This window comes from Sorghum bicolor, chromosome 4 (genome assembly GCF_000003195.3).
Source record: "Sorghum bicolor cultivar BTx623 chromosome 4, Sorghum_bicolor_NCBIv3, whole genome shotgun sequence".
NCBI lineage: Eukaryota > Viridiplantae > Streptophyta > Magnoliopsida > Poales > Poaceae > Sorghum > Sorghum bicolor.
Window position 1 is genome coordinate 62,095,045 of NC_012873.2, and position 60,948 is coordinate 62,155,992.

A 60,948-nucleotide genomic window follows, 5' to 3' on the forward strand; every position below is an offset into this window, starting at 1 on the left:
CTGCCTCTGTTAATTATGAGAAAGTTCGAGGCCCCTTCTGAAAAGTGCCTGTCCTTATCTGAATTTTGGATGCAGCAATGACAGGCGGGTCTCATTTGTCATCCTCTATTTTTACCAAGTGAGAATAGCAACCTGTTGGAGAGATGTCTTTTTTTACTTGCCAAATAAAATAGCAATTTGTTAAAACTCAAGACTTATAGCAAGTGATTTTTACCAAGTTGTTAGAGATGCTCTACAAAACTCTGGCAAAAGTCCCTAATTATTAGTAGATCCATTTTGTTATGACACATGACATGTGGAACTTATACGTACTCGTCCATCAAAGTTTTTTTTTTTTGACTAAGGCTTTGTTTAGATCTAAAAAGTTTTTGGATTTTGACACCGTAACATTTTCATTTTTATTTAACAAACATTGTTCAATTATGGAGTAACTAGACTTAAAAGATTCGCCTCACGATTTAGAGGCAAACTGTGCGATTAGTTTTTGTTTTCATCTATATTTAATGCTCCATGCATGTGCTACAAGATTCGATGTGATAGAAAATCTGGAAAATTTTTTAGTTTTTGGGGTGAACTAAACAAGGCCTAAGTAATGAATACCGACCGTTCCTAAATATAAGAGCAGAGCCATGTAGGCCTCCAAACACCATATGACAACAAGTAGGGCATGCTGATTTAGGGTGTGTTTAGATCCAAAATCTTTTTAGATTTTGATACCGTAGTATTTTTGTTTATATTTGGCACACAGTGTGCAATCATGGACTACCTAGGCTCAAAAGATTCATCTCGTGATTTTACAAACAAATTGTGCAAATAGTTATTCTTTTTATCTATATTTAATGTTTCATGTATGTGCCACAAGATTCGATGTGATAGGAAATCTTTTTAGAATTTTAAAGGAATCTAAACATGCCCTTAGGGTTGGTTTGGTAGGTTTCCAGCTCTGAAAACATAGTTTTAGAGTAGGTGCTCCACCATGGAGCAGCTCTACGATAGAGCCGAGCTCTCACTAAATCATTTGGTGGAGCTCCAACTCTTAGATGGACTCGCATGCAATTACTAAACACATGAATCGAGGACTGAAATGAGAAAACACATCTTCTTGCTCCAGCCCCAAGAACACCAATGGGAGATACCATGACCGCTGCTGGCAAGCAAAGTGGCGAAGGTAAGGTTTTTGCAAGAGGATTGGAAGAGGAAGGGGGTAGAGGAGGTGGAGGAGGGCCGGATCTTCTCATCCCAGCGGCTCGCTACCCACTAGCATGATGAATGAGGAGTGGTGTCATGGTGTGTGAGACGGCGACTACACTCGACGCGGAGAAGAGGGGTTACGGGGAATAGAGGTGGTGCAACCTTTTGCGTTGGGTGAAAGGAAAAAGAAAGTGGATTAATACACATGGATATATAATCGGTGGCGTTGGTGGATAATTTCCAACAGCTCCACGAAGAGTTCTAAAAACTAGTGTTTTTTAGACCATCCCTTGAGGTGCTCCACGGATTTAGTGGATCTAGGAGCTAGATCCAAGTTTTTGGCGGTTCTTGTGTTCATAGAGCTAGGGCATTTGACTAGAAAGGTTAGGATCAAAGATCACACTTTTTTAGGATTTGAAACTGCATGGAGCTTTGCCAAACACCCCTTTAACGCTGGTATATAGATCTGACATGTTGAGTTCAATAACTAAACTTGTACCATCACTGTCTCATACTTTTCAGCCCATCGTACGTTATTTGAGTATGCACGCCAAACACAGAAATCAGCCCCGTAGTTAGTTCCTAGACGATAGGTGGACGGATCAAACAGAATGTTTCACACCAGAAATAAACTCAACCACAAGCGAGCGAACTGAATCGACGAAGACGCCATGCATGACATGCTGACAGCAACGACCACTAGCACCAGTCCACCACGGCGCGAACAAGGGGAAGAATCGGTAAGAATCGCAGGCGATTACGTTACGTCCAACAACGCAAGGGCGATCGATCGGGACTCGAGAGGGCGCGCGGGACCCAAGCGGTTTGAAAAGGGAGGAGAGGATGATCACATGCCACGCCCATCATCCACTGGGAAAATATACTGTGTTGTGATGCCACCAAGGGACCGGGCCGGGAGAAGAGCGCAGCGCGGGCACGCACGGCACGGCATGGCATCGGCATCGGCATCCGCCTCCCATCCGCCACTAGAGTTCTCGATCCGATTCATTCCTCCCGGCAGACCGGGCGGGCCGCGGCATCACGCACCACCACCTCCGATCCGATCCCCCCCCCCCCCCCCCCCCCCATTTCCTCCTCCACTCCACCTCGCTCTCGCGCCTTTCCTTCGCCCGCACTTAATGTGTGCTGGGGTTGGAGACGGACGCACGAAGCTGCCGTGCCTTGCATCATGCATGCGATCGAATTGCGAACGAACCTGTCCCTCATCTCCCTCTCAGTTATCACCACCCACCCCCACCCCCCGCGCCGGGCCGTCCGTCCGTCACCGCCGACGCGAAACTGCCCGCCTGCCTCCGGCGTGTGTCGTCGCGCGTTTTAACCAACCAACCGTGCGTGCGTGCCGGATTTGACCGGCCGTTCACGAGTGGAGCCGGCCTGTGGCCTAATACTAAATAGTCGTCAACAAAACTCAGGAATGAATTGATGAACGAAGAAACATGCACATGCCTGCCTGCTTCGTCGTCGTCGTCTCCGCATGCATGTGTGTACGCAACGGCTAACTGGCTACCAGCTAGCTGAGAGAAATACTACGCGCATCGCAACGCTGCAGCCCTTTGTCCTATCTGGATACATAGTGCGTTGCTGTTTGGTGTGATTGACAATCCAAACACACATTGGATTTGACCAGCTGGGCGGACAGCATGCGTTTAATTTCCGGTCGATCGAGAGTACTCTACCTGACAGCTCGCGTGGCCACGGCCGGATGCACGCATACATACGTGTTATTAGGTCACGGATTAGCTAGCATCGTCACAAGGAGGGACGGACTATTTTTAGTCTAGATGGTCTACTCTCTAATTTGCCAAACGGTCGCAGTCTCCACCACTCTCCAGCAAAGAGATGGTAAATAAAGCAGCTGCAAGCTAGTAGAGGCTAACCCAATGCCAGCACCCAACAAAGATACAGTATTTGCCTTTTTGTCACCACTGATCGATGGTGATTACTTTACATTCCCACCTCACCTCCAGATGGCTGTAATAGAAGTAAAACCTAGAATCAATCACGATCACGTGGAAATGCATCGTCGAGGAGACGAGACGGAAAGATGCATGAAACAAAAGCATGCCAAATAAATGAGCGAGAAAGGGCAAAATAATTGACATGGCCGGATCGGAGGTTGTTTGCAAGGAAGGTAGATGCAGCGCTGCATCAGCTGACAGCCACCTTGGGAACAAAGATGGCCAGCATTTGATTCTTTCTAGCTAGCCACCCGGCTCTCTTTTGCATCTTCGATCTCAAGAAATATTCTGGGCCGGGGCGCAAGGATTGATATAGATATTTCATTCTCTTTTTTTTTCTGCCTACTAGCTTTATATATATCCCCACACTTCTTGCTTCAATCGCCATGCTCCTAGTAGCTAGCTAAAAGGGGGGAGAGAGGGAGAGGCTTGTTCTAGTTGTCCTAATGATGTTTACCAAATCCCAATCAACTCACAACTAGAACGTACTGGTCAATAAACTCTGCCTGCATCTAGCTTTGGGTCCTACGCACGCCGATGCTTGCTAGTACTTGGCAGTTAAGCTATATATGCATGTAGTATGTGCTGTTGCGTTGCTGCAGGCTAGGAACAACCAACTGGAAAGCAACAATAATTTTCTATCAAATATAGTAGTAGTGTGTAAGCATGTACGCATCCTTGTTTGTTGCATTGTTACTTCCAATTCCCAATTCAAACACGACGTGCTACTGACAACTCTCTCTCCCCCCAATTCATCATTTTGAACCAAAAAAATCATCATTTTTCATTCAAGGGGTTCCAAAAACCCAAACCAAAGAATTTTGGCAACCACTCGGTAGTAGGAGTAGGTCGGATGCCTTAATCTCCTTCGGATTCCTCAGCGGCTCAGCCTTCAAAAAAACAACATTGTATTTTTTCCACAAGACAATGAAAGTGTTGAAAACGAAAGGGTGTTCAAACAAGTGCTTGCAATAAAAACCAAACACAGCTCTAGAACAAGACACCGCTTTTAATTTATTTCTTCTTTTTTCACAAGGAAAACAAATCTCTTCGTCTTATCAACAACATGCGCATGAAAATGAAGCAAGACTTAAAAATTGTCACTCCACGTTTACACACGTAGCTTATTTGCCAAAGAGAAGCAACGACGCGACATGTTGCTTGGTTCGCTTACCACCACCATTTGATTGAAACACTTGATAGCTCGATCGTGGGAAGGCGCCAGAGAAAATTAAGTGATTGGAAAATTCTAGCATAGAGTGCGAGTTTGAATTTGTCACTTGACTTTGATGTTTCTTTGATCAATGTCAAAGGGATAAATGTGCAATCCCCTTTTGCATTTTTGCACATCATTGCGTATATAACCTTTAAGATATGCATGGTATGAGATTTAGTGGCGAAGTTAGAGCAATTTAGAGGGTGGTACATTTTTCTTGTAGATGTAAAAATATAAGCAACGACCATGATGGAAATTTGATTTTAGTAATGATTCACAGGCTATAACGTAGCTTCGCCACTGATGAGATGCCAATGTCACGTACTCCCTCAGTATATTGATAGTGTTCGGTATAAGGAATGATTTCTAGTCATTCCATTTTTTTCATCAACTCATTCCCTACAAACTAATTATTAGTATTAGTAATTGGAATGGAGTTATTTAGTCAAATTTGAGATGTGGACTCATGATACACCATGTCATTTAGGATGGAGCGATTCCTCACATGTAGTACCAAACACCCTATAATAGATAAAGATAATTATCATTTTTGTATTAAATAAGTTCGGTTGACTACTATTTTTATTAGAAGTCATTTTTCTTAAGTATTGAAGGTTTGAAAATAATACATGTGGATTTATATACAAAAGGTTTTCTCGTGTATATATTAGCATAATAACTTTTGCTCCGTAAAGTTAGTAATCAAAATAATATTTTAGAGATACGTCGTCGATCTCCTTTATTTGCGACTGGGACTGAGTAACTGTACTTATTTTAGTCGATGACGCAAATACATACTACTCCTACATGATATTCCAATATAAACCTTTGCCGCTAAGGCGTTGTCGTATAGGCAGTGATCTGACCAAATCAGCCATTTCTTTCAGATTTGATTCACCTAAAATGATCGCCCCAAATTGTAACCCCCAACCCCCACCCCACTGCAAACAACACACTACAAGCCCCAAATAAGATGGCACTAAATGGCAATGGCTTAAATTAGATGACGCAAACATTTATGGCCGATATCTTTAGCTGGCCACAACAAATACGTACGGTACGTTTGCTTGACAGGGGGCGTTCTACCGCCCTCCTTTATTCCGGCAGCCCAGCTAATTTTTGAAAGGTTAACGGCTAAGCTAGTAGCACTAGTAGCTGTGTCAAGGAAGGCTCTTCTCCTCTCCTTGCGTTCCTCCAACGCCCCCCCTGACTTTTCCAAACGCCTCCGCCATCATTATTGCGTAGCGAAACCCGGCCAATCGATGGAGCCAAAGCGAGCGCGATCGCGAGGACGAGGAGCCCCAAAAACCGAAACCACCCCACCTCACCCCGTGTTGATCTCCCCGCATTTACGCTACCACGAAATCGCGCTGTAAATCCCCACCCTCCGCGATCCATCCGTCGCCTAATTTTAACCATCCGTCCGTGTCTCCGTCGCCACGAGCAATTTTAGGCGGCCAGCCCCCTTCTTCCCCGTTCAGTTTCTCCTTCGGACGCGCGCGCGAGCGCGATCCATCATCACCGTCCCGTGCCCGTGCCCGTGCCGTCGTCCTCGTCCCACTCCACGCGAGCGAGCGAGGGAGCGGAGGTTTTTAAAAGCGAGCGTGCGGAGTGGGTGCGCGACTGCGGGGAATTGGACTCGGCTATTAAAACCACGAGTGGAAGTTTTCTTCTCCGTGACCTCCCGCCCGCTGCCTGCGCCAACCCACCACCCATCCGTTTCTCGTTCTCCTGCCCCTGCCCCTGCCTCCCCTCCCCTCCTTAACAATGGCAGTACAGGCGCAGTACCCGTCCAATCTCCTCTTCCACGACAGGTGCGCCTCCTCCTACTCCGCCACCACACGGCGCGTCCTCCTCCTCCCGCTCCTCTTGAGACGAGGTCTTTGATTGCCGGGGAGTAGTGGTCTCACGGCTTCCTGCTGTTTGTCGCAGAGGTGAGCCGGACAGGAAGGGGATGGACATGCCCAGGCCGCCGCAGCTCGCCGGAGTCTCGCCGGCGGCAGTCTACTTCTCCAGCGCTGGAGGTGTGTGTGCCGCCCGCCCCGCCCGCCGTGCCTGATGCTATGTTCTTAAATAGGAGGACGTACGTCGTTGCTCGCCGTGCCGCGGCCACCCTACGGTTCTTGGATTGTGACGGTTTCGGTTCCATTTCTTGCAGCGACTGGGAACAATCGGAGGAAGCGACCCAGGGAGGCCATGGCCATGGCGCCGCCGCCGGCGGCGGCGGCGGCTAAGGAGGAGTACGTCAATCTGTTCACACTCCAGCCGCAGCAGTCGACGTCGTCGTTCGCCAACGTGGCGCTCTTCCACAACCAGAGCAGGGTCTCGTCGCCGGCCGCGACGACGGCGCTCGTGTCCACCGGCCTCCGCCTGGCATTCGACGAGCAGCAGCAGCTACAACAGCAGGAGAGCAAGCAGATGAATGCGTTGCGCTACTCGTCGTCGTCGCCCTCGCTGTTCGGCTCTGTCTCCGACGAGCTCGCCGCGCAGGTGAAGCAGCACGACGAGGAGATCGACCGGTTCGTCCGCGAGCAGGTATCTACCTTCGCACCCCTCACGCAATCCGCCTGTTCTCATCGTCAAGTTCGTTTCTTGGTCCCAATCCTGACGTCCCAATCCGTTGTTGGCCAGGGCGAGCAGCTCCGGCGGGCGATGGCCGATCGGCTGCGGCGCCACAACCAGGCGATTCTGGTGAAGGCGGACCAGTCCGCGGCGCGCAGGCTGCGCGAGAAGGCGGCGGAAGCGGAGCGCGAGGCGCGGCGCGGCGCCGAGCTGGAGGAGCGGCTCGCGCGCCTCCGCGGCGAGGCGGCGGCGTGGCAGGCCAAGGCGCTGTCGGAGCAGGCCGCCGCGGTGACCCTGCACGCGCAGCTCCAGCACGCCGCGGCCGCGGCGCGGGCGTCGGTGGAGGAGCTCGCCGCCGCCGGCGACGCCGGCCCGGCGGAGTCCTCGTCGTCAGCGTACGTGGACCCTTGCCGGCGCACCACGGGTCCAGGGACGTCGTCGGACCGCGCGTGCCTCGGCTGCCGCCTCAGGCCGGCCTCCGTCGTGCTCCTCCCCTGCAGGCACCTCTCCCTCTGCGGCGAGTGCTTCGCCGCGGGCGACGCGGACGACGCCGCCATGGCGTGCCCCGTGTGCCTGTGCGTGCGGACGGGCAGCGTCGAGGCCATCCTCTGCTGAGCCGAGCTTTCCCCGCTTCATCATCCGGGTCCGGTCGTCCGCCCTCGTGGCCGGTGAGTGCGTGCATGATGACATGATGTGCAGGAATCCATCCATCAATGCCTTCCCAGAAAATGAGAAGGAAGAAAAAAAAAACCGTAGGAAAGCTAGAATTTTTTCCTTTTTCTTCTTTTTCCCAAGTTTTTGTTCATATTATTATTTTCCAGCTCCTTTACCTTGGAGGAGTATCCCTTCCTCAATCTCCTTTTATTATACTACTAGGGGTTTTAGGAGAAATTCAATTGATAAGTTCATTGTTAATAGTAAGCATCAGCAACTTTGCAGCAGATGATGAAGATGAACGGGGTGTGCACGGCACACCTTGATTTCTTTCTTGCTTTCGTTCTCTCAATCTGTCGCTTTCGTGTTTCTTCCTGGGCACACACTAATCAGAGAGCAGGTTTACCATGACGTGATAGCGCCTAATTTGCTAGCCGTGATTTGTATTGGCGTCCGCCCTCGCAACCGGATATGGCGATGATGGCAGCTTGGCAGGCGAGCGGTGCCAGGATTAACAAGCGATCGCAACCGCCGTGCCACTCGTGATGTCGCCCGTTCGATGCGACGCGAGGCCTGCACCTGCAGCGGCCATTTTGCTCATCAATAATGCCGCGCGAGACGCCGAGATTTCTGTAGCGCAGCGCAGGCAGGACGGAGGTTGGTGGTGCGCGGGAGCGCTCCCGGCGTGGGAGGACGAGGAACCGACGAACGGAAGCGCGCGCTCTCGCGGCGCGCGCGATGCGGGGCAGTTAATTGCGGGGCGCACGGTGGAGCCCCGGGAGACGAGATGCGTGCCCCCCTGCCCCACCCGTCGGTGGCAGCGGCAGCGGCAGCGGCAGACTTTTCATGTTGGGAAGCGGATCTGAGGTGGCACGGAGGAGCGGATGCGTGATCTGCCTGTCAGTCAGGCTGCCACGAGGAAGAGGAACGGCCGCGGGGGGGGGTGGGTGGAGGGCTGTCAGACTGTCACTGTGGCGGGAGGCGGCAGCGGGAGCGGCGCCGGCGCCTCTTCCCGTGGCCTGGCTACGATGGCAACTCGCGTCGGCGTCGGCACCGCCACAGCCGCCGCACCAACACATGCCGCCCTCGCCCTCTCCTTTTCTACGCCACTCCGTATAAACCGTAGCATGGTCCGTACTCCAGCTTGCCGTCCGTCTTGACGCGCGCGGCGCATCTTCAACTCTAACGTCTGTACTGGCACAAAACTTTATCAGCAATTGAAAGGAGGCGACGCCGGGCAGCCACTGTACAGGCCGTGGAGAGAGCGCATGAATTGGAGCGTCAGTTTCTAATGAATAAATTAGCCCGTCCAAAGCGTACTGATTCCCCCCGTCAGTACGCCTCATAAAGGCTGTACTACACGCATTAACCAGTAGTATTACACATCATGCAATGCAGTGGCACGAACCCGTCGAGCGCACTGATGTTTGCCGGCCGGGACGGGAGATGCGAGCGAGGATTCAGACGGAGCACGTACGTACGTACGCAGTGGTGGTACCTGCAGAGCAGCAGTACCATGGACGACGACCAACACGGCTTGCTTGTGTTGTGAGTTGTGCAATGGCGCCGTGTGACCCAACTGTTGTCCTCAGTATATACGTAATCGATCAGCTCATGCAAACCTGTCTCGTCGTTGTCGATCTCGCGCTTTACACGTCCCGATGTGCCTTCTCCCTACATTATGAGTATGATAGCACGAGGGGGCAGCGTTTTCGTCACAGGAATAAGATGGGCTTTGGCTGGGGGAATCTGTCATGTGGTTTGTCATGCTGCCCCCATGTAAAGTCTTGCCCCAATTCACGGCCTCACGGGGTTACGTGGAAGGAATCAGTCGCTGTTACGGCGAACCAACGATCTCATCTGCTGCTGGCTTCACGGGATTACTGCGATCGATCGAATCAAATCGTGGTCGCTGCATATCTGATCCTGCTGGGATCGCATGGGTTTGATGCGTCGAACCAATTCCATGCCGCCGGCGTGGCCTACCGGCTGAATTTCGATCGGGAGAAGGAACGAGGAAAGGAACGCTTCCACAGAAAGGTTGTGTGGTCCTTGTGGGTGGATACGCGAATGGAGTGGAAATCCGTCCAAAAAAAAGCAGCTTACGCCTGACGGACTCCCCGATAATAATGTTTAGAATCACATGCGTTTGTCAACCCGGCCCGTTGCGCGTACGGCCAGCCATGGTTGCAGAAATATATATAGGCTTACCTAGCTCGTTGACCGTGGAGATATGTACTGGTACATGATCATCAATATATAAATGTTCAACTTTGTTTGCCTTTTCCCCTTAGATCAGCAAAATAAGAGTAGTTCATTCGATCTGGACCCTTACGGTTTTACTAATGCTCAAACTCGTAATAAGCAGGATGACCCAGGGGTTGCTTCAAGTCTGTGGGCTAACAATTAGCTCTAAAATTTTAATGTCAAATATAAGGGCTAATTATAGGCTAACAATTAGCCTTTGATTTTAAATAAATATGAGGACTAAACATGTGCTAATTAGGGTAGGAACTAATGAATTACCTCTTATTAGCCTGACAATTATCATAAGTGTGACATAGTAGTTCATTTTTTTTTGTGTCAAAGCTCATCAAAAGTGTGACGGATGATTTGTTCACCACACTTGAAGCATAACGTCTGGCGGCAGCATCGATACAATCACATACTTCCTTTTTCAAGTTGGATAGCCAATTCATTTTCACCTAAGAAGATTTGAGTTGTTTTCCTAAAAAAAACTCTTGCAATGGTACGATGCAATTCCTGCAACTTTTTTTTTTGAGACTCTGCAATTCCTGCAACATGTGAGGGTCTCCAAAAGTATAAAAAAAATAGAATATTTTTTAGACTCGTAAAAAATAGAGAGTGGAAAAGGCAAGGTTAAAGAGTACGGAATTTGAAATGGCCGGACTATGGGCTGTTGCCTGCTGCATCGCCATATGCTTCCATGCTTAATGGGCCTGATATGTCATTTTGGGCTCCGTTAACGGTGACTTTCGCTTGTATTGGGCGAGTTACGTGTCGGGCCTATCATACAAACTTTTTTTTTTTGACAATGTCCTATCATACAAACTTTGCTAGCCTGGCCTAGCACCAGAGGAAGCCCCAACTGAAATCTTTTATACCGTCATCATTCTCCAAATGAAAAATGCTTTGCCACCGCCCGTGTGTCACGCAGAAATGTAGTCTAACTTTTTTTTTCAAAAAAAAAAAGAAGAAATCTTCTCTAACATCGTCCGTCCGTCACGCAGAAATTCAGGTCCAGCTCGGTCGCCACGGGGTCAAAGCTCTCGCAACAACAAGGACGGAAGACTTCGTTCCAAGTCGGTCAACCCATCACCCAATCACACGGCGGGACGACCTTGTCCGTTACGTTGCCTTGTTGTGAGTAAAAGCCAAACGACGTGACGACAAGAGACACGGCGAGGCGCGTGGAAAAGGCGAGGCGATCGATCGAGCACACCGGAGCAATGCCAATGCGGCAGCAGTAGCCGCGTCGTGCGCCGGGCGCGCGTCGCCGATGCGATTCGACGTCGCACTCGCACGACGGCAGCCCACCGTCGTCCCCGTCCGTCCGTCGTCCAGCACACGGCTTCCTGCTAACTTCCTCGCCCTTTCGCCCATTTTTTTCCATGCACCGCGGACTCCTCGGTCGGACTGCCTCAAAGTGCTCGACGAAACCAAAACAACGGCCTACGTCCGCCAACATCCCAACTAGACTCCTTGTCCCGGTGTTCCCAATGGCCCGATGATCCTTGGGCCAACAACGCCCAACAACCATGTGCATGGCTTAAGCTTGTACTACTAGAAACTTTAGCAGTGTCTAGCTGGTGAATTAATAATCTTCTACCATCGCTGAATTGCACTTGAACTACAGTAGTAGTACACACTAAAATCTAATCGTCCATTGGAGTGATCGCAGTAGCAGTACAGAGACTACACTACTACCACCAAGCTGTAATCAAAGCTGTCCCGATCTGGCCAATACAACACGTGGCGACACCGGCGCACTAAACAACCAGCCAGCAGCGCGGGCTGGACTCCCCCACGGCCCCACAGAATCGAGCGCGACCAATAAACAAATTGGGTCGCCGTTGTTGTTACTGCAGATCTTCCGGTGGATTCTCAATTCTGCCTGCTGCGGCATCGCAGTTAACAACGCCGGCGCCACCAAGGCGAGCAAAAACGGCCAGGGGGCCTGGCACCGTAAGCCAGCAAACAAAAACCGGTACTGCAGCTTTCTTGTTGCCCTGCCCCTAGCGCTGCTCGTACGGCCAAATTGCGCTGGCCGGTGCCGGTTGCGATGCAGTACAAGGAAGGGAACAAGGGACTGAAGGGAGCAACGAGAAGAGGTTCCTGGAAATCTAGCCGTGGTTTCTCGCGCATCCACACCTAATTAACTCCTCGACAGCCACCTTTGCCTGTATTCTCCCGTCGCCTGCCTGCCCCTTTATAAGAGGAACAAAGACGACCTCCTCTGGTCGTCGTTGGCAGCAGCAAAGCTTCAAGGCTTGTTCAGTTCAGTGCTTCAGTAAGTGCAGTAGTCTAGTGGGTACCCTAAGGCTCAGCTCCTCCAACACTGAGAAATGATGGCTTCTTCTTCCTCCTCTTCCTTCTTTGGCATCGAGCCACTCGACGGCGGCGGCGAGAGCGAGACCTGCCGCCACGCCATGGACGCCTGCTCCCTCTGCGGGAAGCACCTCGCCGGGGACTGCGACATCTTCATGTACAGGTTCGTGTTCGTGCCGCCCGGCCGCGGGCCTGATTGCTTTGTCCATTCCTCCAGCTTTACCGATGCATGCAATGCGGAGCGGTGTTCTGATACGATCGTCCCCGTTGCGTGCGAACAACAGAGGGGACACGCCGTTCTGTAGCGAGGAGTGCAGGTACCACCAGATGGTCAGGGACGATTTCAAGACGGAGCGGCGTCCGGCGAGGAAAGAGGAGCAACGCCAACGCCGCAGGCACCAGGCTCCTGCCGCCGCCGAGCCGCCGGCCCATGTCCCACTCGCGGCGGCAAACGTGCCCGTTGCCATCTAACGATGATCGGTTGGCAGTGGCACAGAGCGGCATCCGATCGGCTTCTCTGAAGGAGACAACGAACAGTCCGATCGAGATAAGTATGTAGCGGCAGAGCAACCACGCCCTCGATAGTATCTTTGTGTTCTTTTCTGTGTTCGTTGATGCTGGCCACTTTTTTTCTTCACGTGCTGAGCAATGGTGCGAGAGAAATGGATGTACATAACGGCATTTTCATGCAAGTCTATGCATTTTTGCTGTTGTCCCTTTGCTATTTGCAATCAGAACTTTAGCCAGCGTTATCCGCCTATCAAACACGGGAACATATCTGGTGGAAACACATGCCCTTGGTGCTTGTTCTCTCAATCCCCTCTTAAGAGATTGAAGGGGATTAGGAGGATTTTGATTTGTCTGTTTTTAATTACTTTCAATCTCCTTTAATTGTCATTGATTTTCACTTAACCAAACAAGGCCTTAGCTGCCCTTGCGAGTAAAAGAGCAATTGCAAGAGTCGTTTGTATCCTTCCATATTAATACAAATAGAATTTTTGATTTTTTTTTTAAAATACTCTTCAATTAAATCTCCAAACATTACATTCTCTATCCATAGTTTCTTGCAAGCTAAAAATAGCGAGTATGGCTCGATAAACATTGTGACTTGAATCTTGCTACCCGTATCTTTTATGGTAGCCATGATTTGTTTAAGGTTCAATGTGACAAACTACGATACTAATTGAACAAACCTAATAATTCTTTTTTATTATTAAAATAGTTCTGGGACATTTAGACAATCTTGGGAAGCAGGGGCGAAGATAGATAGTAATTAGGGGGTGTAAATGAACTTCTAAATTGTTTGAAAATAGTAATTTTCTCTAAATTTTCACCATATATGCACCTCAAGTTTATGCACTCATGATCTAAATACACTCCCTTTAATTTCCTTCGTTCGCCACTGCCGCGAATAATGTAGTACAAGGCCCACCGACCCGGTAAAATTACTGGACGTCAGCCCGTGGGCCCTGGACCTGTCGATTTACAGGTGAGTCGCACTTCACGACGTGGACGGACAGACAAATCTCTACGAGAACCAGTACTAAAACGGCCAATCCCACTGCTCCACTAGGCCTATACGCATTCGTCGGGCGGCGCATGTTTCTTCCCTGCCAAGTGCCAAAGCATCGACCGAATCACATGCCCAAACTTGTGACGCTCCAATCAGTCCCAAAAGGCCCTCGTAAATGGCGGAGACATACAAAATTAAGGCTCTCGGTACACAGTACGCGGAACTGCGACCGACCGTTCACCTTTCGTGTAAGTGCGTGGCCGGTGCAATTTCTCCATCGACCCAACGTACAACGGCCACCTCGTGACCAGATTCTACTACATACCGACTTGCCGAGATGCGATCGAGGGATACACTCAGGTAGGTATGCTTTTTTTGTTGATTCCTTTTGCTCCTCTCTGGAGCTTGTAACTCCTTTTGTAATTAAACTTGTTTCTTTCTAATAAATTTCAGTAGGGGATCAAACCTCTCCTATTTCCTCAAAAAAAGAAGGCATGTGGGCGGAGGTAATTCTCAGACGTTTCTAAGCGAACGCATACCCTATATTAGCATACTGCTTAGCTAAATGGATTGGGTTCATTATGATAAACCACCCTGTCCAGCCAAGTAGATTAGGTTCAAGACTTGAGAGTTGAGACCGATACTCACATTTATTTCTACATTTATTCTCAGAAAAAAATAACATGTTGTGGAGTATCTTGCTTGCTGTGGCTAGAGTTTCAGAAAGAACCATGTTGAGATTTGCAATTGTTAAATGCTTGATGATGACTAATTGACAGAAGTACTGAATTGGTTTAATAACTTTTGAGATCATATATGAACACCTCTGGGTTGTGAGGTTGACGCTATGTTGGAGAAGAGAAGAAAACATATTCGTGTGTCTCATTTGTGGTTAATGGTCTCAACATAGAGGAGAATTAAGGCACAAAGTAAAGATGGCAACGGGCAGAAAATATCCGTGTATCCGCGAGCTCCTGATCCGGCGGGCAAGGATATGGGCGTGAACCTGTGTCAGCGGGCATGGGCGCGGGTAGGAAGCTGCGCCCAACGGGCATAGCTTCACGGGTAAAAAAAGTCATGCCCGCACCCGCAAACCCACCCAAACCTGCACTGACATGTGGGGCCACCATAGAGAAGATATATAAACTCAGAGTCTAGGGTTTTCCTCATCCAAATTCCCAATCCCCTCACCAGCCGCCGCACTTCCTCCTCCGGTCTCTCCTAGTCTCCTCACCCCACGACTCCACGATGCCCGAGGACGCGAGCCCACGAGCCGCGACCACGCCTCCCCCCCTTCGTGACTTCGAGGACGCGACGCTCCTCACTCGCAGGCCTCTGTTCAGGTGTCCGGCCCTTCGACATCCCCACTCGCAGGCCGCGGCGACCGCGCGAGCGTGGCTGGCTAGCCGCTCCGCTCTCGGCGCACAGCTCCCATTCCCCGACTGGCCAGCTCCTCAGGCGCCACCGCGCGCTTGCTTGCCCGGTGCCCACTCCAAGACGCCATCCCCGCTCTAGACCACGTAGTCCGCTGTCTTCGACCTAGTAGGCTAGGATACCGTCTCCACGATGCAGACCGCTGTCGTCTTCTCCGTTGTGCGATTTCATAGGCAAGTTCACTTGTTCTTGTTGCCTCCTAGTTGATCTGTTGTTATGTAGTGGGTTTCTTATGCCTCCTAGCAAATCTTGTGATTTTTAGTGGTTGTGTCCATATTCCAGCTCTTGTGCTTTTGTGTTCTGTAGCTACAATGGTGACCCCTGGTAGCTCCCAAGTGCAAAGCTCCCATGCAACTGCCGTAGTTGGTACTGCGGAGGACAAAGCCATGGATGTTGTGCACGTTTCAGAGGGGGGCTCAGATAATGGTGAGCGACTATGTATGTGAATTGGGATCGGTGGTGAACTAAGAGTGCTATGTATGTGAGTACTGTGTGATCTATTACTTATGTCATTTTGTTTATATATTTGACATGTATGTATGTGTTTGTTGTTACACTTTTTCTGCTAAATGTGATTTATTTATATATCTAGCGGGTCTGCAGGCATGCCCGCGGGTGAGCCTTGCCCGCAGATAGCGGGCACGGGTTACTGCCTGTGACGGGTGACGGACACGGCACAGGCATAAAATTTTGCTCGCGGGCATGGGCGTGATAGGGCATTATTATCCACGTGGATTTTACCCGTTGTCATTTTTAGCCAAGAGGGATGCTTGGGGCGAGGCAATCGGCACGTCATATGCAATAGTAGGTGATCCCACACTTTTACATGGATACCATACTCCGTATAGACCAATGCACTCTCCCATCATCAGCCCATGAGCCATGCCACGACCAGTCATGCAATCTCCTGCAACAAAAGTTTGACATCATAGTGTGCAAAAACATTAGAGTGACATCGCATTCCCAACAATAGCTATCATGGTGCCATTGTTTGATCCTAGATGAACTTTTTATATCTTTTCTAATTGTTAGGAATGCAGATTTTGGTAAAAAAATATCCTTTATCCAAATATAGTAATTTTTTTATTCTGGATTTCTCTATAGTAAAAGATACAAACGAAAATGACTCCCTAAAGTAAAAACAAGATATAGAAAACTATCACAGAGCGAAAAGATATAGAAAACGTTTTTTATGAGAGTGAGACTTAAAAAGACTCTTAAACATGCTCTAATATCGTACAATTGCAAAGGAAGAGCAATAATCAATACTCAGTAGTGTGTGGCATGAATAGTGGATTCTTACCTCATGCTCTCCTTATAAGCATTTTAATTTCTAGAGAGAGAGAGAGTCATTATTGTTTTTTTTCTGAAGGAAAATATATAAGGAAAGCATGCACCCCGTCCCCGTGTATTGAGGGTTGTCATGAAAGTGACAGTTGACAAAGACATGCAAGTGCCGTGTATTTTATATTTTAGGTGTGTTTGGTATGCATCTAGATTTTCTGTATAATTATTTTAGATTCGGATTCTCACTGTAAACGCCATCTTTCACGAGAAAACAAAATCCAGCTGTTGAAACTGCTGGCTAGCCTTTTTTTTTTGAAAGCTTTGGTTAGCCAACTGAAATTCAATTTTGTTTGTATCAATAATTTTTTTAATTAAATTATGCACAAATCTTTTGCATATTCGAAACAAAAAATCCTAAAAGTATAAGTAGCGAAGAAATGTGAGAGGAGAATAGGTGTAAAATCACGACTGGGGCGATTCCACGGTCCAGATCAAAATAATGTATTGACTCTCCACGAAATGTTTGCATGCCTTTGCAAAAAAAAAAGAGTGACTTGGCTGTTTGGCACCGGTACTACGGATCATAGAAAAAAATGTCCGCTATTTTTGCCGCTATAGCTCGAAATAGCTTAAAAAAGTGCCGCTATTTGCGTTCATGTACAATTTTGCCGCTATTTTACCGCGAAAGTACACTAATTACAGTTTATAAAACGCTAAATACTATGACCTTAGCTCGCTATTTAAAACATGGCTACAGATACATCAGAGGGGACGGATCAGTTCCATGCCATCAACCAGCCCCGTCGCAAAAAAAAAGGAAGACTAGTTTTGAAATTTCTCATATCTGGTGACAAATTTCATTTGTCCAAAACAAATTCAAAAGGGCAGTCTATACTTTACTCAGTTCTCATACCCTCATTTTAAAAGTTATTACAAATACCACTTATTTTGGACCCGAAATCCATCATAACAATGTTGACCCTATCATATATTTTTTTGACCCTATCACTTTTTTTTCCGACTGGTTGACCTTATCCTTGTGATTAAACCGCACCTTACAATACTTGAACCCTAAGTTCAACTAGCAAATTGCGCACAAATTCAAAACAGGCATTGGTGTCAGACCAAGCAAAGCATGACTTGCTTATAGTACCCTTATTTGCGACTTGTTTAGGGCCAGGCCACCCCAGAACCAGGATCCAGGAACCAACTAACTCTAGAAGCCAACTTTTAATATAGGCTCCATGTACTTGAAATATTTAAAATACCCATGGAAAACGCATAGAATACCTGGATTTGGCGTCCAACGAGCCCACGAGGTGCTGCTGGCCGTTAAAATATCAGGTGGGCACCATTACCAACCTGCACGACTCCTCCTCAGCTCCCTGGTTTTCCTCGGCCGCCGGATTCGCCACACAGCACTCAAAGGAGCCAGGTTTAGATTTTGTTGCAACTTGGCCAGTTGCCTAACCACCTTCTTCTTTTGATTCTCTTTGGAGGATCCACCTCTCATTGGAGGATGTTTGCATTGTTATTAGATATATTGTGGCTAGCTGTGATTGTAATATATGATAAGGAACCGTAGTGAGTGTGCAGCTCCACTCATCCAGCTTTATTAGCTAGTTGCTCAATTTAAAGACTGGCAGGTTGTTATTAGCATCTTACAAAAACGTATATGAATGTTAAAGAGATATTGTGGCCTCACACTTTTTGCAAGCCCACTTTAGTTTGTGTACAAATCATTATGTGGCGATGCGGCGTATCGTATCATATACTGTATACATGTTCTCTTTAAGCCATAATATTAGATCAGTCACTGAGCCTGGCTTAACGTGTCTGAATTTTATTTCATATTCCGTTAAACACAAATGTAAGTGTAACTTTGAATATTTGATATGTCATCACTTAGACCAGAAGCGTATCCTTGGCCACACACATGTTTGTTGTTATGCTTCCATAAAGTCACTAATTATTTTCTTAGAACCGATCTTTTCTCATATAGTCTAATTACATACTTTGTATGTTCAAAATTATAGTTCTTGTAATACATGTCATGAGCATCCTCACTGAAGCCAAAAATGACACTAGACGGGAGTAATAACTCATCTACTTACATTTGTGTATCCACTAATACACATGAAAACAAACTCCATCTGTCATGGAGACTTAGGACAAAACTATATGGTGGTGATGTTATGATCGGAGAAGAGGTGGTGTATGTTGCAGTTCTGTTGGGCTTGTCAGATACACGGTTGTTGGCTGCTATTGCTCGGCGTGCTGGTTAGTGCAGAAAAGCAAAGAGAACCTGAAAACGCCAACACAACGCAAACCAAACATCCATAGCTAAGCACAGACAAAAACCACCTCAAGCAGACTGCAAACCGCGTAGGAGCACCGTGGAAGCGCAAAGGAAACAGAGGGACCAAAACGGAAACCGTTGAAGCGCCTCCGCGGCCTCCTCCGCCCTTTATAAACTGCGCCAATCTAGGCCACGCAAACTCCAGCACCACCTTCTTCCTCCTCCCCTCCCATCCCAGCAAGTGAAAAGTGAATGGAGGACTACTACTACTTACCCAACTCATGGGGGACAGCAGGCGGCTACGTCGAGCCGGCGGGCTTCCCAGGCCACCACACGGTGCCTCGCAACCCAAGCTCGCCGCCGCCGCAGAGGACACGCCGTGCGTCCCGCGGCAACGCTGACGCCGCCGGAGAGCTCCACCACCACTACCTCGACGCCTGCTTCCGGTGCGGGCGGCATCTTGGCGGGAACAAGGACATCTTCATGTACAGGTAAACAACGTGATACGCCAATTAACACGCTGGCTCATGTGCAAATAAATTCGCAAGAAGCCGGCAGCCGCCGTTCTGGGTTGGTTGTGATCTGAGATCGATGCATGCGTGGCCGTTCGTGGATGTGCAGGGGCGACACCCCGTTCTGCAGCGACGAGTGCCGGCAGCACCAGATCGAGGCCGACGAGGCGAGGGAGAGGAGGTCCCGGCAGCAGCCCGCTGCGGCGACGAAGCGGGAGCGGGAGAGAAGCAGCCCGCAGAGGATTCCCCTCTGGGCGCGGTGATCGGTCGAGGCAGCGTCGTCGTCGAAAACACTACGACGACGACGACGACGACGACATGTGTTCTTCAGAGTTAATCATTGCGCATGAATCGAACTGCATGATTCGCGCATGTCTTGATCGACGCCTCAAGCTCCTTTGTAGGGTTCGCATGCATGTGGCCTCCAGCTCCAGCTATAGCTTGCTGTTTGCCAGCGAACAAGAGGGAGGAGCAGCGTGAGCGGTTGAGGCCCAGGGGCCGGAGACGGAGTCCCTGTTGTGCCGGAGAAAGAACAGATCCAGTCTGCCGGTTTTTTGTGCGGGTTACCGCAGTAGTACAGCTTTTTTGTTCGGTTGCTCGGCCATGGACTCCACCATTAATTCCGGTACCCACTATATATATGATGAACAAATTCCAAAAAAAAAAGTACGAGCTGTGGTTTTAACAAATGAATTCCTTATTCGCTTAAGCTTATGTTAACTATTTAACAATGTTTTTCTAAAATAATAAATTAGCTAATTTTACTTTTTGCTATAACTTTATTAGCCAAACGAATAAGACGTAGTATGAAGTAGGAGTATCAGTTTGCAACAGACTACGGTAACAGCAGGTGCCATATTGTGGCGAACTCTGGAACATGGTTTCAGGCTATCTGAACGGACCGACCATGATTCTACAATACGCTGGAAACTACCAAAAGCGTACCATCGTCCCCTGTCACCTTCATGTCCAGGTCGAAATTCGTACGCTAGATCGAGAGCACCTAGAGTACTAGACTTATCATTCGTGCCTCTCTGGCATTTGCATAATTTATCAATATGTCACTTCTTATTTCCCATAAAGCCAGTTTTAGTAGAGCTTTTATCAAAATATCATGCATATTTAATAAAACGCTATATCAACAAAACTGCATCTTTTGCATAAAACTAAGAGGAAAGAGAAGAAAGTAGTTTCACTATGGTAAAACCCCGCGGTCGCTGTTTCTCACGCGATGAAACGGGATGAAATTCCCACTGAGGGCCAAATCGTTTCACCATCTTCCATGTCATCCAATCATTTTGCAGCAATTAAATATTTTGCTTAGCCTTGAAAATAACAAAGTGAAATGCTTTATTGTTAGGGTTATTTATATAGATGATTTTATTTCAATCTTGATAACGTGTTAGTATGTGAAACCGTATAATAACACTGTTCATTGAAACTGGCGTAAGCGAAACTACCTAGTACAGTACAAGGTGAAAAGGCTACGGGCCCGTACTGTATGTATGTACGGCGGACATGCCACAGGAATCAATCCCAAACATAACACTGCAAGATCGATCGCCTCTGACTTTCACGAACGGAGATGGTCATATAATTAACCAGAGGTGCTAATAATCGAACAGTAGTAACTCCTACTTTGTGAAAATGCTATTCAGAGTTAACAAATCATCACGAGCGCCCACGCGCACTGATGGTCGATCGATGAACTCCGTCGATTATTTATTTCATTGCGTTGCTAGTGCTTTTGCAAGTTGCAAGCACATGTGCCCACCGCAGGGAGAGCCGGAACGAGCGAATCGTTCTAGGCAGGCGTGGCAGCCTACGCGCCCTCCGAAACCAAGGCACACTTGCATATTGGGGGAGCTTCCCTTCCCGCCGTGCAAGATTCTTGACACGTTACGACATCTCACCAGCCAGCCACCTATTCGCCTCTGGACGGGGGCGGCGGGCGACTGCCGGGCGTTCGGGGGGCACACCGGCTGCACACGTGAGCGCCCCGGCGCGCGCTCGCACGCGTCGCGTCGCGTCTCGCGCAGCGAGTCCGCGACGCTGGCCGTGCACCGTGCACCTGCTAGTGCTAGACTGCTAGCTGTAGTGCTCCCTCTCGGGCCGCTGGAGCCATGTGACGGGCGGGCGGAGACCCTGATGCCGAGCGAGAGCGACCAACCAACCGAACGCCCACGCCCACGCCCCCACATAGGCCTTGTTCAGTTCACCTCGAAATCCAAAAACTTTTCAAGATTTCCCGTTCACATCAAATCTTGTAGCACATGCATGAAGTACTAAATATAGAAGAAAACAAAAACTAATTACACAGTTTGTCTGCAATTTACGAGTCGAATCTTTTGAGCCTAGTTAGTTTATGATTGGACAATATTTGCCACAAACAAACGAAAATACTACAGTAACAAAATGCGAAAAAATTTCGAAACTAAACAAGGCCATAGTTTAGTCAGTCGAGGGATCCCGGTCCCGGCCCGGTAACCACACAGATGCGTCGATTGCCAAGTGGACATCAGAGCATACTGCTGTTGCTGTTTTCTAGAAGCAGCGTGCACGGAACCATTTGCACGTCGTCGCTGCTGGCTGGGGGCGGTAATCGAACAATTTAGTACGTACGTTGCCATCACATGGACTGCAACTCATTTGATTGGAACGTCAATGTGCTCATTCATCATGAATAAACACGATTGGTGGTGACAAGGGGCGTGGGAAACAATGTACTACTCGCTTGTTCGGCCCTATACATGGCCATCGGGCCGTGCCGGCCCGGCCCGCGGCCCGGCGTGCCGTGCCTACCTCGGGCCGCGCCGTGCCGTCGTGCCGACCGGGCCGTGCCATCACCGTGCCTCGTGCCGGGGGTATGGCCCAAGGCACGGCCCACGGGCCGTCGGGCCGGCCCGAAGGCACGGCGGGCCACCGGGCCAAGGTCGTGCCAGGTTAGTAGCAAGCCTATATTTTCTTTTTTTTGTTTAGAATTAGCAGGCTACATTTCTTAATAGGCCAATTTTGTTTAGAATTAGGCCAATCAGGATGGATGGATGGACTAACAGACCTACATTTTCTCTTTTTTAGATTTAAAAAACTATATTTTTTACTGGGCCATTAAGCACCGGGCCGTCGGGCCGTGCCTGAGCCGTGCCACGGGCCACGGTGGCGGCCCAGGCACGGCCCGGTCCCTCGGGCCGTGCCGTGCCGTGCCCGTTAGTTGTCGGGCCGTGCCGTGCCCGGGCCGGGCCAACGGGCCACGGGCTGCATGGCCAACTATATTCGGCCCTGACTGGAATTTGTTGTGCCTTTATTTTTTTCCCCTTCCAGACGGACCTGTTGTTTTCACTTTGTAATTTTGTAGTGTCGTGTTCTGAGTTCCCGGCCAACTCCGGCTGATCGATCAGATTGTTGAGTCATAAAATGGGAGAAGCTCCTCCATTTCCATAGTGGTAACTATCTTTGGGGTGATGCTGATGCAGCCAGGTTAAAACATACGACGCCAGGTAAATGGAGCTGTATGCCAGAGCACAAGGCGCCTCCTCTGCGCTGGCATGCCAGATTTAACCACATGCATTCATCCGTGCTTCTCGCCACCCCTCCCCTGGCCTGGCAACGAACCAAGGAAGCACGCCAACCAGAACACGAGTTCGTTAATTAACCGCCATACCGTTACCATCTTGAGGCTGGTTTAAAACCGAGCCCTCCTCCGCCTCTCCTCTCTCCAAGCCCAGCCCCAGCTGCCGTCCCGCGCCTCCGTTTGCGGCGTGACGACGACAGCTCCCTGGACCGGCCCGCGCGCGCGTGCCATACGTGCCACCAGGGACGTACGACGCCGGCCGGCCGAGATGGAGTTCACGTCGTCCTACTTCCACGCCTTCGGCAACCCCGACTTCGCGGCGGTGTTCTCGGGCGGCAGCGCGCAGGCCCACCGGCCGCGGCGCTCCACCGACGGCAGCGCGAAGGCGGCGGAGGACGGCAGGAGCCCCACATCGGCCACGGCGAGGCGCGCGCCGTCCATGTTCTGCGTCCCCGACACGGAGGCCGAGGAGCCCAACAGCTTCCTGGACGAGTGCACCCTCTGCCGCAAGGCGCTCTGCGGCGACATCTTCATGTACAGGTCGGCTCCATTGCATGCATGCCTACGCGTGTACATTGATTGATTGATTATTGCGGCGGTGAATTGAAGGAGAGGATTATTAACAAACACACACTCGATCGGTCGGATGGATGGAGCAGAGGGGACACGCCGTTCTGCAGCGACGATTGCAGGAGGGAGCAGATCGAGATGGACCGCATCAGGCACCGGAGGAAGAAGCAGCAGGCCCTCGTAGCGGCGCAGCAGCAAGCGGCGGCGGCGGCGATGGCGCAGAGGGACCAGCGTACCCAGCGGCAGCTTCAGCCACAGCACTAGACGGAGGAGCTCGCGCGGCGGAAGCTTCTTCACATACACCGGTTCCGGGCTTGCTCGTCCCAACGTACCAAGGGATGGCGAATGAGGAATTCTTGCACGTTGCTAGTACTAGACAAGGATTCTCCTCGATCGTAAGGACCAAGTAGCCACGACCCTAGCTTGTTTGCGTCTGTATCCGACGCGAAACAACGAAGTGAGCGGAGGTTTTTCGTGTCCTGCAATTACATGAGCAATCCAAGCCTTGCTCGTTTTTTGTTTGGCTCCTGAGTCCTGATTAAAATTGGGGCCATTGGAGCTACTAAACGAGCTCTTTTCTCTATCAAATCCGTGCCTTTTGTAATCTTTTAGAGGATTGCATGCATTTTTTCTAAAAAAGATGCGAAAACATCTGCCGTTGCATTATTAAAATAGGTGAGAGATGAGCTAATTTGCAAGAAGAAAATAAATAAAAAACACAGAGACGCTTCTTTCCCCACGCGTGTGTGGAGACTCTTCAGCACACACAAAAAGACAAAAAAATTACACATAAACTAAGGTCTTGTTTAGTTCGCAAAAATTTTGGTTTTTTTGGCCACTGTAGCACTTTCGTTTTTATTTGACAAACATTGTCTAATCACGGAATAACTAGACTCAAAAGATTTATCTCACAAATTACAGAAAAACTGTGTAATTAGTTTTTATTTTTCGTCTATATTTAATGCTTCATGCATGTGACCAAAGATTCGATATGATGGGGAATCTTGAAAATTTTTGTGAACTATGGCCTCGCTGCCGCTCAAAGATGAAGCAAGTGGTGGCGTCATGGTCATGGGTTTGTGATTTAGGGGTTTCTATTCTCTCTCCATGCTTAGAAGGGGTTACTGGACCAGCGACGGTCATAGTCATGATGGGGGTGGGGGTGGGGCACCGCCAGAGGCCGATTAGAAAGTGCTAGTGGCGAGGCTTCCACCAGAGAAGAAAAGAGGGAGCTTGGGAGGTGGTGAAGGCGGGGGCACTCACGCCATATCTAGAGGAGAAGCTCATGTTAGGAATGATCGTGTTCAAGGACGACGGCGTGATGTCTACACCCCCGGAACTAAGCAGGGTGGATCTGCGAGGGTGCGCGAGAGAAAGTGAAGAGAAAATGTACGAACAGGTTGTACCCCACTTGCGTTTGTACCCAATAGTAGAGTCCAAAGAATTTATGACAATAAATATCATGAGAAAGTATTTCTAAACATAAATTCAATGATATTGCCACTGTTATACTATAAAAAAATAATATTACTTAAGGGCCATTTTGATCTCTTTATTTTGGAGGAATAGGAATCTAGTTAATGGATTAGGTTATTTGGCTTGAAATTTGATATTCCACAACCTTTTCAAATTCACATATAAGCCTATGTGAAATTTATAGTGTGAGAAATATAAATTGACTCTATAAATTACCATATTACTTTTCAACTTATAGCACGTTTTTAACTCGTGGCTAATAATAATATACAAATATAATCCATATGGAGCTATATTAGCTTAATTAATTTATGTCTAAATTATTATTATTATTATTATTATTATTATTATTATTATTATTATTATTATTATTATTATTATTATTATTATTATTATTATTATTATTATTATTAAAATGATTTAGTTTCAAGAATTGAAACGGGCTTTTAGACTAATTGTTGGTTAAAAGATAATAAAATGTAAACTTTGAAACAGTACGGTATTTTTGTACTTGCTAGAGTGCTGCCTGCTGGGCATGCCAGGACTGAATTGATTGGAACAAGTGACAACGAAGCGCGAAGAAAATACCGGGTCCCGAGAGGAGTCCAGCCGGCCTCGCGATTCCGTCTCTGCACGTGGAACCAAACCGTGCATTTCTCCGGGGGCTGAGGAATCCAGGAGAACTGATTTGATGGGTTCCTTTGAGCTGAAGTAGAGTCACTGATGCTAATTTGGCTGTTGTTTAGGCGGTAGTAGCTGTCATGGCAGTCTACGGAGCAGAGGCGAAGCTACGACGTGGTAGCTATTAGAAACATATTTTCACTATAGTTATAGATTAAAATTTTACATCTATAAAAGAGAGATATTCTCATCTATTTCTCTCTAACTTTGCCATTGCTACGGAGTATGTAAGGCTGTGTTTAGTTTTTGAAGAGAATTTTCACGACACTGTAGCATTTTTGTTTGTTTGTGATAATTATTGTCTAATTCTAGACTAACTAGGTTCAAAAAATTTGTCTCGTAAATTCTGACTGAAGTGTGCCATTAGTTTTTATTTGTGTCTATATTTAATACTATATGTATGCGTCTAAAAATTCGATGTGACGAAAAATCTTTAAAAAAATTAGGTTTTGAGGTGTAAGTAAACAAGGCCTAATATATCGTCCAATGAGCCGCCGAAACGAACACTGCCGGCTCGTACAAGTCAACGAAACAAGTCCATCAACCATGCATGCAAAAGCACTTGCCACAGAAAGATCTTTGAGAAGTGCTAGAGAAGTGACGCCCCAGAGTCCAGACCGGGCCGTGGAATGGATCGGCCGGTCCTGATGGAGTCGTGGGTCAAGGTCTTCTCTTCTCAGCGTTTCGGGAATTCAGGGCACAGTGCAAAGCCGGCTGATGTTTCGATCGATTCGAGTAGCTCAACTACTCAAGAAAATGCCTCCATTGACTGCAAAGTCTGAAAGTCTCTTGCGGACTTGCGGTCCATGTCGCACTCGCACCGAACGCTGACGAATCTGTGCCTCTCTTTCCGCTCAGGTTTTGTTTGGATGTCGGATTCACTTCAATCCATGAGTATTCGTGTAGATTGGGGTAGAATTTAGTTCAAGTTCCACTCAGATCCACCTCAATACATGTGGATTGATGTGAACATCCAAATACGACCTCAAGTGCGGCGTGGTGCCGTCAGAAGTCCTCCCGAAAAATTCACGGGCAAGTTGATGAATCTCAGTTGACTAGGGACAGATCAAATAGCTAGCCATTCAAAAAAATAACTAGTTCGTATAATGTTTTAGAAATAATTTTTTATAGCTCACATAACTCTTCACCTGTAATCTTTTTTATTATTTCAAAGCTATATGAAAGTTGTCACTGGGATGCCCCGAAACGGCAGGCATAGCACACTGAAAAACAAAAAGGCGTCAGGGAGCTCCACCTCCAAGCAGGGCTTTCGCATGAGAATGAAATCTTGTACCAAAAGCTTCGGCGCTCGGTTTTTTTGGTAGATGAAATTAAAGTTTGTGCTAGGTTAAATTTCTCTAGCTTCCAATGTGTTTTTGTTAAGAGAGTATATAATGGTGTCGCTCATGAGCTGTTAGGTCTAGGTTATTTCTGCACTGAGGGAGAGGGGCTCATATCGGCCTCCTTACCTGAAAGTGTCACTGTAATGGTTGCTAACGATTTGTTAGCTGTTGATTAATGGAAGAAAAACCCAATTTTAAAAAAAAGAAATCTTGTACCAGTTGCGCGATCGAGCTCTTCAGGCCTTGAGGACTTGTTTAGTACAAATATTGTTTAATTATAGAGTAACTAAGTTCAAAAAATTCATCTAATAAATTACAGATAAATTATATAATTAGGTATTATTTTTATATATATTTAATGTTTTATGCATACGTCATAAAATTTGATGTGATGCAAAATTTTAATTTTTTTATAATTTTTTTTTTGAAACAAAACAAGCCTTAGTTCACCCCAAAAATTAAAAAAAATTAAGATTTTCTGTCACATTAAATCTTTATAATTAAACAATATTTTTAAATAAAAATAAAAGTATTATAATATCAAAATTCAAAAAAATCTAAATAAAACCTCAAGTCTTCGAGACTTCGGCCTTTTTTAGTTGACCCTGAAAACCAAAAAGTTTTTCAAGATTCCCCGTCACATCGAATCTTGTGGCACATGCATGAAACATTAAATATAGACGAAAACAAAAACTAATTACACAGTTTAGCTGTAAATCACGAGACGAATCTTTTGATTCTAGTTAGTCCATGATTGGATAATATTTATCACAAACAAACGAAAGTGCTACAGTACCGAAAACTTTTCACTTTTCGGAACTAAACAAGGCCTTCCATTTTGTATGCGTGCCTTGCACGGCTGCTGTGATCCCACGGACGGACACGACCACACGAGGCATACTTGACGAGAAGATTCGTCGCCAGTCCGCCGAGCCGTCATCTCCCCAAACCGCCCAGATCTCGCTGGCAAGTGGGGCCAACTACTGCCAGGGGCCCACGCGACACCGTGACAGTTCTCCCGAGAAAGGAAAGAGCTGGAGGGCAGCAAGTGGACGAATGGCAAGCGTGGGACCCGCGGATCCGCCACCTCGGCCGTGACCAGCGCGCCGGCCTCCAGTCCCTCCACCCCCCACGCATGCTGACAGGTGGGGCCCTAGCGACCTCCACGCGGTTCCTTCGTCCTGGCTGCTGCTGCCTCCGGCATTATTAAACGGCAGCTGCTCCTCCCAACCTTGCCTTGCCTCCCCACCAAGCATCATCACGCATTTGACGAATCGCAGCAGAATCGCAGGAAAACACACAAAAAAGAAAAAAAAAAAGAGCACGGCGATTTGCAGCTGCAGCCTGCACAGACGAGGAGGAAGAGAAGCTCGCGATCGTCTCGTCTCGATCGCCGGGTGTAGTGCGGGCCGGCCGTGTAGCGCGGCCGCGCGCTGTGCGTGAGGAGAGCCGGATCCGGATTGCTCGCTAGCCGGTGGCGGCGCTCGGCGGCCGAGGCGAGCGTGGTGACAGAGAAGAGATCCATCCATCCAATCCATCCATGGGAGGAGCGGGGCACCACGACGTGCATTTCTTGGACGCGTGCTTCCTCTGCCGGAAGCCGCTCGCCAGCAACCGCGACATCTTCATGTACAGGTATTAACAACGGCACCGCTATTATTCCCTCTCCCTCGCTTCTTCGTTCCTCTTGCTGTTTTCGAAACGGCGCCCTCAGCTCACATGCCTGCCGGCGAAACAGAGGCGACACGGCGTTCTGCAGCGACGAGTGCAGGAGCGCGCAGATGGCGGCGGACGAAGCGGCGGAGAGGAACAAGGCCATGGCCAGCGCGGTGACACATGGGGCGCTGCCCGCCAGGGAAGCGGAAGCGGAAGGCCCACGGGAACGGGAGCGCGGCAAGGTCCGGGCCGGGTCCATCCTGGCCCTGTAACCAAAGTCTCTCGATCTCAATCTGCCTGTGCACGGGCATGGCAGTTTTCTTTTCTCTAGCTTTAGGCCTTGTTTAGTTCCGAAAAATTTTGGGAAATGGACACTGTAGCATTTTCGTTTTTATTTAACAAATATTGTCTAATCATGGAGTAACTAGGCTCAAAAGATTCGTCTCGTCAATTTCGACCAAACTGTGCAATTAGTTTTTATTTTCGTCTATATTTAATACTCCATGCATGCGTCTAAAGATTCGATGTGACGGGGAATCTGAAAAATTTTGCAAAATTTTCTAGGAAGTAAACAAGGCCTTACCTTACGAGACGCGCCACCGGAGGTCGTCAGATTAGTGTACACGGGTTTGTGTGTTTTTTTGTTGAAAAAAACCCTTTGGGGATCATCCGCTGCCGTGTTGGTTCTTGCATGGTTTGCATCTTGCAAATGTTGCATTGCTTGGTGGTGTGGTCCATGTACACTGCACGTACGTACTACGTATTATGCATTATTAGTTAGTCTACTACAAGGAAATAATAATCAATAATTGCGTGATGTGGAGACGCTGTATGTATATTGCTTTAAGAAATGTTGATCCGTCTCTATCTGTACGTACTACTATGGTTATTATCGCGTGTAAGAAAGTTTGGAGCTACGTCACCGCACCGGTGACGTATGATCGTTTGATGCAACCGGACAGGACGGCGGGGAGCACGTGGCGGCTAGCTGGAGACACCTCACACTGTGATGATCACAGGAATTAATACTGACCAGTGTGATGCTAGTGCTTAATTATATACTGTATATATTTTGGACGTGCACTACAGTTTTGACTCAACCGCTCAGCCGCCAGCACCACCCTTTAGTTTTCAATCCATCCGGCTCGTTCAAACAAACTACGTGGACCAATCCCATCACCGATGAATTATATTAAACCGATTGCTATTAACAAATATAATGGGGCATCACTGATGAACCAATGTCTTCGTGCTCGCCCTGGGAAAACCGGAGCAGGGCCCGCTAGCTGTTACGTTCTTGATTCTTGCATCGCATCTCATCAGAGCGGATGGTGTCGCGTCAGCGGACAGTTCATCAACCGGGCCGGGACCGCGAAACGCATCGCGTGGAGGCGCCGGTCCGCGCACGCCGAGTTGCCGACATGTGTAATGTGTTCGCGGAGTGTACACATGCATGCCTTTGGCACGGCACACGCATGCACGGCTGCATGATTAATCCGAGAAAAGGAGACGTGCGACCTGCCGAGATCGAGCCATGATCAAGCCTGATTGGTCACACACGACGAGACGACGGTCGGTTGCCGCCGTGCCGGTGCACTTGCTCCAGCTGCAGCTGCTCCACTAGAGAAAAGGTGGCAGCGGCAGTGGCAGAAACAGTGGCTAGCAGGCGGAATCAGTGGCCGGCCAAGCTGGGTCACCCGTGAGTCTGTCACCGTCAATTTCGTTTGCCTTTGTTGCCTGGGGCCTGGGGGCTGGGTCTGGGACGGTACAGGTCGGAGCAAATGGACAAGCCACCGTGACGTACCCGGCGCCCGGCGGGGACGGGAACACGCACGATCTCGGATTGTAGCACACCCACAGTATCGGACATCGGATGATCGGAGTATCAACCGGGCAGGGCAGGGAAGAAAAAAAGGACGCGGTATATGGCAAATCGAAGTCACACAGGTGGAATAACAAATCGCGGATAGTTGGATCCGAATCAGAAATCAGAAAGTTGATCCATCAAGTCAGTTTGTGCGTATCTCTCCGCAGTTAGCCTGATACATTCATACATTGGCCATCATAGTAATTAGGAGCCACAAGATCGCGAAACAGATATGAGTGTTGCATGCATACATTGTCTGGCTTTTGGACGGTCGGACCCGAGTGATCTAATTCGGAGAAAGTCTATTTTACTTTCTTAAATTATTTGCGTTCTCAAACTCTAAAACCAAATATCTTACCTTTGAATTCTCATAACCCTTCAAATTAATTAGATACTTGATATGTTTTTAAACCACATAAATGTTGTTTCAATAAGATTTAAAAATCCCAAAAAACCTAGAGATAGAATGGGATATGATAAATCCAAATAAAAATATTTAAATATCATAAAGAAATATTTAAAAACTTTAAATAATCGGATATAGGAAAAACAGGAAAGTGTCTAGAAAGCTCTCATATTGTTTTTAAACTTTGCATGACAAAAATATGAAATACAACATACATTAGTGTTGAATGCATTTGTGCTGGTTGCATATTATGTTTTTTGTTGCTAGTTGTTTCTAAAACACATTTACATATCCATTATATTGTGTTTTATAATTTTTTAACGTTTAGACATCCTTTTTCTAGAGTTAAATCTAATTTTTATGAAGCATCTAGAGATATCTCAATGAGCTCTAAATATATTTGCATTTTGTATACCAGTCTTTTTCTAAAAGTTTGTTTGAAATTTTAAAAAGCTTAGAGAAATTTTTTGTGGATTTCAAATATTGTCAAGTATTTAGTGAATTTCTTCAATAAAAAAGACAAACCACCTTCAAAACTACTCCAAAACAGGAAAGATAAAGTAATTTAAGTGGTCTTGACAGTCCAAAGTAAGATGTCTTGTTTTAGAGTTCAAGGAGAAAAATTCATAATACGATGATAGTCCAAAGAGTTTTTTTTAGGGAACATGACAGTCCACCTAATTTCAGCTTCATGTCATGCACGAACAGATCATGCACCTTCATGATAATGGGCTGGGTGGACCTCAGTTTCATGTTAAGGCCGAACAGATCATGCACCTTCATGTAAATGGTGGGTTGGGTAGACTCATATGAGCCCATTTATAACAAGGCACAAAATTGACGAGGATATATGTCTCATTGAATCAGTACCGGGTTGTTATGCTCGAACACTTTTTTTTGGGCCTTCACGGATTTCTTTTATCATTTTTTAAAAAAAGCAAAATTCTTTTAGCATAAAGCTTTAGATAACCTGATTTTGTTTTTCTTGTAAATAAATGACATCTCCATGGACGACATGGGAACACATGGCGACACGGAAAATCACCTGAACACTTTCTTCTAAGAATTAAACACTACACATTTGTTTTTACCTAATCTCTTTGTCAAATTGAGCAGAAGAAATGTCTAACTCAGGCCTTGTTTAGTTCCAATTTTTTTTTTTGCAAAATGAATACTGTAGTATTTTCGTTTGTATTTGACAAATATAGTGTAATCAAGGACAAACTAGGCTCAAAAGATTTATCTCGTAAATTACAGACAAACTGTGCAATTAGTTATTATTTTTATCTATATTTAATGCTCCATGTATGCGCCGCAAAATTCGATGTGACAAGAAATCTGAATTTTTTTGCAAAAATTTTTGGAAACTCAACAAGGTTAACATATTTTATATGTTTTGAAGTATACCATATTTCCATGCGCTGCAGCTAAAGTAGACTGCGAACAGTGAGACATAGTATTAGTAATAATAAAAATAAACAAATAAAAATAAACGGGAGCACATGCACATAGCATTAGCAAAGAGCCCCTGCAAAACCCTACCTCATCCCACCGCTCGCATCTCACGGGGAAGACTGGTATGCTCGCCGCCGCCTGGAGGCTGTCGCAGCGAGCCGTCACGTCTCCTCTCCTAGGCATCGGGCGATCCCAAATCCGAAACCCTTTCTCCACCATGGCGTCTCTCTCGCCGGCAGCTGCCTCGCCGAAGAGGCTGAGGGTCTACTCGTCCCCCGCCGCCGACGGCGCCGGGGCGGGAAGCGGCAAGCGCGTGGGGACCCACAACGGCAGCTTCCACTGCGATGAGGCGCTCGGCTGCTTCCTCATCCGCCTCACCTCCCAGTTCGCCGGCGCCGACGTCGTCCGCACCCGTGACTCCCAGGTCACTTTCTCGCGGTTACCGCGGCTACCTGCTCGATTATCCTAGCATTCTTACTTGCTTCCCCCAGTTTCATTTTTGTTTTAAATTTTAACTTCTCGAATGACTTTGGGTGGTGAGTGTTGACTGGTTCATGCGAGCATTCATAGACTTTATATGTTGAGTGGAGTGTCCACACGTCCCTAGATGCGAATTTATGTTGCTGAATCGTGTTGATATATCTCCAAATTTTGTAAGCTCATGTGCAAAAATACTGTCAGAATGAGCCACAAGGATGTTTTTTCCCTCTCCCTAACACATCAGCTGTACCCATGCACTTGCTTAGGTGTTGTTTGGTTTGATGAATGAGGATCTTCTCACTCGTCACTTTTTTGTGCGGTTTTGAGGAATGGATGGGTTGATCTATCACCACTTCGTCCTCACAAACTCAATAATTTGCCCACACAAGCTAATAATTAGTCGTGGCATGAGTTATGTATTGATTCCACCAAAATTCATTCCTTGAACCAAACAACCCCTCAGATTTCATACCGCTATACTACAAGGTCCGAATTGAAACCTTAGAAATTTAGTGAATGTGTGTATTTCGTCCTGTCTATATATGCTAAATGGGTCCTTTGGTTTAATACACTGTTGAATTGCCTTGGTACACATGGTAAATAATCCATTTGTTCATTACCTAAAGTCTGTTGTTGGTATATAAGTGCAATAATAGGGCTGCATCCTGCAACTGCACTCATGTATTTGCCTCCATTTCTTGAACTTCGATATAGATCCTTGATACATTGGATGCTGTTCTTGATGTTGGGGGTGTCTATGATCCCAGTCGCCATCGCTATGATCATCACCAGAAGGGCTTCAGTGAGGTTTTTGGACATGGATTCAACACAAAACTTAGCAGTGCTGGACTTGTCTACAAGGTACTTCCCATGGACAATGCAAATTTTGTATTTCTTTCTACAAAGTTCCATTGCCCTCAGCGACAACACTTACATATAATCCTCTGAGAAGTAAGATTTTGTTGTGAAGTTCGGTGACATCTGCTGTTCGGTTTTCAACTGCACCACACGACCTGGTGGATCCTTTGATGGGACACACAGCTTTTATTTTGTATGCACAGCATTGCCATGATGTGCTAATTTATTGAGGCTTACAAGTTGCACATTGAAGATTGTTATTAGTATTCTTGTAGTTGTTTATCTTCATTTCTGACAGAAATAGAATGCTTATAGTTTAAACTTGCTCTAATTTTGCAGCATTTTGGTAAGGAGATAATTGCAAAGGAGCTTGGGGTTAATGAAGATCATGAAGATGTTCACCGTCTGTATCTTTCGATATATAAAAGCTTTGTTGAGGTGTGAATCTGATTACATGACAGGGTAGTTTTTTTGGGTGTATCATGAGTAAACGTCTAAGCTAATCCTTGTTCTGTCTTCTTAATTTGTTTAATAAAAAATTGGTGACTGTCATCAACTCCAAGCTCTTATCTGACATTGGCTACTGGGAAATTTTATGGTAGCCAACAGTTGCTTATTGAGGCTTTAGGTTATGTTTTCACCCACCTTCTAGATTGATTCTTTTGGTTGGATCTTATGAATGGAAGAAACACCAACAGATATGCTTTCTTATTGTTGGCAAATTATGGGCTTAGTAATTAATTTTTGATGGATTCAATGTAAAACGCACCATCTGTTTATGCACATATGTCTATTTAAGTCCCACTTAGAATAAACTTTTTTAGCTTATTCAGGTGACGAGATTTATTGGTTTCTTTAGTCCAAAAGGAAGTGTTAAGGAACCAATTATACAATTCATTAGTTGCCTTCTTCGATTACCATTTTAACTAGCTTCAATCCCTCAAGGCCTCAACCATCTTTTGACATCAAGCTTGTTTGAGACACCTCTAGTACCGTTTTTCTCTTCCATGTTTATGAGTTCTTACAATTTTTGTTCAATGTACAAAAGTACCCAATACCTTGGTCATGTTACAGGCACTTGATGCGATTGACAATGGAATCAATCAATATGACACAGATCAACCACCAAAGTATGTGAACAGTACACACTTGTCTTCACGCGTTGGACGCCTTAATCCGGACTGGACTGATCCAGACCAGTCACCTGAGAAGGAGAATGCAGCATTTGAACAGGCAATGATACTAGCTGGGAGTGAATTTATGGAGGTATTTGACATACTTTACTCATGCCTTAGTACCATATTGTGTTAAGTTCATTCACTGCACTGGAATTAGTAGATTATGTGTTTTCTATTGCTCCTCTTTTTATATGATAATATTATCTGTCTGGTTATGTCCATATGAGTGGCTTAGTAGATTATGTGTGTTTGCTATCACTCCTTTTTTATATGACAATAGTATCTGTCTTGGTAGATTGTGTGTTTGCTATTGCTCCTCTTTTGTTATGACAATATTATCCATCTTTATTGCCAGAGTGTTCGCTTCCATGTTAAATCATGGTTACCGGCAAGATCTATTGTCCTGGAGTGTTTGAAATCAAGAGAAAATATTGATCTAAGTGGAGAAATCATGGTTTTGGATAGATTCTGCCCGGTAAACTCTTGACCTTTTTGTCTCACTGAATCTCACTAATATCCACAACTGAATTTTTTGGCTCGGTTTCTAAATGTATAGGAAGCCATAATTGTTATGCTTGTATGGTTGTTCTATTTTACCATCTTTCATGTCCATGATATTTTGTGATAGCTACCTGAGATCATGTGGTCCTGCTCTTGTTGTAAAAATAGACATTTGAAAATTGTTGCACCCCCAATACATGGTTTATGCTTTAGGTACCATCTTCAAACTTGGGCTGACCTATGTTTGGTGATTGTAACAAGCTATTTAATTTAGTCATTATATCTTTGAACTTGCTTATCAAAGAGCTTTGATCGACTGCCATATCGAACATGTGAGCTGATCTTTTATCCTACAACAACAGTGGAAACTTCATCTATTTGAGCTTGAAGAGGAGCTGAAGACTGATCCTCTGACCAAGTATGTGCTGTATCAGGTAAGAGTCTTCCCTTCTCAGACTACAATTCAGCATGAATTTCATGATGCTTTTTAGTTCGCTTGCCATTGAAAGATAAACATGATGCAATTTGTAGCAGTCTACGCTGTAACCCTGAAATGATTGTTTCTCGGCCACTAAAGGAAATCAGGCTTTTGTATACTTACTTTTTTACTGGTTGCTGACCGTTCAAGTGTGCACACGTTTTATTGGTAGCTGACTAGTCTTATTTAAGTGTACATTATTTTTACTTGTTGCTGAGTTCCCCAACATTTTGTATTCTCTGATCTAATGGCTCTATTCAATCTCATAAGCAAGGTAACATCTCCTTTGTTATGTCCGAACTGATAGAATTTTAAATTGCTTCCGTAGATTTTTTTTAGCCTTGTTATTTACTTTTTCTTCTCAAAACCCAATATCATTGCTACATGTATTTGATTTTCACTGCTTAATTCCAGGATGAGAGGAGCAAGAGTTGGCGAGTCCAAGCAGTTGGAGTTGCTCCTGACAGGTTCGAGAGCCGAAAGGCTCTGCCAGAAAAGTGGAGGGGCATGAGAGATGACGAACTTTCAGCAGAAATCGGCATTCCTGGTTGTGTGTTTGTCCATATGAGTGGCTTCATTGGGGGCAACAAGACCTACGAGGGAGCATTGGAAATGGCAAGAGCTGCTCTGAAATGCTGATTCAATCAAAGCATCTACCCCAGTAACAGTTTTACCCATGTTACCATTGGCTCAGTGAACACATTAGCGGCAACACAGGATGCAATTGCGCTTTTGTCCATGTTATCATTGACTTGTCGTAGCTGACATTGATTCTCATTGATTTATGTCATCCTTATCTTACAGAATTGGTCTATTGATCCTTTTTTCTTGTAATATGGCAATGCTTAGAATGTGACAATTTACTATCAGAAAAAAAAAAGATAGAACTTATTACTCTGGCAAGCCATATCAAGCATGTTTTCCTTTTGTGGCCCGGCAGTCCGGCAGTCACTGTGGTCTTGTGTGTGCATTGACAGACGAAATTGAATGCAAACAAGGCTTGTGGCGATCATGTCGATTTGCACCCTAATCGACTGTACTTGAATTATAATTTCAGGTGGATGTAAACATGATATTCAACTTACATGAATTGAATGTGAGGCACTATACATGCAGTATAGCAACACTATGCACGAGTTATGCAGATTAGCAAGAGTCATACAAGCGCTGAACAATGTGCCGATGATCAGGGTCACAAGGGTAGCACATGTTCAGGTTCAGGCCTTGACACGTTTGGCGTCCGCGCATGCTTTCTCCAGGTCCCCAAGGAAGAAGAGGATCCGGTTGGATATCTGCCGGTGCTCGTCTCCAGCGTCCTGCCGCGGCGCGTCCTTGCCGCAATCGCCATCCGTGTCCGTGTCCTGGCGGGAGCCCAAGTACCTCTGGATCTCGCCCTGGTAGATCAGGTAGTAGTCCTTCCCTTCCCTGATGATCCTGACACCCCTGAGAAAGAACGCTGCGCGGTCACACTCACACTCGCAGGTGACAGGCCAAACAAATGTCGCTCGACAGCAGTAGAACAAGCTGCTGAGTGCTGACGGCAATTGCCAATTGGCAACATCAGAAGCAGCTAGGCTTACAGTCCGTATCGGTCGCACCGGTCCTGCACGACGAAGACGTCCTTCCAAGACTTGTCGCCCTCCGGCGCGTAGAACGCTGCGGCGTCCGCCCCCCACCTATCGTTGAACAGCTTGCGCCACAGCTCACCGTCGGAGGTCAACGCACTCCATTTCCTGCAAACTGAGCCAGGAGCAGCGTCGTCGCAGTTACTGCTGTGCGTATAACTCACCAAAGCGAGACATCGCTACGCATGCTCTCTGCTGGTAGTATCTACTACTATCCAGCCATAACTCAACGCAACGCCTGAAGCGTTTTCAGGCTTGAGAAGCATGTACAGAACAAAGGATATGTAACCGATCCGATTCGACAATCATCTAAGACTTGGAAGAAGTCTACAGAGATACACAATCGAAATCTGAATTGCCAACGGAAAACCAAATACTAGGATTTGTTTTGGGGCCGTCTCAGATTGGAAATTAAGAATTCAGACTCACGGGAAGTTCAGAAATTACAGAGATTTCCGTTCGGAAAAATAAAGAAACAGAGCAATTGCAATAACTTGAGCTTCCAATTCCGAGTTTTGAGGAGGCGTCGAACCTTGGGGTGCAGAGGCGAGGGACTGGTGATCCAGGAGGTGGAAGATCTTGAGGCACAGCTCTCTAGGCAACCCATCCATGTCTGAATTCTCCTCGAGGCTTTCCCGGGTTCTCCGTCCAGAATTCTCGCCCTCACCAAGAGAGCTGCGGCGGAGACGGGAAAGCCCTGTTTGTCTTCTACCATGCGGCTGCTCCTCGGCCTTCCAGATCCGGAGCTGAAGGTGAAGAGGAGGTCGAGGGACGAGGGGTGGACGACGAGTGGAGAGGAGAGAGGGGATGAGAACATGCGGGAAGGAGAAGCAAGCAAAGGTCGTTGGCCCCCCCGCCGGTAGTTAGATGCAGCCAACGGCTTTGCCGCTTGCGGTCCCTCTGGCCTTTGCGGCTTTTGTCTCTCTATACACCGGCGGCGTGCCTGAGGAGTGACGTGGAGAACGTTCGCCGCTGACACGAGGCATCAAGCGGCGCATGGCCGGACGGTCAGAGACGGGGGTGCGTGCGCGTCCGCCCAGGCCCGTGCGTCGCACAAGACATGAGCGGCGCTGGATTGACACCTCGCACCACCTGGCAGTGTCCCGTCTCACGTGCGTCCCGGGGCATTACGCTCCAAGGCTCCTCCAACCCGAAGGAGGCGGCCTCTGCATTCGCGGTTGTACTTTACGCCTAGGATTTTTTTAAAATTTTTAGCCATTTTAAAAATATATTTTAAATTTGACACTAAATTTTGTTTTTTAAAATCTAACTCTTTTGGCACAATATACGTCATATGTACTCTACCGCATCATAGTGGCGCAATATCGTCCCGACTGATGTGGCAGGGTGGATGCTGTTGAGTGGTACGGTGGGTGTTGTTGTGCACGGAGTCCAAGGGCCGGTGTTGGCATGCATGCTGACTTTTGACAGTAGGCTATCACATCATCTCGAAAAATACTAGGATCTTATTTAGTTTAAAAAAATATAATTTTTTACCCATTATATTAAGGCCTTGTTTAGTTCTAAAAAAATTTGCAAAATAGGAATAGTAGCACTTTCGTTTGTATTTGACAAATATTGTCCAATCATGAACTAACTAAGTTCAAAAGATTCGTCTCGTCAATTCCGACCAAACTGTACAATTAGTTTTTATTTTCATCTATATTTAATACTCCATGTATGTGTCTAAAGATTTGATGTGACGGAGAATCTGAAAAATTTTGCAAATTTTTTTGGAACTAAGGCCCTGTTTAGTTCCCCACCCAAAAATTTTTCATCCATCCCATCGAATCTTTGGACACATGCATGGAACATTAAATGTAGATAAAAAAATAAATTAATTACACAGTTTAGTTGAGAATCGCGAGACGAATCTTTTAAGCCTAGTTACTCCATGATTAGCCTTAAGTGCTACAGTAACCCACATATGCTAATGATAGATTAATTATGCTTAATAAATTTGTCTTGCAGTTTTCTGACGAGCTATGTAATTTGTTTTTTTATTAGTCTCTAAAAACCCCTCCCGACATCCTTCCGAAACATTCGATGTGACACCCAAAAAATTTTCGTTCCCAATCTAAACAGGCCCAAGGCCTAAATCTTGTGGCACATCTCTATCTAAGGCCTTGTTTAGTTCCAAATTTTTTTACGAAATAGACACTGTAGCATTTTTGTTTGTATTTGACAAATATTATCCAATCATAGACTAACTAGGCTTAAAAGATTCGTCTCGTCAATTTCGACAAAACTGTGTAATTAATTTTTATTTTTATTTATATTTAATACTCCATGTATGCGTTTAAAGATTCGATGTGACGGAAAATCTGAAAAATTTTGCAAAATTTTTCGGGAACTAAACAAGGCCTAAGTAAAAAATTTAGTCACCATCCATAGCCTGCCATCACTCGCCTCCGCTTGCAGTACCCGGCCTGGTGAAGCCTCCACTCCAAAAATATGGGACCTCCTATGCTTCAGACGCCTGAAATTATACTTCTGTTCAGGCGATATGTATTTGCATAGCTTTCCGATTAATGACACTTAAAAACGGGTCCACAAAATTTTGAAGCAATATAGACGGAGCACACGTTGCCTGAATAGATAAAAAATTTCAGGCGACAGGAAAAGTGAAAAATATTTGCTAAGGCCTTGTTTAGATGCCGAAAAGTTTTTGGATTTCGCTACTGTAGCATTTTCGTTTGTTTGTAGCAAATATTGTTCAATCATAGACTTACTAGGATCAAAAGATTCATTTCGCGATTTACAGGTAAACTGTACAATTAGTTTTTATTTTCGTCTATATTTAATACTTCATGCATGTACCGAAAGATTTGATGTGACAGAGAATCTTGAAATCTTTTAGGTTTTTAGGGTGAACTAAACAAGGCCTAATAATTTTGGTGAAGCAACTACTTTTCGTGTCACAGGGTGTTGTTCCCCCTGGCCCAGTGGGATGGCTGACTTAGCTTTCACTTGAGTGGGCTTGTCATTTGGTCCGTGAAGAAGTTTCGTATCATGCTATTGGCCCAAGCTAATTGTGGTAATCTTCTTTATAAGTAAGAAAAGGAAAAGAAAGAGCTCACCTCCAAATTTTCAACACCGTTGCGCTTATGATACTTATGATATTAACCTCTACGATAAACAAAACACAAGTTGAGATGTTAGACGAATGATATGGCAAGAGTAAGGATAAAAACGGTCGGAAAATTTCTCAACCATTTTCTATTTTTACATTTAAATACAAAAACAAAAAAAATGGTAAAATCAGACATGAAAACGAACGCAAACTTATGAAATATCAAAAATTTCAAAAATAAATCAATTCAAGTGAAATTATATCGAACATGGTCGGTATACGAAAAATCAATACAGAATATAGACCCACAATGCATAGCAATTAACACGTGATATCGTGTATCGTGGCAAATTTTGAGTGCAACAGAGCGGACTAATCAATTTGGTTTAGAAAAAAGAGAAAGAAAGAAAATGAAAGAAGAGGAAAATTTGAGATCTCATCAGTACTAGACTAGAAAGGATAGCAACAAGGTTTAGCCCATCTAACTGTCTCTTTTTTGGTCGGCCCAATTACATGCAATGCAACAAGTGTCAAGTGTAAATTTACAACACCGTATGAAATTTGATGTAGACATACAACGCCGTGCGAGGTAATTAGTCCCACCTCGACAACTTAGAAAGGCGTGAAAGGGCGAGCTACCTATATAATGCGCCTAGTGCATCAATGCCTTATCATCACTTGCCAACGACTACGTGGTGTGGTGGCTATATATTCCATCAGCTTCACATTGGTACGGATATTTTCCGACCGTATTTGAGACCGAATTCGTTTAGAGAGGTTTCCGTATCCGAGTCCGAATGTTTAACATCCGATACCATATCCGTATCCGAATACTTAAATCGTATATTTATGATGTCGACATCCAATCATATCTTATCCGACATGATTGACATTATTCGTATTCGTATCCGAATCCGACCAGAAATATGAAAACAAATATGAAATAGGTGATATCCGTCCGTATCCGATCCGTTTTCATCCTATGCTGCACGTCAGGGGTTGTGGTAAAAAAAAAAAATCAAATCAGCGCATCGTGTCACATGGAGCGGATGACGTATACGTCCGAGGGACACGCGCTGGATAACGTAACAGTCTGGCCGCCGAGACGAGCAGCTTCCCTTCCTTTCCACTTTCCCCTGCCCTCGGCATCGGCAGCTCGGCTGCTCTGCTCCCCCCGTCACCCGCCGCACCGACACGGGCACAGCACTGCTGAATTTGGCGGATGTGCCCTCGGCCTCGGGCCCTCTCCGATAAATAGCGCCAATGATCTCATGGTGCAAATGCAAATTAGTCCTGCTCGCCTTTTAAACCATCCGATCTGAAATTGAGGTCTTGCGAAAGGGCGCAAATAAGAAAATCCAAGCTAATTGACACCTATGTCCATCTCTTGCAGACTACCGAGGTTACTGAAAAGCAGCTCTTCTTTCTTCTCGATCAGCCAAACGGACTACCAGGACGGGCAGCGCGCACACGCCGCAGCGTCCCTCGGCTCTGTAACAGCTAGGCAGCCCAGGAGGCCCGCTCGGCGTCGTCGTCGTCGACATCCTTCTCGTGGCCGGCAGGTTGCGGTGGGAGACCCACTAGGTAGTAGCAGGCTAGGTGGCTTCTACTGAATGCGGCGGCCAGCGGCGGGGCGAGCAACCATGAAATGAAACACCGCGTTCGCGCGTTCGTTTGATGATTGTGACATACATTCACAGAGAGCAGAGAGAGAGAGAGAGAGAGAGAGAGAGCACCGGACAGGACCGGAGAGATTGCTCGTCTCATGACAGAGAAGCTTCATCGCCGTCATGACCGCAACATAAATCCCCTCCTTCCCCTCTTCCCTGTTCGCAAATCACAACAGCGCCTGCTGTTCTTCGTCACTTCGTCCTGTTCGTCTCGCCTTCTCCTCAGCGCATGCTGTTCTTCGTCTCGCCTGCTCCTGCTCCTCCTGCCTGTGTCAGAAGGAAAGTTGGCTTGAAACTGCTTTTCTTTCTTTTCTAATGCACTAGGTAGCGTATCCGTGCGTTGCTACGGGACAGCTAAACTTTTATACTAAAAATACACAGATCACACGATAAAATAACAATACTGTAAAAATAAGTATCGATATTAAAGTGACACTTAATTCAAAAACCAAAGTTTGTGAAATTAATATAGTCACGGAGAACGTGATGTCGCTGACTTACCATCTCTACTGTATTAGACCTTTCGGTGGGTTACAAAAATAAGAAACACTCAATTTGATAAAGCAAACCATTCCAGTATGTCACATGATAATTCTCATCCAGGTGCAACATAATTTGATTGAAAGTTGAATAAATTTCTACAACCTTAATCTTATCAAACTCAACAAATTTCAGCAGCTGCCCAATTTGTACGAAAGGATGGAACTCATGGCTAGCAGCATGTTGTCCATGTGCAGGACAGCAGTTTAATTCACTTAAAAAAATCAAACATAGCCCAAGTATGTTATCAAATGTTGGTGCATTTCAACGGGATGGACAGAAGGCTCGACTTGATAGGAGATTTTGAAGGAAGCTGGTACCATTATCAAGATAGATTATGAATGTTTAAATTTCCAACTCTATTAGCTGAATCTATCTATACTGTACAACAACTCAGATCCATTCAATATACATGTTGAAAATCTTTTAGTAACTGTCCATTCTATATTGATAGTTGTTGTTTCAAAAAAAATGGCACCAGTCTGTTTAGGGCCGACAACCTTCTTCGCCAGCTCTTTCTTCGCCTAGGCTTTCATCTGCTCAGCCTGTGCCTGAACAATTCAGTCCAATACTCAGTAAGAATAGCTGAATACTCCATCCAAAGAATTCGAACAAATGCAGTTCACATAGATGTTGTTCAGAGATTGATTGAAAGAGAAAACTCGAAAAAGTTTGGAAATTGAATCAATGACTACAAACATTTAGCAAAAACCATTATAACTTTAGTGCAATTAACTACTGAAATTTCGCCATACATTGAACACGAGACCGAACTTATGTACAAAATACACAATCCACACCATTTCTTGGACAATAAAACTTCATGATTATCAATATCAAAGGAAAGTAGGGAACAGTTGAACATGAAGAAACCATGTCAAATCCCAATTTGGTTAACTGCAAAAAAAAGAACACGGTCCACAGCCATTAATTCTTGCAAAGTTATTGGCTATTTTCAAAATTCCACATGCATTTTTCTGAAGAACTGAAAGTGCTTAACATATGCCAAAGGCCAAAGGCTTTAGTGTACCAAAAGTTCAAAATATCTAGCACAAGGAAATTATGTTGCCAGCCACCTGATTTGATTATGCTAATCCAACCACAGTTACCACTCTAAGCTAGATTCAGTAAAATAAAGGCAGCACACTTTTGCATCGCAAATAATATGACAACGACCTAGACACCATGAGAAGTATATAAAGGCAAAAATTCTTGCCAAAGTCATAGGAAATGCAAGTGGTTCACATTGCTACAAGGAGAGCTGGTAAACTGGGGTGTCTTGTGCAGGATTATGCAGTTATGTACTTGCTCTTTTGCGATCCAACAACTTACTTGAGGAAACTTTGCAGACCATACAATGTAAGATGCAAAATTGAGAAGCTCATCCAGCTGCTCCCTCTTTCTTGCGGCATCAATCAAAATAGGGATTTTTCTTTGACTTGCCTGCACTGGATTGTTCCATAAACACATGTTAGTCTCAATAGCAGTGCAGAAAGGAGAAAACTATACATTAAAAGGCTGGCATTAATGCAATAGAAGTTGTAGGTTGATAACATGAACAATATAAAAATAACTTCCCTATTCAGAGCCATATCTCTGATTTTTATAAGCTATTTGCAATCCCTGCAGAACTATATTTTGTTATTTCTCACCATCATCCTGTATTGATTTGTTATTTCTCCATGCAAGCTCATGTTAAAATACACTATATATTTACAGGCCCTTACCAATAGTTACGGCAAAAGCAATTCAATTAAAAACTGAAGGCCAAGTAAAATAATCAGAAATTCATTGTCTAAAAGCTAAATTAGTGGCACGAGCTAAGATAATGTTATTACCATTGCTATGAAGTAAAAATCTAGAACTTTCATTTCGACTTTTAGATCAGCACATGGATAAATGATATAAATATTTCCAACTTCACAAAGGTAGAAAGCTAAAAACACACAAAATACACCAAAAAGTATGATACAGATTATTGTGCTACAAATCGACACCGACAACATGCTAAGAAATTGAAATATCCATTCATCCTAGATTGACTGGCTGCCACATCAAGAGTGTAAAATTCACCAAGAAGCCATCATCTGTACTTTCTAGACAGTGGACTCTCTATGGCATGCATTAGTTATGGTTGAGTTAGATTCTGCATCTGCATGCTTCTTTGTTCAATATTCATTTTATTGCACCAATATTAGCAGTGATATACAACAATTTTATTTTTCAAGCATTGTTTCCGGGAGTCCCTACAGTCTCGTACACAAAGAGCATTCAAAAGGGTATAAAAACAGGAGTAAAAAACTAACAGGTTTCAGATTTGCTGACCAGTGAGTAAAGTAGCGTTGAACCCTATTTAGATGGCTTCAGCTTCAGGATGGACTTTGGAGCGAGGATAAGAGTCAAGAAAAAGCTTCTCGAATGAAATTCTAGACGAGTGCATCCAAGAAAAAAACTTACAATATGGATATTTTGTGAATGGTTCAAGGACTCATTCTAAGCATTAGCAGCTCGTGACTCTGGATCTATGTGACGCTTTTCAGTAGTTGCATCTGAACTGTGAACATGGATTGATGATTAAAAAACTGTTACCTAAGAAAAAAAGAATTGTTAACCAGTAAAAACCTTCCAGAAGATCACTAAATACCTGCACACAATGAACATAAACAGATCTCTCCAATTCCAGAAGATCACCGACATGCAAAGCTTTATCAGTTCATGGATAGATCATTTTCTTCCGCAACGTTGGTGCCAGGAACGAACCTGCCATGCTGGGAAATGCAATCATCAGCAACCACTATCTAAACCCTAGTCGAGGAACCAAATTAATTGGGGAAATCTGAGGGAAACAAAAATAGGAGAGAGAGAGCGAGATAGATAGATAGATAGTGTGTGTGTGTGTGTGTGTGTGTATATATATATATATATATATATATATAGAGAGAGAGAGAGAGAGAGAGAGCAGGGATCCACAAACAGCTCTGGCATCGCAAACTTTAGATCCACGTCACGAGCTCTTCTAGCTCCCACTTCACGAGAACAGCAGCTCAATCTAGGTGGTATCGGCTGGGGATGGGGCGGAGCTTGAGATGCAACCGATGGAGGCATGTCTGCTAGTGCTTGGGGTGGTGACGGGGCTCATCCGGTCGGCGAGCAGTGGCGGAGCCAGGATTTCGCCGCAGGATATTCCATGTAGAAAAAAATACAATTCAAATATATAAGTGCTAGCTTTCTCCCACAATAAAAATATGCTAGTGCTAGCACACGTATTTTCCATGTACATTGCAATTTAGAAACAAAATGTCAAAAAAAATTATTTATAGAATTTTTATGACGGCACTAAATAAAGTAGCACACAGTAGCATATACAAATAAATTTATTTAAATTGCAGTAAGCACATAGGCACTTTGCATGAGGCCGGATATTTTGTATCCGTTATCTAAAAATAGGCACTTTGCATAGCGCTTCCCTATAAATTTCATCAATTAGATTGTGATTTAGTTTAAGGGGTTGTTTAGTTCTCCATAAAATACAAAATGCAAAATGCAAAATGTCAACTACTTTGAAACGAATAAAATCTAAAATAGAGAATAACCACCTTTTGTAAAAATTTTTACATGATGTTTAGTTTTATTATGCAAAATAATAGAGCTAAATCTAAAATTTTTCTGGAATAGAAGGGAACTAAACACTCTGTAAATCAGAGGAGAAAACAAAATCTTTACGTGTTGAGGAGACTTGTGTCTGGTTACCTTCAACGCTTGGTTGCTGGCCGCCGGCGAGAGTCGACCGCCGTCGACCGCCAAGGGGCCAAGTCGAGGGAGCCGGCTGCTGCAGTCCACGATCTGCTCTGCTCGCCTGTTGGTTACTGCTGGCCACCAGCTCTGCCGCTACGGGGCAGCACTGCAATCTGCAGTAGCATCCACGGGGAGAGGCGCACGGTAGCTCACGGCGAGGGGCACGGCCGCACGGAGGTGACCGCCCGGACGTCGCGCGTGCCCAGCGCCGCCACCGCGCGCTCCACCAGGGCCTCCAGCGACGTGGCGCAGAACCTGGCCTCGGTGTCCCCGGCGGGCAGGGTCCGCTCGCAGGTGCGCAGCGTCTCTGCCATGGCGGCGGCCCTGGACGAGCCTGGTGGGACACCCAGGAGCGCGAGGACGGCCGGAAGCGCCGCCGTCGTGAACGGGATGGAGTCCGCGACGCCGCGTGGCAGGAGACCCAGCGCGGCTGGCGCCGCGGCCCGGAAGTGGATCGACAGCCGCTCGCCCACGCGCACCGCCTCCTCGTGGAAGAACACCGACGTCGGGGTCCTCGGCGTCGGCGTGGCCGTGGCCGCCCCACCGCCTCGTGTCGCCGCACGGGGGCGAGGGATCTCGCGAGGGGGGCGAGGGGCGGCCGCACAGGGGCGAGGGATCTCGCGAGGGGGAGAGAGCGATTGGAGGCGTGAGGTTTCTTTTGGATGGCGAGGAGCGAGGTTTCCTTTTGCGTGCGTGGGGCTGATCGCGGTATCGCAACTCAGGAAGCGGACCGACGGAACCAAATAATTGTAGCAGCACGGAGAAGTCTTTTTACTAGCAAAACATACCCGTGCGTTGCAACGAGAGAGAAAAGGTTATTAAATATTTATAAAAAATAGAGACCAAAATAATACTTACTTTATCCTTTTTATAAACTTTAAAAGTTATAGTTTATTGTAAGATGACTATAACATTCAAAATATATAAGTTAATATTGGTAATAATATGATAATATCTTCATTATAATATCACACGTTATTACAATTAATATCAAGTTCCATTTGACTTCTTTGTAGACGCTTAAAAATATTTATTTGTTAAGTTACTAAGGAATATTTATTTATTAAGGAAGGATCAAAGGTTTAAATAATATATTATAATATTAATTATTTGTTTTTAGGTTCAGAAAAAAATAGAATATCATACCTTTCCTTCTACCCGACTTGTTGAATACAATATCGGGCACATTATTAAGGCTTTGTTTAGTTCATCACAAAAGTAAAAAAAAAAGATTCCTTGTCACATCGAATTTTGCAGCACATGCATGAAGCATTAAGTATAGTCAAAAACAAAAATTAATTATATAGTTTACCTGTAAATCGCGAGATGAATTTTTTGAGCCTAGTTAGTCTATAATTGGATAATATTTGCCACAGACAAACGAAAATGTTGTGGCTGAAAACTTTTTGTTTTGGCAAATGAACAAGACCTAAATGAAGTTTTGTTGCTAAACGACAATCCAGTGAGGCCCTAGGTCTTGCACGGTGGGCATGTCCAAAAAAGTATAGTGGTACCAGCGCGGTTTGCGCTAGACCGGCTAATCGCTAGTATTCTCCACAAAATTTCTTTGGAACTACTGTTTTTGAACCATTAAGAGGAGCAGCAAACAAGCAGCTGACGGACGAGACGAATACCACAGAGAGAGAGAGGACAAAACAACCCAGCGCCACAAAAGGAAATGTTAGTACCGACTGTAGCCGGAAACAAAAAACAATACGGCCGGTGAACCAAGACAGATGGACCAAAAATAGAGGATAAAAATAATAGAATTAGAACCTATGTAACGACGGACCAGGAAAGGACACTGGTAGTGCTTTTTTATTATCTTTATACTATTCCTTAATTATATTTTCTTTTTCACGTACATGAGACCACCATCCGCTGAATAGTTTCCCATCTTCGCACTTCTCGTTATCATGATTTGGATTTGTATCCTATTGGAGATAGAAGACCGTGAATCGTCTGATATGGATTTGCATCTGTAGGTATCCGGAATTCTTTTTTATCCGAGGACATCCTTCTCAGCTTGGCGTAGAGTCCTCAATTTATTATGATAGAACAAAGAAAGAAGAAGCAAATTTATTAATTTAATTTGAGAAGTTTTGTCTTATTGAGTTATTCTGATTTGGATTTGGATTTGTATCCTATTGGAGATAGAAGACGTGAATCGTTTGATTTGGATTTGCATCTGTACTCTATCTGGAACCTGAGAAGACTTCGGTTGAGTAGAAAAGGCCAGACGAAATTTGATCCAGACGAAAATTAAGGTTGAAATTTTGCCTCTTTAGTATTAGGTATAGAATACACAGATCGCATAATAAAATAATAATATTGTATAATTTAAATATCAACATTAAAATAACATTAAATGCAAAAAACAAAGTTTATAAAATTAACGCAGTCGTCGCAGGCTCATAAACTCTATTTATAGACTTTTTCGTGATGCGGGTGAGATAATGTTTAATATCGGCAGGAAAAAATCACCGATATCCATTTCTTTCATATGCCAATAAATCAGTAAATAAGTTCCGCCGTACCTTCGTACCATTCTGTCACATATTCAAGTATGTACATGTAAATATTATTGCGTGTCGCATGGGTAATACTTTTTCCAAAAACTAAAAACAAAGTGTTATACTCACTGTATAAATATGTGTAGTTGATGGTCTATTCCATGTAGACATATAGTATAGGATAAGATATCCACTTAAGTGTCCATAGCAAGATTCACAATCAGCAATATATAGAAATAGTTAAATCATAGGTATTGTTATTGCAAGCGACGACGATTTTGAGTTAGTTACCCATCTATGTCCCCTATAATATTTTTTGCCTGTATGAATTTTCATTTGAAAACATCTTCTGTCCATCCAGGAATATGTTTATTCACTGCGGCCGTGTAGTTGAAGCTAAATCCAAAAGTGTATTTGGTATACATCCACGTTGGTGTGTCTTTACACCACTCTTCAATAGGTCTATGGTCAATTATGATAAGCATCTTTTCCCACTGATCGAAAACATAAAGCATATATTTTTGAACGTAAAGAAACCGCAAAGACGGCAAGTAATAAAAGTAGGAGCAAAAGACTTATATATTTGCATTGTCCATCTTTTGTTCTTTTTAATTGTAGGAGAAATGAAACTTTACCTCTCCAAAAAATAAACTTATATGTAACAAAAAAGAATTATCAGTACCTGTAGAGCCCGTGCTTAGTCCAAGTCTCATCAGCACTGCTTGAACCTGAATTGCAGCTTGTGAAATTTGCTACTTGCAAAAGTCCTAAGACTATAATGCAAGCGCCGTATCTTCTGAAAGATCTATATATACACTTTGAGCCTGAAGTTCAGACTGAACAACAAATGCAGTTGAACCCTATTGCCTTTCGATTATACGGTCGAGGAGACCACCCAGTATTATCACCTAGGATCAACGAAAAATTACAGATAACCGTTATGTGTGTACAAGCACCCCAAGGCACAGGAGCTTTCCCAGCAGCAGCAGAGAACATCTTATTCTGAAGAAGATCAACTCAATTCTCTTCTCTGCAATCTGTACCCCCTCTCGTCTTCAAACGACGCTGAACAGACAAACAAAGAACATCACCTCGATGATATCTTGCTCGACACCGTCCGCACCGTCAAGCTGACACCCGGCCGCTGCTTCAGCCCGCTCATCGGACCACCACCGGCCACACCGACCCCGGTGTCCCGGTCCCGGCTCCTGTTCAGCGACAGCCTCGCTTTGATCGGCGACACGAGCCTTGTCGCCAACCTAGACGGCGAGAACGAGCAGCGCCGGGTTTTCGCGGGTGACGCCTGCGCCTTCACGGGCAGCGGCGGTGACACGGCTGCGGTGGGTCTCACCGGCAGCACAGCCTTCCCGTGGATCCTGAGCTTGGACCCCAGCGCGCTCGGGGGCGACTTGACCAGGAACTTGTGCGGCGTCTGCCGCGCTAGCGCCATGACCGGGGACCGCGTCTTGTAGAACTGCTTCTGCTTCTTGGAAGGCGACGGCGTCGCGCACGCGTAGGTGTTTGCGGCGGCCGAGGTGGAGGCGTGGAACACGGGGTTCGGGAACATCACCGCCTTCTTGTCCCAGGGCGGTTCTTCGGGGATATGCGGTTGGCCGACACCGACGGCCGGCCGACGGTGACCACGACCGCGACCGGCGACGTGGGCTTGAACTGGATCCGGGACCGCACGCGGCCGCGCGACGGCGGCGTGGCGGCATCGGCGAAGCGCGTTGCGGCGCCACCTCAATGGCTGTGCTTCTCTCGGGCACGACGGGCACGGAGGGGCGTCTGCTCTGGCGCCGCCGCCGCCGTGGGCTTCCTGGTCCTGGGAGCCGGTTTTGGGGTCCTCGGGGGCTCTTGATTCATAGCGCCGGCCGCCGTCACGATGTCCCTCACGAATCGGCTGGCCTGCACGATCTCTAGCACGGTCTGGCCTAGCAGCATCGCCGGAAGGGACATTCGCCACCACTGCGCGCCCTCTCCGCCGCTGGCGCCGACGCCGCCGAACTTGACGTTCGGGGACCTCTTCTGCGCCGACGTGCCGCCCCTCATCCTACGGCGGCAAGAGTCAGAGAATTGCCAAGAATCTAGGATTGAATTGAATCGAACGAATTCTAACGTGGAGCACAACAAAAAAACACTTGCCTGACAGTCTCCTGCTTGCATCGGAGGCTGGTGCGGAGGTATCCGAGCGTGCTGCGCGGGCTGAGGCTGACGGCGGAGATGCACCGGGGCTAGACAGTGGAGGCTTCGTCGTCGTCATCTACGATGGGATCGTCATCCACGACGGGTGTAGATGTCAGCACCCTCCATCCCCAAATCCATGACAGGAGGACAGGTACTCGTGTCTGATGAGATGGCCACGCTCGAGGCACGCCCGCTCTCAGAGGAGCTCGTCCTCGCCGTGCTCCGCCACCGCTCGCGGGGTCTCCCTCACAGCGACACCCTACTGCTGCTCCGTCGCGAGCTTCTCCAGCGTGAGGCTGTGTAGGGCGGCAGCGGCCACGATCTCCCCCACGGGCGTAGCCGCGTAGATGCAGTCTGTAGGGAGGGAATCATTTACGTCCATGAAGAGGATCGGGGCGCTCGCAACGGCGCGTCCGTGGACGCTCGTGGCGGCGCTTCCACGGGGCGCCGGCCGCGGACGCTCGTGGCGGTGGTCCCAACGGCGGGGATCGGGGCGCGCCTCCTGCGGATCGGAGGGGACGTCTGCAGACGCTCATGGCGGCGGTTGCTACGGATCGCAGGGTGCCGGCCGCGGACGCTCGTGGCGGTGGTCCCGACGCCTGTTGTTGCGGATCGCGGGGGATCGGGGCGCGCCTCCTGCGGATCGGAGGGGATCGGGGCGCTTGCTGCGGATTGAAGGGGAGCGGGCGTGGTAGAAAAGGTAGGAGATCGCAATCATCGGGTATTTCCTAAAACGGCGACCCAAACGCACAGGGAGAGGCAGACGGACGAAAGCAAAAGTTGCACCAAAAGTTGTCCACTCTTTAGTTTTTTTAGTTGTAGGAGATTAGTTGTAGGAGATCGAGCTTTCTCCATATCTTTGCTTTTCTTTCTTCTCTAATGCATGAAGCTTTCGCCATAACAAGGTCTCGGGGATGGCCATCGTCAGCATCGTCGATGTCGCCGCCGAGCCGGCTGCTCCTCCTGGCAGCGTCACCGTCGTCGGCCCCCCGCCCCCCCCCCCCCCCCCCCCCCACCGCCGTCGATGCAGCTGCTCTGGTCGGCCTTCTGGGCAACGACGCGGCCGTGATGATCGATCTCCTCCCCGAGCTCGACCGCGTCGCCACCTGGGACGCCGCGGCTCAGCTGGTCTTCGCCTGCTGCTCTTCATGGTCATTGGCCTTCTGGTTCCGGTGGCACTGATGGCGGTGTTCAACCGGCGTCTCCACTTCTCTGCTACTATCTGCGCCAAGACGTCAGCGGTCATTCTCACCGGCTTGTTCGTGTGGTGGCCGTCACGACGCGGTTTGGGCACTGGGACGGGCGTGATGACAGGCGTCTGGCTTCGCGTCGCTTCTTCTGAAGGGGAGAAGGGAGAGGAGAAGGGGGAGCCCCTGGTCTGATGACCGGCGTCTGATCCGCGTCGCAGCTTCTGAACTGAAGTGGAGAAGGGGAGCACCAGAGTTTATATTATTATTAGGGCTACTTTGGCAACCTTGGGGTAATTAACCCAGGGAGCAAAACCCTCCACGGGAAATTTCTTGGACATTCCATTCCCCCTCCCACCAACCGTGAAGTTGCCCCCGCATGAGAAATTTCCCTTCCGCTGTTTGGAAGTGCCGGCGGTGGAAATTTTCTGCTGCTTGTCCATTGGACATGAGATGGTCTGCATTCTGAGTCATTCACCCATGCACTAACCAGTGACGTTATCTAACTAGTACATCCAAATATAGCAAAAACCATATATCACCAATCAATATACTTCCTATGCATATGCATATAAGAAACATACTTGGAGAACCAGAACATGAATGACAAAATCTAAATGCCAACCTACTAGTTCATATAAGGCCTTGTTTAGTTCCTCACAAATTTTACAAAATTTTTCAGATTCTCCATCACATCAAATCTTGCGGCACATACATGGAGCATTAAATATAGATTAAAAAATAACTAATTGCACAGTTTGTCTATAATTTGCGAGACGAATCTTTTTTGAGTCTAATTAGTCTATGATTGAGCAATATTTGTCAAATACAAACAAAAGTGCTACAGTGTCCATTTTGTAAAAAAATTTACAACAAAACAAGGCCTAAGAAACATATGCCCAATTTATATTACATCATACATACAAGCACCATATTATAACATCATAAATTACAAATTAAGGCACGAGGAGTCCAATATAATTCATACAAAAGCGCTCCATACAGATGAAGTCAATATGATAGATAATAGAACCCAAGATATGAGCACCAACATAAATGCTCCATACAGATGTGCTCCATATAGATGAAATCGATATAATAGATAATAGAACCCAAGATACAGATGAATAAGGTTACATCTACAATGGTTCAAACAATTTAACCCAGCAACCAGAAGATTGGATCAGCCTCTAGATGTTATCGCCCAGTGGAATTGAATGTATGTGCTTCATGCCTTCATGTGGTCATGCCCACAAAATACTAGGCACTCAATTATCACCAGGCTCATCTCAAATCATGCACTATTTCCACAAAGGACTCTGCATTTATTCAATGAGAAAAAAGAATATCTTACAATAGGTTAGGAGCACAAGAGCACACAAGAGCACAAGCTATTAAAGAAAATACTACCTAACAATTCGCTCTACGGTCCCTGATGGTATTCAGGGCAGAAGACTTGTCACTATGGTAGGGCAGAAGACTTGTCACTACGGTGTTTCAGTATCCAAGCACCTGGTGGTGCAGAGCACTTGGCCAAAGTGCCAGCAAACAATAAATATTCCAGATATTACACTTCCATAAGAATCTCTAATAGAATTACGGAGCCCTACCTCTACAACTCTGTCCAGAAGGGATATGTTTATATAATGTTATAAAACAGGGCAACAAAGGTAGCAAATTACCAGTAGCTTGTTGCCAACTGCAACTCTAATGAGCTACCAGATTCAGAAAAGTAAATTTTCAGATGATAATGGTATAATCTTGTATAATAATGTAGTAATGTAAGCTACTAATGGAAGCTTATACTTGCAATTCAATTATTTATACACCAAACTACTAATGAAAGCTCATACCAGAAAACTATATAACTATCTTAGTCCACTGCAACTCTACTGAAAAGCAGTTTATAATATTAAAAAATTTCAGAAAACTATATAACTATCTTAGTCCACTAACCTGGAATGTCTTCAGCTAGCTGAGATGTCAACTGTCAGTGGCAACGCCTGATATGTCAATTGAGGAGTAGAATTCCGGCGACCCTCCAGAAAATTATATAGTGAGCTTTTCATGTGCAAAAGTTTGAAAGCTCACTATATAGTGGAAGAAAGCTCACTATATAATAATAAATTTATTTGAATTATAAGAGTCCAATTCATGTGCAAAAGTTTGATTCAGGAACCTAATAATATCCAAATCAAAACAAGCTAATACATGCATCACAAATTCATCTCCATCCACAAATTCTTGACAGATATATATAAAAAATGAAAAGTCTCTTCACTAAAAACTTGAACACTAAAAAACTATAACTTAAACCCTTTCCAGAAGCTTGTCACATATGCCACCGCATGTTCAGTACCCAAGTAGAGAGATTATATAGCTCAAGAGCTCCTTAAATAATGTATTGCCTCCACCAAGAGCTCTGCAAGTAACACCAGGGAAACAAGTTAGACACTTGTATTGTATATACGAAATAAACATGTTTCCATCTACGGTTCCTTGCACTTAAACACAATAGCAATAATAGCAGCCATGATAATGATGTTTCTATCAGTTTAGACTAAGATAAATGAAATACACTACTAGCACCGCACAAGCATAAGTTAGAAGGTGCTTTACTAGCAACCCTGATGGCCACCAAGTTATAAAAACCTGAATCACTAGTATGAAAAGCTAAATAAAAACTTAAAAAAGAAAAAGGGAAAAAGTTACTACTACATGAATACTAAGCAGAGGACAACTATATGGGACTAATCACTATTCTACACTAAGATCAACCGTATGATAACACAACAGAGAAACATAGCAGCATAACAAGGACTGCCAGAGTTACAAGACATATGGTATGGTTCTAATACAAACATGAAATTTCAGATAGAAAACAGTATAGTTAAAGCTCTATTTGCAAACATGAAGAAGAAAATGACCTAGAACCCATGCAGCCAATAGCAAGATCGGCTTTGTTTGGACCTAGAACCCATGTAGCTAATAGCAAGGTGGCAGCAAGCAGTACAGTTTAGAGGAAAGATCAAGACCAGCTTAATCAATTCTGAAAGAAAAAACAACAGCTCACTGAACTGAATTTTCTAAAGGTCCAACACTGAACTACAACTCTTGTCTGAATTTTATAATGCTAGACCTGTAAAGAACACCTCTATGTGCCTTTCTACTTGCCATGATCACACACACAAACTAGTGATATATCAGCCTAGAAACAATTAGGAATTTTTTAAGACAATGCAAAAGCAAAGCGACATGGCACGGATAAAATTACATGCTAATTATTCAGCTAACAAGAGCTCCAAACAACATGTGAAATATTAAACCAAGAGCTACAGTTAAGGCATGCCATATAAAGCAATTAAATCAAGCTTCAACCTTGAAATGCACTATCAGCTAGCAGGAGGCTTAAAACTAAAATACAGGATGACCTTACTCCTGGAAAACTGAAAAGACCAAGCTGCCACTCCTGTACTACTAGGAGGCAAAAGAACAGAACACAAGATGCACTCACATAACAAGCTAAAGTAAATAAACTAATCAATCATTGAATGGCTAATGATGACTTGAATAGTTCATTCACTATTGCTTGAAAATGACAGATCACAAAAGAGATGGAATTTATCTCAAGCTGCTGCTACTGCCGTGTGCTATAAAGACAAGAGCAAGGTCTGAACTCAGCAATAAAGACACGAAGTGTACCTTCTCATATTCAGGTGCAGGATTCATGACAGTCGGCTAAACACATGAAGCAATCACTGAGTTGAGCAACGATTAACAAGTAATAAAAATGAACTGCTGCTACACTAGTTACTGTCTGAAAAGAGCATACCAGAATATAGTGCAAATGAGGTGGTGTCCTGTAGCAGGCAGCGTCGATGCCTCTCACTGGCGGCACAATGGGTAGTGGTAGGGGTGTCCTGACTCGCAAATCTGCAGCTCCAAGATCCATGAAAAGCAATGGAGGTGCGGGTCAAACCCTAGCGGATCCAGAAACTACTGCAACTGATAATGGCGAATCCAGAAACCCTAGCAGATAGGTGCACTGACCTTTGAGACGAATGCCAATGGCAGCGGAGATGGCGACGGCGGACAAGGAGCGAGGCAGCGGCGGTGGATGAGCTAGTTGGCGGCGGTGGAGGAGCGCCTGAGAACGACTCCCGCGTCAACGTCACACGCACGAGAGAGACCAACAACAGCGAGGCGGAGGGATGTCGCGGCGGCGGACAGATGCCGGGGCGACGGACAGATGCTGTGGTGGCGGCGGCCTCGTGACCGGACGGCGTCACGAGCGGAGGAAGAAAGACCGTCGCGTCCGACTCGCGAGCGCAAGGGGAAACCCTCCCGGTCTCCTCGCTCGTGGATTATTTCCGCGTGGAAAATGAAGGAAAACGGGCTGCAAACCTCGGGTTAGTGGGCTTCCAAAGAGCACCAAAATTTGGCCCGTGGGAGATTGGCACAGGGGAGATTGGCCCATGGAATTCGCAGGGTTCCCTCTGGGAATTTGGGCTGCCAAAGAAGGCCTTAGGGATAATTACGAGTAGAAGGGGAAGGGGGGAGCACCGAAGCAGTAGAACAGTCGGTTTTTATCTAAACGTTGCCGTTGCCCGGTTGTTTTCTGTCCTTGCAGTAACCGGTTTTTTTTGTGGATCTCTGTTTCTTTTGTTGTCGTTCCCCCTCCGCTCGTGTCCGCCTGACTGTGTGTTGGTTTGTTGCAGTGACATGTGAGGCCATGTCGTTTCGTTTTCGGGGACTGCTACAGTCCGATTATTACCGAAAACTTGGTCCGATGATTCCCGCGCTGGTTTCCCGCTCACCCGTCAGCCCGAGTTGACATGGAGTCTGCGCGCCAGTAGAGGTTTCCACTTTTCCTGTGCTTGTCCCTTACTGCATATAGAAAACTCCAAAATAGATGACATCAGCACATGCAAGGTGTTTTTTAAAGTAAAAAAAGTCGTAGCTGCTAAACCAAATATTGAAATTGAAATCCGATTACACCATCGTATTCCTTGTAATAAACTCTTCAAAACAAGACCCCACATGAATATATTTAGAAAACATTTTATGTACGGACATTTATCTCGTGGTCCAGACAAATCTCATGAGAACATCGCAAAAGAACATAACTGAACATTGCATATATACTATATGAACATCATAAAATACATCATAGAACATCATTGTATACGACAAGAACATAAATGTTCTAGGTTCATAAAATAAATGTTCCATCTTCGTAAAAAAAATATTCTCAGTTTTAATAATAGTGTTCTAGTTTAGATTCATGAAATTGATATTATAATATTTAAAATAAATAAATAAATACATCATGTAAACAAAAAAATAAAGTCTAGAGCAAAGCATAAGGAAAAAACACGTAATAGAGAAAAATTTAAAAGAACATCATATGGATAGTTTTAAAACATCCTAAAAATAAACTATAAAACATCACATGTGTACTAAACTGAACATCACTAAATACACTATAGAACACTATTAAATACATTATGGAACATCGTATATATATTACGTGAACATCACTAGATATATCATAGAACACCACATGTGTACTAAGCGAACATCACTAAATTCACAATAGAACATCACTCAACACATTATAGAACATTGTATGTATACTAAGTAAACATCGCTGAATTAACCATAAAACAACACTTAATGTATTATAGAACATCACATATGATGCAAAAAAAGATTCATAACAAAGAAAGATTAAGAAATAAAACATGAATAAAAGAAAACATAATTAAAAATTAAAAGAAAAAACAAAAAAAGAACATCAGCACGTGAACCTCAAAGAAAATAATAACAATAAAAAAAAAGATAAAATATACAAAACAAAAGATAATATAAAACAAAAAATAAAAATAAAAATAAAACACAAAAAAATAGAAAAAGAATCAAATAGAATATAAAATGAAAAAAAGAAAGAAAAAAAGGAAAAAATTAAAGAAAAGAAACAAAGAAAAATTAAAAAATAAAACATGAATAAAAGAAAAACATAATTAAAAAATAAAAGGAAAAACAAAATCAAAAGAAAAAATAAAAAATATAACGTCAGCACGTAAATATCAAAGAAAAATAATAAGAATAAAAAAGATAAAGATAAAGATACAAAACAAAGACTAATATAAAACAAAAAAGTAAAATAAAAATAAAGCACAAAAAAGATAAAAAAGAACCAAACGGAATATAAAATGGAAAAAGAGAAAGAAAAAAGAAAAGAAATTAAAGAAAAAAAATATAGCAAGAAAAAGAAAAAGAAAAAAGAAAGAAAAAAAGAGAAGAAAACTAACAGCAACGGTGGGAGGGAAAAAGAAAAGAAACATAAAAAGAAAGAAAAGAAGAAGAAAAGAAAAAGAAAGAAAAAACAAAAAAGAAAGAAATAAAAAAAAACGTAAGTACCTGTCGCGAGCGTGGGAAACATCGCGCGGGAATCATCGGACGGCGTCTCCGATGCGAACGCTTCGGACCGGAAGATTTCCGCTCGTTTTCCCCCATTCCCATTTCGTTTCGGCGAGCTGGCAGGTCTCAGCTGAAGCCAAAGCCAACCGACGCGATGTGGACAAGCTATGCCCGATCCGTGCAGCGACGAACGCTGTTATTTTTCTAGGGTTCATGTTTTTTGTCTGGCAACTGTCGTCGTCTGTCTGGCGTTTTTTTTTTGTTGTCGTCTGTTGTTTTAGTTGTGATCTAGTTTGTTATTTGGAAGGCTTTGCTTGACATTTGGTGGTGCAGTCTGTAAAGGATTGTGTAGATTTAAGCATAGGAGGGGTGCAGCGCAGTCGAGAACTGGAGATGGATACCTTTTGTTCTTTCTTCTCAATTCTCAATTCCTGATGGAAGTTGTCAGCTGAGAAATTTGTTATGCGTTTGGCAACAGGCAGGTGTACCAATCGTCAACTGCATTTTCATTGTTGGATGGAAAGACACCACAGGAATGTCAATGTCGTCTCTGAACTCTGAAGATTTCATGCACTAATTTTGCGAATTAGAAACCTGTATTTTTAGTCAGCCGTTCTGTTTCTTGGTCTTAGTCTTCAACTGCACTACGGAAACATTCAGAGAAGAACCTCTTTTTAGTTATGATCTAGTAGTTTGTTATCTGAATATGAGTGTTGCATCATGTTTTGAATCCTATTCTGAATGTCGATTTCATCGAATCCCTAGGCTTTTGATTGGCTATTTGGTTTTGTTTGGGAATTATGGTTAGTTGTGATCTAGTTTTTTTTTGGGAAATAATGGACTACAGATTGGTCAGCTTGCTCGATTTGTGTTTCTTGTTTGTATGTCAGTTGTAACTGTGCTTTTCCTCCGGCTTGGCTTCTCACTTGAGGAGGATTTTCTGTATGATCCTCGAGTTGGATTTGCTTGAGATCATGTTAGTTGACGTTCTGAGGTAGTTGCTGGTTCGAATCTTCAAAGTTAGGTTCATGCTGGTTGCAATAGTTAGAGTGAGATAGTTGCTGATTGCAATATTCAGAGTTAATCGATGTCGTAATCACACGTACCGCTTTCGATTGCTGAAACATGCATATATGACTGAATTGATAACATACTAGCATGGAATTCGGTTTGCTTGTTTGTTCAATCCCGTTTCAACATGTATTTGCTACTGCTAGTGTTCTATGGGTTTTCCTTACCTTAAGGCACTCCCAAGGCAGAAACCATCATGGTTTCTATAGATATTAATTATAGTGCTACCTAAGCATTTTGCTGATGTGACAATATAGTTATAGAAGAGAGAGAGCAAAAATCATAGAAACTGAATCTGATCTAAGTTAGAAACTATGTCTACACAAAATCCAAGACATGAAGTGATATTATTGGCTAAGAATGGAGAGAGAATGAATGTGATTGGATAAACAAATATTCTATAGAAACTATCCATTGAAACCATAGTTTCTATATATAGTGTCTATAAAAATTAATAAGTATAGAAACTATGTGTAGTTTCTAGTATTGGAAGTGCTCTTAGTATAGGCTAGCATTGAATTGGAAGTGAAAGCAATCTGAACTATTGTGTGATTCTGTCAACCTATTTGCTTGAGCTTATTTGTTAATCTTTTAGTTATTTAGCAGTGTTTTTCGCTTACACGAATCACAAATAGTATCCTAACTCGGTTGCCCAACAGTGCCCTCCCATCCGGTCGCACTAGGCTCAGATTTCATTATTAGCCTATTTATTTGAGCTTATCAACCAAATCTACCAGCTATTTTAGTAGTGTTTCTCTCACAACAAATTAGCGAATAATATTTTCTGCCATAGCTTATCAGCTAAACGAACAAGACGCTTGTCTTTAACGATATCATGATATTCAGAAAAATATGACAGACTTTTAGAAAGAGGAATTTTTAACTATTTGCCATTTTTACGGATATCACTCCTTCGTTTACCAATTTTATATGGGCTCTTATAGATTTGCCACGCGAAACAGTAAACCTCCTACAAATTTGCCACATTTGCTAATGTGGCGTACCATGTTGGCGAGCTAGCACAGCAGCGTTCATGAGTCAATGGCACGTAGACGTAGGCCTCACATGTCAGTTTTTTTTCAACCTCCAACCATCACCTCTACTGTATGCTAGTGTGAGAGCGTGAGA

The 60,948-nt window shown here is 45.2% G+C and overlaps 9 protein-coding genes and 1 long non-coding RNA gene across 15 annotated transcripts; 7 read left to right on the plus strand and 3 right to left on the minus strand.

Annotated features, from left to right (window-relative positions):
• Window positions 5,651-7,935, plus strand: LOC8073199 (E3 ubiquitin-protein ligase BOI). Of its 2 annotated transcripts, XM_002452688.2 has the most exons (4): window positions 5,661-6,200; window positions 6,319-6,410; window positions 6,545-6,921; window positions 7,018-7,935. In XM_002452688.2, exons 1-4 carry the CDS (start codon window positions 6,154-6,156, stop codon window positions 7,561-7,563), a joined length of 1,062 nt encoding a protein of 353 aa, XP_002452733.1. In that variant the 5' UTR covers window positions 5,661-6,153; the 3' UTR covers window positions 7,564-7,935. The 2 variants fall into 2 exon arrangements, with proteins under 2 accessions (XP_021313943.1, XP_002452733.1); XM_021458268.1 differs by having other exon boundaries at window positions 5,651-6,320.
• Window positions 11,942-13,131, plus strand: LOC8078388. Its single transcript, XM_021460180.1, has 2 exons — window positions 11,942-12,334; window positions 12,456-13,131. The coding sequence occupies exons 1-2, from the start codon at window positions 12,189-12,191 to the stop codon at window positions 12,640-12,642; spliced, it is 333 nt and encodes a 110-aa protein (XP_021315855.1). The 5' UTR covers window positions 11,942-12,188; the 3' UTR covers window positions 12,643-13,131.
• On the plus strand, window positions 18,413-19,905 carry LOC8078389. Its single transcript, XM_002452690.2, has 2 exons — window positions 18,413-19,195; window positions 19,326-19,905. Exons 1-2 carry the CDS (start codon window positions 18,957-18,959, stop codon window positions 19,477-19,479), a joined length of 393 nt encoding a protein of 130 aa, XP_002452735.1. The 5' UTR covers window positions 18,413-18,956; the 3' UTR covers window positions 19,480-19,905.
• On the plus strand, window positions 22,965-23,988 carry LOC8078390. Its single transcript, XM_002452691.2, has 2 exons — window positions 22,965-23,327; window positions 23,447-23,988. The coding sequence occupies exons 1-2, from the start codon at window positions 23,056-23,058 to the stop codon at window positions 23,619-23,621; spliced, it is 447 nt and encodes a 148-aa protein (XP_002452736.1). The 5' UTR covers window positions 22,965-23,055; the 3' UTR covers window positions 23,622-23,988.
• LOC8078391 lies at window positions 28,080-29,351 on the plus strand. 2 transcript variants are annotated; one of them, XR_002452060.1, is made up of 3 exons: window positions 28,080-28,492; window positions 28,596-28,843; window positions 29,090-29,351. XR_002452060.1 is itself a non-coding variant. In XM_002452692.2 (2 exons), the coding sequence occupies exons 1-2, from the start codon at window positions 28,398-28,400 to the stop codon at window positions 28,783-28,785; spliced, it is 285 nt and encodes a 94-aa protein (XP_002452737.2). In that variant the 5' UTR covers window positions 28,080-28,397; the 3' UTR covers window positions 28,786-28,926. The 2 variants fall into 2 exon arrangements, 1 of the variants encoding a protein (XP_002452737.2); XM_002452692.2 differs by lacking the exon at window positions 29,090-29,351 and having other exon boundaries at window positions 28,596-28,926.
• On the plus strand, window positions 32,302-36,616 carry LOC8078392 (UPF0160 protein). The gene is made up of 7 exons (XM_002452693.2): window positions 32,302-32,665; window positions 33,436-33,582; window positions 33,919-34,017; window positions 34,654-34,845; window positions 35,113-35,232; window positions 35,621-35,692; window positions 36,151-36,616. The coding sequence occupies exons 1-7, from the start codon at window positions 32,366-32,368 to the stop codon at window positions 36,373-36,375; spliced, it is 1,155 nt and encodes a 384-aa protein (XP_002452738.1). The 5' UTR covers window positions 32,302-32,365; the 3' UTR covers window positions 36,376-36,616.
• Window positions 36,737-38,261, minus strand: LOC8078393 (F-box/WD repeat-containing protein pof10). 2 transcript variants are annotated; one of them, XM_002454416.2, is made up of 3 exons: window positions 37,894-38,257; window positions 37,317-37,476; window positions 36,737-37,179 (listed from the first exon to the last, which is right to left on the minus strand). In XM_002454416.2, exons 1-3 carry the CDS (start codon window positions 37,970-37,972, stop codon window positions 36,954-36,956), a joined length of 465 nt encoding a protein of 154 aa, XP_002454461.1. In that variant the 5' UTR covers window positions 37,973-38,257; the 3' UTR covers window positions 36,737-36,953. The 2 variants fall into 2 exon arrangements, with proteins under 2 accessions (XP_002454461.1, XP_021315582.1); XM_021459907.1 differs by having other exon boundaries at window positions 36,740-37,179; window positions 37,335-37,476; window positions 37,894-38,261.
• LOC110434844 lies at window positions 46,637-47,186 on the plus strand. Its single transcript, XM_021459597.1, has one exon. The coding sequence runs from the start codon at window positions 46,752-46,754 to the stop codon at window positions 47,184-47,186; it is 435 nt and encodes a 144-aa protein (XP_021315272.1). The 5' UTR covers window positions 46,637-46,751.
• LOC8073202 (microtubule-binding protein TANGLED1) lies at window positions 49,675-51,926 on the minus strand. The gene is made up of 2 exons (XM_021458298.1): window positions 51,098-51,926; window positions 49,675-51,005 (listed from the first exon to the last, which is right to left on the minus strand). The coding sequence occupies exons 1-2, from the start codon at window positions 51,116-51,118 to the stop codon at window positions 50,040-50,042; spliced, it is 987 nt and encodes a 328-aa protein (XP_021313973.1). The 5' UTR covers window positions 51,119-51,926; the 3' UTR covers window positions 49,675-50,039.
• On the minus strand, window positions 53,228-54,410 carry LOC110435113. 3 transcript variants are annotated; one of them, XR_002452778.1, is made up of 3 exons: window positions 54,283-54,410; window positions 53,737-53,838; window positions 53,228-53,645 (listed from the first exon to the last, which is right to left on the minus strand). It is a non-coding gene; the product is annotated as an uncharacterized LOC110435113 (long non-coding RNA). The 3 variants fall into 3 exon arrangements; XR_002452776.1 differs by having other exon boundaries at window positions 53,737-53,946; XR_002452777.1 differs by lacking the exon at window positions 53,737-53,838 and having other exon boundaries at window positions 54,283-54,409.

What these genes read in the sequence shown, in the direction of transcription:
- LOC8073199 (XM_002452688.2), top strand. Translation starts at nt 6,154, where the DNA reads ATGGCAGTACAGGCGCAGTACCCGTCCAATCTCCTCTTCCACGACAG. An exon ending in AATCTCCTCTTCCACGACAG is followed by an intron (nt 6,201 to 6,318) that starts GTGCGCCTCCTC and finishes TGTTTGTCGCAG; the next exon opens with AGGTGAGCCGGACAGGAAGG. An exon ending in CTACTTCTCCAGCGCTGGAG is followed by an intron (nt 6,411 to 6,544) that starts GTGTGTGTGCCG and finishes CATTTCTTGCAG; the next exon opens with CGACTGGGAACAATCGGAGG.
- LOC8078388 (XM_021460180.1), top strand. Translation starts at nt 12,189, where the DNA reads ATGATGGCTTCTTCTTCCTCCTCTTCCTTCTTTGGCATCGAGCCACTC. An exon ending in TGCGACATCTTCATGTACAG is followed by an intron (nt 12,335 to 12,455) that starts GTTCGTGTTCGT and finishes TGCGAACAACAG; the next exon opens with AGGGGACACGCCGTTCTGTA.
- LOC8078389 (XM_002452690.2), top strand. Translation starts at nt 18,957, where the DNA reads ATGGAGGACTACTACTACTTACCCAACTCATGGGGGACAGCAGGCGGC. An exon ending in AAGGACATCTTCATGTACAG is followed by an intron (nt 19,196 to 19,325) that starts GTAAACAACGTG and finishes GTGGATGTGCAG; the next exon opens with GGGCGACACCCCGTTCTGCA.
- LOC8078390 (XM_002452691.2), top strand. Translation starts at nt 23,056, where the DNA reads ATGGAGTTCACGTCGTCCTACTTCCACGCCTTCGGCAACCCCGACTTC. An exon ending in GGCGACATCTTCATGTACAG is followed by an intron (nt 23,328 to 23,446) that starts GTCGGCTCCATT and finishes TGGATGGAGCAG; the next exon opens with AGGGGACACGCCGTTCTGCA.
- LOC8078391 (XM_002452692.2), top strand. Translation starts at nt 28,398, where the DNA reads ATGGGAGGAGCGGGGCACCACGACGTGCATTTCTTGGACGCGTGCTTC. An exon ending in CGCGACATCTTCATGTACAG is followed by an intron (nt 28,493 to 28,595) that starts GTATTAACAACG and finishes CCGGCGAAACAG; the next exon opens with AGGCGACACGGCGTTCTGCA.
- LOC8078392 (XM_002452693.2), top strand. Translation starts at nt 32,366, where the DNA reads ATGCTCGCCGCCGCCTGGAGGCTGTCGCAGCGAGCCGTCACGTCTCCT. An exon ending in GTGCTGGACTTGTCTACAAG is followed by an intron (nt 33,583 to 33,918) that starts GTACTTCCCATG and finishes CTAATTTTGCAG; the next exon opens with CATTTTGGTAAGGAGATAAT. An exon ending in TATATAAAAGCTTTGTTGAG is followed by an intron (nt 34,018 to 34,653) that starts GTGTGAATCTGA and finishes GTCATGTTACAG; the next exon opens with GCACTTGATGCGATTGACAA.
- LOC8078393 (XM_002454416.2), bottom strand. Translation starts at nt 37,972, where the DNA reads ATGGATGGGTTGCCTAGAGAGCTGTGCCTCAAGATCTTCCACCTCCTG. An exon ending in CCTCGCCTCTGCACCCCAAG is followed by an intron (nt 37,477 to 37,893) that starts GTTCGACGCCTC and finishes CTCCTGGCTCAG; the next exon opens with TTTGCAGGAAATGGAGTGCG. An exon ending in CGGTGCGACCGATACGGACT is followed by an intron (nt 37,180 to 37,316) that starts GTAAGCCTAGCT and finishes GTTCTTTCTCAG; the next exon opens with GGGTGTCAGGATCATCAGGG.
- LOC110434844 (XM_021459597.1), top strand. Translation starts at nt 46,752, where the DNA reads ATGGCGGCGGCCCTGGACGAGCCTGGTGGGACACCCAGGAGCGCGAGG.
- LOC8073202 (XM_021458298.1), bottom strand. Translation starts at nt 51,118, where the DNA reads ATGCAAGCAGGAGACTGTCAG. An exon ending in TGCAAGCAGGAGACTGTCAG is followed by an intron (nt 51,006 to 51,097) that starts GCAAGTGTTTTT and finishes TTGCCGCCGTAG; the next exon opens with GATGAGGGGCGGCACGTCGG.